At 37.7% G+C, this 72089-nt stretch overlaps 1 protein-coding gene across 1 annotated transcript; it reads right to left on the reverse strand.

The window, feature by feature from the left end:
- Positions 1–7423: 7423 nt before the first annotated feature.
- On the reverse strand, positions 7424–24710 carry OPRK1 (opioid receptor kappa 1). The gene is made up of 3 exons (XM_063300236.1): positions 24448–24710; positions 11385–11737; positions 7424–7956 (listed from the first exon to the last, which is right to left on the reverse strand). Exons 1-3 carry the CDS (start codon positions 24708–24710, stop codon positions 7424–7426), a joined length of 1149 nt encoding a protein of 382 aa, XP_063156306.1.
- Positions 24711–72089: the final 47379 nt, after the last annotated feature.

Genomic DNA, 72089 nt, shown 5'->3' on the forward strand with positions numbered 1-72089 from the left:
CTGGGCCTTAAAGTCCTTTGGTACTTCATAAGTAGTTAACATCTATATTGAATACTTCAGTATATGAAAACATTGCACAGAGGTCTGCTGGCTTCTGACACCCACTGAGTAGAAAACAAATCTCTAATACTTATGCATGGGAAGAGACCAGCATTTCTACAGTCCACCCCTTTCTGTAAATGATTGCTGCTAACATTTAAAAATATTGTGAGAAAATACTCTTACATTAAACAATGCACCCTCTCCTTGTTTAGTGACTGTGTTCTTTTCTAATAACTCGGTCATTAAGCAAAATGGTCACTAAGTACACACGTGAGAGGCACTGCAAAGATCATTGACTGCTATCAGCATATAGCTCTCTTGTACAGTGTTCTGTGCCAGACCTGGGTTTTTTTCCCTATTTTCCCCCTCTTCACAGAACAGAGATATTGCTTAAACAAGCTATCTCTTCCTGAGCTGCTTTTCTCCACAGCCCTAAAAAGTGCTAAGGGCAAGTTAATAAGCTCAACTCTGTGACCTTAATTAGTTGATTAGAATCCTCCCACTGGCTCATGCTGCTGCCTGAAACTGACAAGACCTTAATCAGTTTCACATTGAAGGCTTGTCAGGTGCATGAAATTTGGTTGTAAATGCAGGCATTGGCCAGCAAATGAATTTTTTATTACCATTTATTACTGCAGTATTTGTGAATGGTCATTAACCAAGGTAGTTGCTAAATGAGGAGTGGCTGTATATAAAACAATACAAGTTTAGTATAGTGTACAACAATGAAAATGTAGGAAGGAAGGAAGGAAGGAAGGAAGGAAGGAAGGAAGGAAGGAAGGAAGGAAGGAAGGAAGAGGGAGGGAGGGAGGGAGGGAGGGAGGGAGGGAGGGAGGCATAGGTATGCCAACTATAACTTTTAGAAGCATCCATTTAAGCAACACACTGGTCCTTGGACAGTAGTATCTCATAAATGCTTGTGAAGAGTCTTGTTTTAAAGATTCCTCTGACTTAACAACATAGGATTAATTGCCAGAAGGGTATCTGCAGAAGCATGATCATCAGAGCAATCCAGCTGTCACCCTTCTTCCTTCTTTCTTAAGTCTCTTGTTAGTTTCTGAAAATAGTTTCTAACTTTTTCTTTTGCTTCTTTCCCCCTCCCACCACATTTTTCTCACTTGAGCATACCTGAGTAGCAATATTTTTGCCTCCGTACTTTGGAGCGGTGCCTTCCCCAATACTCCCTTTGTCTGCTTGGGATCCCCTTTTTTTAGATAAGTCTGCACAGCAAAACATGTATTGCCAGAAAATGCCCCCCCCCTTTTCTCTTCCTCCTTGATTCAAAAATCCCTCTCTCCCTCTCCTCACAGGAAGGGACTTTTTCCTCTTTATTCTGCAGCTCAGTTGTACCCATGCACAGTGTTCCTCACCCTTAGCACATACCCGTGTGGGTGTGAATGCCACCTGTCCGAATCTTTCACCTTCTTTGTTCTTTCCAGCTTTCACTGCATCCCTTGCCCTCTTCCATCAGGGAGAAGCCTGGCTGTATATTAATCTCTATTTTTATTTCTCTGCTTTCTCCATCTCTAGCTGAACTCTGTATATGCTTTTTTAGGTGAATCACTTCCTGAAATTCCCCGCTTCCCCCACCCTTTGAACTTGCTTTCTGCCTTTGATATTGAATTGAATGTACTGAATTCCCTGGTGACTATAAATGTCTTTGGATTCCCCCACTAAGCCCCTCCTTTCTTTTAACTAGATCTCCACTTGTCCTTTCCAGTTGCATTGTGTCTAATGTATTGGCTGCTGTGTTGAGTTGTAGGCCCATTATTTAGTATTATTAAGTTGTGCTAATGTAAGATCTCAGTGTTATTTGTTTGCTTATTAGAGGCCATTCCAAGCAAATATATATATATGAATCTGAGCAACTTACAAGTTCCCTTCTGTAGCTCAATTTTAAAAAATTAAATCTGTGAAATCATTTATATACAGTATACACACACATGCGCACGTACAGAGAGATGTCTGTCTGTCTGTCTGTCATCTATCTTCTCTGAGAATATACCATCATCAACCCAAACACAGCTACAATAACTTCCATTGCTAACGGGCAACAATATCATTTGATTGCCTGCTGCAGTCCTAACAATAACCTTAAATCTGTAGACTGTTGATTAGAATGACTGAATATTCATTTATTGTTCAAGTGCCTTGCATGCCATTAGACTCAGAAATCCTTTAATAAAGCATATCGATTGAGTATTAATTATAACCTCATTTTTTTCTACTTTCTGAATGCATAAACCTGTTTAATTATATTTAGTGCCTGGTCCCAACAGAATTAGCATAGAGAAAGCTTTCATTTGTTGCACACTTCTGGACCAAGACAGGACACTCGTGTATATTTGCATGCTTCTCTGTGTGAGTGGTCTGCTTGTCCGCAAGCAGGATTAGCATAAACAGATGGGGATGAATTAATTTATAAATGGGATAAAGGTAATTTATTTTATTTAATATTTATTAATTCGGTTTTTCAAAATGTGGTTTTTGGCCAGGATACATGTTCACATGCATTTATGAACACACATATACACATATGAAGTATGTCAGATGCACACATTATTGGTTGACAGAATTTTCCATTATTGGTCTCAGTTGGAGTTGGTAAAGGGACGTGGTGGCGCTGCGGGTTAAACCGCTGAGCTGTCGATCGGAAGGTCGGCGGTTCGAAACCGCGCGGCGGGGTGAGCTCCCGTTGCTCGTCCCAGCTCCTGCTCACCTAGCAGTTCGAAAACATGCAAATGTGAGTAGATCAATAGGTACCGCTTCGGCGGGAAGGTAACGGCGTTCCGAGTCGTCATGCTGGCCACATGACCCGGAAGTGTCTATGACAACGCCGGCTCCAAGGCTTAGAAACGGAGATGAGCACCGCCCCCTAGAGTCGGACACGACTGGACTTTACGTCAAGGGAAACCTTTACCTTTACCTGGAGTTGGTAAGCCTAGATTGTGAAAGACTAAAATATCTGAACCAAGACTTGCAAGCTACCAAGGCCCCTGAACCCAAGTAAGCCTCTCTAATAGCTTGCTCAGGCATTTACAGATGCTAGGTCATGAGCTGTCTTAAAAGAGCAGTTGTATTTTTGGATAGGAAAATAAGAAGTAACTATTCACAATAGTTGACTCTTGCAGACCTCTGCTTTACTAACTGTATATTTTCACTGTAAGCATAAAATCTAACAGGTGCCATCAAACATTAAGATGATTGACATATTGACATCATTACTAGTCAGCATATATTATACTCCTTTATAAAAGTTTTCTGAATCCTCCTTAAGTGGGCAGAACCTGGTGGTCTGTCCCTGGCACAGTTCAATAAACTTGGCTCAAGTAAATCATGTGGTCTCCACTCTTCAGTTGGGTCATGGGGAATTTTCCTCTTCAGTTGTCAAGATAGGGAAGCTAAGAGCTGTGAAGAACTTTTGCATGTATTTATAATTCCTTTTCTGTGTTCTGGGGACTCTTCTCAATTTCAGTTGGCTTCCTTTTGAACAAATATAGCATCTCCCTTTGAAGTATTATATCTGAAGTATTATCCTTCAAGCTCATCTTTGTATGAGTTTTGAGCAACTATTTGCCACATGATGCATCCCATGCGTAGATGAACAACAATAATTGAGCATGAGAGGCACCTGATGAATGTTAGGTTCAGGACACACTGTCTCTGGGAGAATGTATTTAAAAGCTTAGATTCCAGGGTCTCCTAGCTTCAAGTTTCAGCAGAGGTATCATGACTTGGATCTTATAGCTTAGCAAAAAGTCCTGGTGATTGACAACCAATTGGTTCTTCTTCTTCCATTGCAAGTCCTGACTCAGTGTCAGGGTCAGACAGCTGATAACACTTTGAGATCCAATATCTTTTAGAATGAAACTCTGTATTAAAGATTCCTGGGAGCCTGAAAGTCCACTGGTGGGTCATATTATAATACTTGCAAGGTCTTCAGTAAGGTGTTCTATAGCTTATGGTATAATCTGCAGTTGTTATAGTCTTCAAAATAATAATAAAGTTTTATTTTATGCCTACCAAAATAATTGGTTAAACATATTTGCAGATTTAGCAATATCTATTGTATGTGTAACATATATGGGAAAATTGCAGAGACATACAGGACCAAAGTACATTTGCATAATTAATCCAGACAGTGGATTTTAACAAATATATTAAATAACAGCAACAATTATTACAACAGTAAAAATGTGTCACACTGTGAGCTTAATGGCATGTTTAGGAATACAGCTGTTAATAATTACAGTTGTTAATAATGACCATCTTATTGTATAAAAATAAAGCAAATTAGTTATGTTAATACAATGAGGATGCATATTTTAAAAATGTAACTAACATTTGCAAGGGGAAAAGCCATTTTCGACAGGATCATGACGGTGAGAGAAATAGTAAATTATTTTTCCTTGTCCCCTACAGTTTACCTGTATGGTAAAGCTTCTATTAAATGGTTTAAAAATTGGCACATGCATTTTACTGTTTTAATATCTAACAAAGTATTTCTAGATGAGGCTTCTGGGTAGAATAGGGATCGCCATTCATTACAGGTTGGTAAGCAAATTTTGAGAGCATGGGATCAGCAGTTATAAAAGGTTGCTATGGGGAAGCTTAGCTATTTATCAAATGGCTGGTATGCATGGCTGGTATATAGGGCTGTATATAGGGCTGGTTTCAGAACATTAGAACTATGTGAAAGGGCAGTACTCCAACTGAAGACATTGCCAAAATTGAAGCCAAATGTTGCCACGATCTAATCTGAGATACTCCCTTGGCTTGTAAAGTTGTCCCACCCTGACAACTCAAGCCAAAGCATCCTGATTTGATTTCATTGATTGATTTACATAGATTTGATGAATTCTCAAGTCCAAACAACTCTGAGCAATTTCTATTATAAAAAGCCAGAATAGTAAAATAGAGAAAAAGACTATATGCACCAGGAAAAACAAAACATATCAAACAAAACAAAATCTTACAAGAGCTCATTAGCCACCCTACCCTAAGGACTTGGAGAAGAGCCATGTTTTCAATGCCTTTTGGACCTTCATCCTGGAGGGAACTATTGGATCTCTGGGAGGGACACTGTTCCAGAGGACAGCTGTTTGACCAAGAAGACATGCCTCTGAGGTACCACTCTATGGGATTGGTTAATTGAGGGGCCTCAAGTGCATCATTTGCTGGATCCTAGTGAATGGGCAGAAACTATCAGAGATAGGTGGTCCTCAAATAACTAGGCATGATGTAGTTATCTCTTTTGCTAAAATGGGAAGAGGCTTCTATCCAGAAGCATCAGAAGCTAAGTGGGTAGAAAAAAACAGTAATAAAGTATCGTTGCATTAGAAACCAACACTCTTAATAAATCTGTGTAGACCATGGATGTTCCCACTAAGAGGTAGGGATGGGTTGCAAACAAATGCTTGGAATTCTTCCAGAAGACGTACTGCTGAGTCTTATATTGTATACTTCTAAAATGAAATTCCACTTTTTCTAAGGTGAAATGTTATCTAATATTATTCTTATACAAATCATCATTATTCCCCTAATGCCGTTTATACAGGTAAAGAAAGTCTATATCCGAAATATTTTGAAATTTCATAAATTATAAATTATACAATATTTTTTGTGAGAAAATTAACACATATTTATCTCTCTCCAATAAATTAATGGGATTTGGTCTTCAAAAAATTTAACAAAGTTATTTTTGCTATTTTGTTCACCTTTACAAAAAGAAATACCTGTATTAAAATATATACTGTCACTCAATGGGCAGACATACTGTATGTATGAGAATACACTTAAAATGCACTATTTTTTATAATACATTATTTATATATGTACTTATATATTAGTTAGTTTAAAAACAAACCTGGACATATTTTTGTCATAGAAAAATATAAATGTTATCATGTTAGAACCAGTAGCAACTGAAACATACAGTATGCAGCCCAAAAAGCTCCAGATACATATGCTTATTTGTCTGGCTTTTATGCACATTAGAAGAAAAATAACAGATTGGTATGGGAGACTTGGAAATACTAGAGTTTGAAAATAAGATGAAAGTCCATGCCCCTCAAAAGCCATATCTAAGTATCCTCTATTTTCCAAGCTTTACAAAGAATAAGCAGCCTAGTTTTTTAAACGTCCATATTCATTTTGGTAAAAGTATTTCCATTGTGCTTCATCTTAACAAACAAATTTGCACTCAGTTATAAACTTTGTTAGTGAATGAGATAAATTAATTTGATAGAGACAAATAGGATCATCAACTGATTAATTTGCAGCCTCTGTTTCTATGATTTGACTGTATATCATAATTACATTATGTGTATTTACTTATATATGAACTCTAAATTTTTGGTATATGTTAACAGCTCCTATTTTTTGGGTGTGTGTGTGTGTGTGTGTGTGTGTGTGTATATATATATATATATATATATATATATATATATATATATATATAGGAATAGACATCTAGGACTGTAACCATTCAGTGAATTTTGCTCACATCAGCCTGTTTATTCATCAGTTTTAATAAAGTCTTTAATCATCTGACACTTCGTCTCTTCCTCTTTAGAATGGATCCAGAACTTTTACACTAAGTTATGGTCCGTGAATTTTAGGGCTCCGCAAAGGTATGATATAAATTGCATCAATAAATAAAATTCACATAGCCTTATTTATCAATAATGATATGAAAAGCTAATTATGTAGCGTTCTCTAAAATTAAAAGCCACTCATTGAAAACAGAAAATCCATAATTAAAATGCTTCAGTTGATCAGATGAGACATTATCATCATATATCGTTACAGTCATATATCATCAGAATCCATTCAGGGGAAGTTTCCAAACTGTTGCAATAGAAGGCTAGATTTCACAATTTACTACATGATTCATGGCCATATAAATAGCTGGAAATACACTGCATACTCAATCAATGTAATCAATGTGAGGAAATACTGATGTTTGCTATTCTGACAAGTACAATAGAATTAGTGATATCATGAAATAACCATACTCCTTCACAACATTTTCAGCAGTCACTAAAACTATTATTTTAACTTCCACATGAAACCTGAACAAGGTGTCAGAAGGGGGAAGAAAGTGCTACTTCCCTTCTTCAGCTCCAAATGTCTACTTTGCTATATACACAGTTCTGTTAAGAACAGAATTCAAGAATTTATCATCAGTGAGCACAGGTGAATGCCTTATTATGACCAATACTGTAGTGACTACATTTTAGTTGAAACTACGAGGGTTTGTAAATAATATCAAATAGTTCTTTTACTGTCCATTTCATACTACTGTAGTTATCTGAGTTAATCCAAGATCATTGGATTCTTCTCTTCCAGGAGGACAATATGATGACATTTCCACAACTAGTCATGCTGGCTTGTTTGTACCATCAGCGTCCCCAGCATGAGCAGGATCCTGAATTGCGTTTCTAACTCTGCTGGTACTTTGTCTGTCTGCATTCATCTTAAAAGGAAAGCAAAAATCTTTGAAACAACGCTTGAAGTTTTCATCCAAAAAAGCATACAGAACGGGATTTAGACTGCTATTGGTGTAGCCCAATGCAATACAGAAATAATAGCTAGAAATGGCTGCAGTGCTATGTGAGACATCTCCAAGAGCCTCAACTAACACAAAGATGTGGATGGGGGTCCAACAAATAATGAAAACCGCAACTACAACAAGAACCAATCTGGTGATACGGCGGAGGTTTCGATCTTTTTCTCGTGATCCAGACAGAAGCCGCACACTTTTCAAGCGCAGGATCATCAGAGTGTAACAAACAATAATAATTAGCACTGGGATAATAAACGCAAATACAAAGACACAGATTTTCATAAAGATGTCCCACCAGACATAGTCATCATCTGGAAACTGAAGAGAACACTCAATGCTGCCTGTATCTGCATAGAAAGGGACCCATAAGAAAAAACAAATGAATATGTTAAATTAACAATTTCACAACAACAAATAGCATAGATTTTTCAATGATTCAAAGTTGTGTCACTTTCCAAGGCTAGAATCCAGCACTGTAGGCAAGATTCCTAATCCTGCTATTTTCTTTTATTACACTTGTATTAACAGTCATTCTTATAAATCAGTGGTGAAACATTAAAAGGCATATTATATTGCACCCTGCATTTGGGTTCTATTGATTAAATTGACATTTACATGGAAACTCTCCACTGTGGCCTACAAATGGAGATTAAATCTACTATGCTTTGCAAGATGTTTACTGAGGTTTCCCCCAGTTAAATGCAAAAGGTATAATTATGCACAGGGGATCTTTCACTCAATGAAAAACTTAAGGAACCAGGGTAAATATAATAAGTTAGAATATTGTACAGTCTACTATATTACTGGAACCAAGCTTATAGAATAGTTCCTAATTACATCTGTCCTTTCTAACTGCAAATCCACAACCTCCATAATAGACTTGCTACTTGTTAAAATACTCGCTACAGACTTGATACTTCTGCAGATGTTCACGGATGAACTTTGAAAATGTATTTCAAATGAGGATATTATTGTCCTTATTTTCAGACAATGCTACCCCTCAATAATGAACTGGAGTGGTTAAAAGGATAAGCCATGGCTTTTAAAAAGAGTTATGTAAGCAGTTAAGTACAGCTGAAAAATGTGAGAAATCTATGCAGGAGAACAAAATATTCTATTTGCTATTGTAATGCATCAACTCACTCAAATGAACAAAAAGGCAAATGGGTTTTGCTCATTTGTAAAAAAAAGGGGGGTCTTTTAACAAGAAAAGCACAGGTCTGGTGCATAGAAACTAGCAAAATCAGTACAAGCAAAATCAATACAACTCAAGCAGAATTGTGCAGCTTGAAGCAAAACCTTGGATGTGATTCCCCTTGTCACTGGATTATAAGATTTAGGGTCCCAGGAAAGGAAAAAAAAAAAATGGATACATCAGACATAAGCATATCAACTGTGGTTTTGTTTAACAATTTAATTTAATTTAATTTATTCCAGTAGTGGATATCATATGTATTCACTTTGGAATTGATCAACTCTATACTATAGAAATTAATATAATATGATCCAATGTATTCTTATCATTGTCATATGCTATAAGTCACACATTCTTCATTTCAGGAACCATGGAAAATATATTTACAGATATTGTTCCATGCAGTTGATTATAGGGATGTGAAAAACATCTCAAATTCAAAATATTTTGTCCTTGAAATAGCCCTGTTTAGTTTAGAGCTCCCATTTTGAACTCAAAACCAACTTGTTTCAAATATGATACACCTCCACAAAAGTCAAACTTGCTTTGAAACAATTATTTCAGCTGGAAATGGAGCATTGTGAGCTCAAAACATTTCACCTCCTTAGTTAACTGCCAGGTCATGTACTAGTTTTGAGAATGGCAAATGCTAAACTATGACTGCTAGATAAATAGTAGAGATGTACAAAGTTTTGATTTAGAGATTAGAATAGCCCAATAAAGTCAGTTTTTTTTTTCTGGAGAGCATATTTATTCAATTCATAAATAAATAACTTTATTGCAGTCATTAACCAGCACAAGGAAAATGGCATTCAAATTCAATTTGAATTTGTTCTGGTTAAGCCTAATTCAATTAAGTGTTTCCAGCTGAAGTGATTTTACCAATGGATGAAATGTTTTATTCGTTTAATTGCTGATATTATTTTATTTGGTTTTATTATGAGTTATTTATTTTTAATTATCACTATTATATATTTTATCCTTGTAACTTTACTTAGCTATGGATTGCTTTAAATTATTGATATTTATCATGGATGTTTTAACTGCTAGGTAGCCTCCTGTGGCACAGAGTGGTAGGCAGCAGTATTGCAACCAAAACTCTCCCCACGACCTGAGTTTGATCCCAGCGGAAGCTAGATCCTCGGGTAGCCAGCTCAGGTTGACTCAGCCTCCCATCCTTCCGAGGTCGGTAAAATGAGTACCCAGCTTGCTGGGGAAGGTGATGACTGGGGAAGGCAATGGCAAACCACCCTGCTACAGTCTGCCAAGAAAACATCTTGAAAGCGGCATCCCCCCAGAGGGTCAGACATGACTCGGAGCTTACACAGGGGACATTTCACCTTCACTTTAATTGCTACAGATGTTTTTGTGGATTGTTTTGTAAGTTGTCATGAGTCTGAATTGATTTTTGTAATAAATAAATAGAACAAACAAACAAAAATAGATTGACAATTGAACCAGTTGGACTGATGATCCAAACTGGAGTCAAACTGCCCATCCTAATAGTAGCAAGTACTCTACAGTTTTCTTATTTAAAAACTAGAATTTGAAAGAGAATGAAAATCAAACTTCTAATTTTTCCATCATAAATTAGGCAGATGGCCTTCAGAAGCCATTCTCACTAGACATCTTTTGATCTATATTTCTACCTCCAGTTTAGGAATAACCCAACTCTCTTTCTGAATTCTGTCATTATAAAGATTACTAAAATACTGACTAGAGTTAGTTCATATATCACACTAAGCTAGAGCTACCTAATCTGTGCCACAGAAATTTGAATGACCACTAGATATCCAAAAAGAGACAGAGAAAACTCTGAGTAGGTGGCAGGGAGAAAAAACGATTGTGAAAACTTTACTTCTTTTCCTGCTATCTCATTTTTTTGTAGTCCAGATCTGGTAGCACTACACTAAGTCATGGATTATTTATCTACAGCTTATTGAATAAACTACAGCATACTAAGTCAAAACAGGATAAATGATGTTATGACTTGCCATGATGTGCTACTCATTTATAATCCAGCCTATAATTTCTAAACAGTATTATTAAGCAGAATTTTACTGAATAGTGTGAAAATCTGAGACCTTCTTCTTCTTTTCATATGTTTGTAGTTAGATATTTAAATCATTCTCTGCAGCTATAACATCTAGGGAAGCTTCTCTTTTTTAATTTTAGAGGGAGGTAGAGATACTGTTGGTAAAGGAATACAAGATTACTTGACAGATAAGAGAGAATGTAAATGAAATCTCAGCCCTAGGAAAGTAGTAAGCATAGAAAGAGACTTAAAATAATCTTGCCTTGATTCTGCATGGGATAAGAGAAGACAGAAGGAAATTGCAGGTTTTCAAGATTTTGTTATTATATCCTACAACAATAAAGAGGTGTCCTTGTGGAATCCATCCACAAGCTTATCTTAGCCTATCTTGCAGGGCTGACCTCAAAGGAGGGATTCTCAGAATAGAATTACTTCTGCTAATTCTGAATAAATTAGCAAAGCACATAGAACTGACTTAGGAAGCAACAGTAAAATATACACCACTGTTTTACAGGCTACATACAAAAATCCGTGTTTGTACTCACCTTCCCTGACCTTCGTACCTCCAAGAACTATAGCCGAAATGCCAACAGATGAAGATAAGACCCAGATGCAAATATTGATGACCTTGGCCTTCAGAGGAGTACGAAAGTCCAGGGCTTTCACCGGGTGACACACAGCAATGTAGCGATCCACACTCATCATGGTCAGGGTGAATATGCTTGTAAACATGTTATAGTAATCAATTGAAATGACTATTTTACACAGCACATCTCCAAAGGGCCAAGAGTTCATTAAATACTCAGTACTTTGAAAAGGCATAGTTGTGGTGACAAGAGCATCTGCCAGAGCCAAATTAAAAATATAAATGTTGGTTGCTGTCTTCATCTTTGTGTACCTAAAACAAAAGAAGTGTTGTTAAATATTTCTCCATAAATCTAATACAGAGACAATTAAAAAACAACAACGACACTATTTTGCATAGTATTGAATTTTGGCATTCATACCACACATACACCCACACACCCACACCGAACTGCTTACCCCAAGATAATACTTTTTGTTTATTTCTCTGAGGTTCTGATGGGGGAATATTTTGGCAGGGATAAAAGTACATTGGGTCTCTTGGAACAAAATACATTCCTGAATTTCCACATTGCCTGTTTTTCCATGTTGTGGTGCCACCCTTTCATCAGCTGCCTCTGAAATAGAGAGTTAGAGTTCCATTGCCCTAATCCATTCCTTTTTGCCCACAGTGACAATATAATACAGCCAGTGCTGAAACCTAACATATAAAAATATTATCTCCAGACTCAGACTTATTGGGGTGGATGCAAAAACACAAACCACTGTTTTAATGAATTGATTCTATATGACAAGACACTGTTCCAGCCCATGCTGTTTAGCACATTGATTATTATTAAAATTATTTGTTTTAAATAAGGAAAATAATTTCCTCCTCCTTTTTCTCTGAAGAAAGAAAGGATACTAGATAACATGTTTTTGTCCTTAAAAGAAAGGATGCTTTAATTGTAGTGTTTGAATCTATTTTGTATTTGTTTACATTCCTCTGCCATGTAAAAATATCTTGATTGATGTGAAGTCCATAAAATGTAACACTTTTGAGAAAAGCAGATTGTAGAAACATAAACAGAATAATCATTTAGCTTTGTACTTGACCCCTGATTTGTTGGGATCATGAAGCTTGAAAGAATATTACTAGAGGGAAAACACAGCAAGAAACATAGTGGTTATATCAACTCCAATCTTCAGGATCATCAACTGAATATTTTACTCCAGGATTTAATTGATTTAATGTTGCACTGCTGTGTCACCAATTAAGTTTTACTTGCTAAGGCAGAACTGAATTCATGAGTGGTTTTAATTAGATTATGCATATTAGGCTATCATGAAGCAACAAAATTTATTTGTAGCTCATGAAAATATAATATTCTCTATTCATGACAATAAAACCCTGCATTTGTTTTCTTTAAAATCTCATCAATATTGAACTCCATAGGTATTAATTATTATGGCTGTTTTATCAAATTTTAAGTGGACCTCATGGCAGAGTAATGCTGCTCATATCTCGTAACATTTAGAATATCAGTGAATGTGACAGTGTATGGGTGACATTGGCTAATCATAAACAAACTGAACAGGGTTAGACCCATTTATTTGGATGACTATCAGGAAACTATACTGGGAATGAGATCTCTCTCTCTCTCTCTCTCTCTCTCTCTCTCTCTCTCTCTCTCTCTCTCTCTCTCTCTCTCTTTCTCTCTCTCTCTCTCTGTCTCACTGGAGACTTTTTCTAATATTTAGAATCTTCAATCAGTAGCATGGTAATATGAATACACACGGTACCACTTAAAATAATTTGCCCCTATGAAGCACTCTGCTATTCCAATCTAGTGGTTTTCTTGTTCATATTATCTTGCTCTTCTTCTTTAAATCATATTTCCATTTGCATTACTGAAAAATGCAGACATAACAGGGCTGGATAGCTGCTTCACAGGGTTTGGCATGTGCAATTGACAGAATGATGCTGCATTACAAGGGGCCAACACAGAGCTCTCCGTCTCCATGACGCAGACATCATATTCCGCAACTGTATTCTTCCTACTTTTTATGCCTAATATAGAATCTTGCTTCCACTACACTGAAATTAAAACAGCACCAGATCTGAATCGCATGTCCTTTTGGAAAGATCAAAGAATCTGGGTGCCATCTATTTCTGATTTTGAAGGATTTAGAGATGTTTCAATATTATATGGAGAATCATGAAGCCCTTGCCACACTTTCTATTAATCTAGGGCAAAACAGATTTCAATGCAAGTTTAACTACCGGAGACGTGTTCAGTTCACCTGTCAAATTAAATGTTACTGTATAATTATAGAAGTACCCAAATTGGCTTGGGATTGTGGACCCTGGGGAGGAGTATAAGACAAATTTCAAAATCCTTCTTTTTTGGGGGGTAATAACTTTATTAAATTTTTAAGCAAAAAAAATAAAAACTAACAGAAACTAATATTTAAGATGAAGAAAATACAAAGAGGAAAGAAAGAAAGAAAGAAAGAAAGAAAGAAAGAAAGCCAAAAGTGCAGAAAAAAATAAAAAAGAAATATAAATAAATGACCTGCTTTTCTTTTACAAGATTTATAGGCTTAAAAATTCAATTGAACTCTTACTCTATGGTTACAACATAACTTTCTTTTTTTCTATCGTCTACTATTTTTTCTCTTCAGCAAAGGATTGTTACCTTGTCGTGGTGCTGGAGTTTGAGCACCTCAATGATGCCATGAGCTAAACCATGAAGGGCCACCCAAGACGGGAAGGTCATGACAGAGAGGTAAGACTAAATGTGATCCCTGGGGAAGGTAATGGCAACCCACCCCAGTATTCTTGCCGTGAAAACTAAATGGATCAGTACAACCAGAGATATGTCGGTATACCATCAAAAGATGAGACCCCCAGGTAGCCAAAGATTTATTCCATGACCCAAAAGGAACTGACTCTGTTACGGGACTTTATGGACAAAAATTTGGCGCGCGGATTCATCGAGCCGGCGAATTCACCAGTGGGGGCGCCGGTCCTCTTTCGCCCAAAAAAGGATGGGACATTGAGACTTTGTACCGATTTCCGCGGATTAAATGCCGTCTCAATTTCCAATAAATATCCCTTGCCATTGATCAAGGACATGTTGTCACATCTGGCTAAGGGAAAGATCTTCTCCAAACTTGATTTAAGAGAAGCCTACTATCGTGTACGAATCAAGGAGGGCGATGAGTGGAAAACTGCTTTCAACTGCCCGTTGGGAGCATTCCAGTATAAGGTGTTACCTTTTGGTTTGGCTGGGGCCCCTGGGGTATTTATGCAACTGATCAATGAAGTACTGCATGAGCATCTGTTTAAAGGGGTATTGGTGTATTTGGATGATGTATTGATTTATACTGAAACCATGGAAGAGCATGTGTCTCTGGTGAAAAAGGTGCTGAGTAAGCTCAGGTCAGCTGAACTGTATGCCAAACTGTCTAAATGTGCCTTTCACCAGAGACAAATTGACTATTTGGGGTATAGAATCTCAGATAAAGGCATAGAAATGGACCCTGCCAAGGTGCAGGCTATCATGGATTGGGAAAGCCCCCGCACCCGCAGGCAACTTCAAAGTTTCCTGGGGTTCAGCAACTACTACAGATCATTCATAAGGGGGTTCGCTGAAATTGCCTTGCCACTGACGGAACTGCTCCGAACTAAAGGTGTGGGAGATACTCGGAGAGTAAAGAATCCAGGGGCGCTGCTGCGATGGACGCCTGCTTGTCAAACGGCATTTGAGCGCCTGAAAGCAGCTTTCATCAAAGAGGATGAAAGGATGTTTTGCAACATCCTGATCCCTCCAAACCTTTTGTGGTACAGGTGGATGCCTCCGATTATTCCATTGGGGCATTGTTGATGCAACAAGACGAGACAGGATGCCTCAAGCCATGTGCCTACTTGTCCCGCAAGTTCTCCGAGACTGAGCGACGGTGGCATGTATGGGAAAAGGAGGCATTCGCAGTAAAAGCCGCGTTGGAAGCGTGGCGGCATCTGTTAGAAGGGGCAAATCACCCCTTTGAGGTGTGGACTGACCATAAAAATTTGGAGGCTCTCAGCACCCCTCGAAAACTGAGCCCGAAACAAGTCCGTTGGGCTCAATTTTTTAATCGGTTCAATTTTCATTTGAAGTTTATTCCGGGGAAAAAGAATTTCCTAGCTGATGCATTGTCAAGGCAACCTCAGGATTCGGGGGCAGCGCCAGAAGTGGTTAGCACCCTATGGACAGCGCCTCAATTGGGTATGCAGGCTGTGACGCGTAGCCAAACGCGCGCGCAGCAGCCACCCGCGGCGGACGCCGCCCAGCCGAACGCTTTGTCAATTCCTTCCCAGTTGCAACAAAAGTTTCTAAAAGAACTGAAAACCGATGCTTGGTTGCTTGCAAATAAAGACAATGTTACTTTTGACCGAGGCTTCGCTTGGAAATCCGGCCGCCTCTACGTCCCTGAAACCCTCAGAAAAGAGGTGTTACTACGTTCACACGATGACAAACTGGCAGGGCACTTCGGTTTTGTAAAAACCTTGCACCTTGTTAGGAGGCAGTTCTGGTGGCCAACATTACGTAAGGATGTCAAAGACTATGTTGCTTCCTGCACTGTTTGTGCGATGTCTAAGCGCAAGGTGGGGAAGCCCCAAGGACTGCTGCAGCCGGTGGCTGCCCCTTCTTGCCCCTGGGATGAAATCTCCATGGACTTTATTGTCGAATTACCACCCAGTCAACGCAAAACGGTCATTTGGGTGGTCAAAGACTATTTCTCAAAACAAGCCCACTTCATCCCTTGTGTGTCCATTCCGTCGGCACGTCAATTGGCCCGCCTGTTTCTGGTACACGTGTACAGGCTACACGGATGCCCCTCCCGCTTAATTTCGGATAGGGGCACACAATTTACCTTACAATTTTGGCGGGCGTTCCTCAAATTGTTGGGAACGAAGCAAGCTCTGTCCACGGCTTGGCACCCCCAGACGGATGGGGCCACGGAGATTTTGAATTCTACTCTGGAGCAATACCTTCGAGCTTTCGTGAATTATCAACAGGACAATTGGGTTGACCTTCTCCCCTTCGCTGAAGTTGCTTACAACAATGCGGTCCACCAAAGCACGGGCCAAACCCCATTTCGCGTGGCTCAAGGCAGAGACTTCGTACCCATCCCGGATTTGCCACAACCCCCTACCGGATCTACCTCATCCTCTACGGCATCTACCTCACCGGGAGATTGGGCCACGTAACTGTCAGACTCATGGCCAGTGATTCAGAAAGCTCTTGCTGATGCCCAACTGGATTACAAACAGTTTGCTGACAGAAAACGTGCCCCTCCGCCGGACTTTCAAGTTGGTGACTTGGTTTACCTATCCACTAAGTTTATCAAGTCATCACAGCCTTCCAAGAAATTGGCACCTAAGTTTGTGGGTCCCTTCCCTATTCTCGCTCAAATTAACCCTGTGACGTTTAAACTTGATTTGCCACATAACCTAAAACGCTTACACCCTGTTTTTCATTGCAGTTTGCTCAAACCGACTATTCGTTCTGACCGCTGGCATGACCAACCCCCACCTCCAACCCCCATCATGATTGATGGACAACAACACTTTGAAGTTAAAGAAATTTTAGATTCCAGACGCCTTCGCAATGCGTTGCAGTATTTGGTCCATTGGAAGCATTTTCCCCATCCGGAATGGGTCGCAGCACCAGATGTGGCTTCTCCTATCCTCGTTGCCCGTTTTCACGCTGCTTATCCCACAAAACCGGGGCCCTGAAATTTTTTTTGGGGGGGCGGTATGTCATGCTCGCCGTTTCAATGCCTTTGAGCCATCGTAACGTTTCTCATGTCATTAATGGGTTGCGTGTTTCATCTCTCATGGGAGGATGGTACTGCTTATCTTTTGGCTTTGCTTTGGAATGTTTTTCTATTATCTGTTATGTTCAAGGTTCCTTTCCCAGGCTAGCACGTCTGACGTTGGCTAGCACCTGGACCGGGCGGGGCTGATGTAACGGGGCGGGATACGTGTGCACTGGAGGAGTTTTAAGTTTGTATTTGGCGCGCTTTTGCTCATTCTCAGCTTTCTCTGTATTTGTCTTTAGTTCCCTAATAAATCAGATTTTTCACAGCAGCCTCTTGTGAGTCTGAGTATTTGGGCTAGGGCAATCATTACAAAAGGTCTGCATAGTTAAAGCAATGGTGTTCCCCATAGTAACATATGGCTGCGAGAGCTGGACCATAAGGAAGGGTGAGCGAAGGAAGATAGATGCTTTTGAACTGTGGTGGTGAAGGAAAATTCTGACAGTGCCTTGAACTGCAAGAAGATCAAACCAGTCCATCCTCCAGGAAATAAAGCCAGACTGCTCACTTGAGGGAATGATATTAAAGGCAAAACTGAAATACTTTGGCCACATAATGAGAAGACAGGACACCCTGGAGAAGATGCTGATGCTAGGGAGAGTGGAAGGCAAAAGGAAGAGGGGCTGACCAAGGGCAAGATGGATGGATGATATTCTAGAGGTGGTGGACTCATCCCTGGGGGAGCTGGGGATGTTGACGACCAACAGGAAGCTCTGGCGTGGGCTGGTCCATGAAGTCACGAAGAGTCGGAAGCGACTAAACGAATAAACAACAAACTATTTTTTCTAGTCATCAAAGCCATATACAATAATTTTGTTTTTTTCTGTTTCACACAAAAAGTCCAAAAGGGGTTTTCAATTGGCATTAAACTTAATCAGTGTCTTTTCTCTAATCAAGGCTGTCAATTTAGCCATCTCGGCAAGCTCCATCATCTTCACCATCCACTCTTCCATTGTGGGTAATGTCATTTCTTTCCACTGTTGTGCATATAAAAATTTCAAAATTCCATATGTCACTTTTTCAATGATGTTTTTAATGTTAGTGCTCTCTCTCTCTCTCTCTCTCTAAAAAAAATGTACTTATATTTTTCCAGCCACCTTCTCTCTTTGATAAGGGACACTAAGCATAAACATGTAGCTATACAGTTCAAGATCTAACTCCAAAAGGGGTATCTAATTTCAAGAAGGATTACTAATGGTCAGAGGCACACAAAGAAGACCAGTCAGTCAGTCACTCCAGGACTCAAATGCCAAACCAGTCTAAGTTCCAGAGGGAAGAGACAAGACAGTGAAAGTTGGGGGTCAAACTATAAAGGATCAGAATGCTAGGAAGGTCTATCGGGCAGTGAGGGATCAAAGCACAAGGCTAACTAAATACAATCAATTGATGTAGCTTCTCAAACAGAGCACTTTATGCTAAGGCTAGAGCTAAAGTATTTCAGCTGATAAGGATTTATCCCTTTATTATGATTTAATAACAAAACAATGAGAGAGCATCATGTGCAAACAGATGTACAGTAAAATGTTATGAGTTCTGTTTATGCTGATATGCTGATATGATACCAACATTATTTAATAAGCACTTACACATGCATTCAAGATGTGATAAGAAATTGTCTTCTCACTTTTAGTGCATTCTAATATGCATTAAGGTATTTAAGGCAAAGTGGGGATTCTTATAGGTTAATCCTATGCACTCTGTCAGGTATAGTACTGAGCTATAAACTGAATGTATGATTATGAAGATAGAAAACATCCCCTCAAATATCATCAGAAACCATCTTACCTTTTCTCCCTGCTGAGTTTTGCCAATATAACTGTAAAAAGCCTTTGTTAGAAGCCTAACAAAACCTAGAAAATGATTCACATTACTGGAAGCATATAAGATAATTGGGGGAAAATGGCCTACTTCAAGCCTGATAATACCCAGCTGTTCTCCCAGTTAAAAAGCAGCCTGCTACAACTGGGACACAAGGAAAACTCAGAACTGCTGAATGAGTCACATTGCCATTGGTACGCATTATTAAATTGACAAAGGCATTGAGGCAGCAGATCCATAATGCTGCAGTGCCTTTTCCATTACAAATTGAAATTTGAGTCTTTTCCTTCAAATTTAAATAAGCAGTAAATGACATTTCCAGTGAAGGCCCTGCTGTGAAAAGAATGTTAAAATAGCAAAGGCTTTTTTCCCCCACCATGTGCATGATTGCCATAATCAGAAATGCATTAGAAAAATACCCAGATCTTTGCATCACCTTCCCTCAGCTTTGCTTCCCGTAGAACATTGGGTGGGAACGTTCAAATCTTCCTGGACATCAGTTCCTAACAACTCCAACTGGCATAGCTAATGGTGAAGAAGGCTAATAACTGTAGTTCATCAATATCTGAAAGACCACAGGTTTCCCACTCCTGGCATAGAATCTAATCCAATAGCTATCCTATTTCTTTTTCTTTTCCCAACAGTAACACTGTCTTTCATATTAGAATGTTTGTCTTACTGCATTTGCTGGGAAAGTCTTGCATCATTTCTTCCTTAGCAGCTGTGAAGGAATGAGCCTCACAGTTGCCAATCATGCACTTCATAGGCCATTTACTCAAATCCTACCTTGTAATATTTCTTACTTACCCCTGTTCCTTGGATTCTTTGGTAATTCTAGATTCATCAAACTTTTACAAACAATTGACTAACAAGCCAGGTTCAGGTCTACAGGACTACATTACATTCATTTCCCAGTAGTCTACCTGCAGGCTCCATCCCAATAATATTTCATAATATTTTGAAATATTAGCTCTCTCAACAATATTGGAACCCATGTATCCAGTGACTCTTGGAGGAAGACTTATTGGCTTATTTTCCTTCTAGGGGAATTGCTCTGTTGTGAATTTTTTGGAGAATTTCTCCTCCCTACAAAGAAATGTGGAGAAACTTTATTTGTCCACTAAATTTCAAATGGCCATTTGTGGCCATTTGCTCCATTAACAACCATCTAATACATTTAAAGATGGAGGAGGAGAAAAAAAGAAAAAAGAAGAAAAAGAAGGGAGAAGGGTTGGATGAGGAGGAAATGATACCAGTCATATCTAAAGAAGCCATGAACCAAACTGGTAGAAGTTTGTGAGAATGTCTTGGTGCTAGGTTTCTCCAGTGACACTGGAAAGAATTCAGCCTTGTTCCCATTTCTCAAGTCTGCCCATTCTTCTATTTCATTGCAGTTTGCATATGCGTGTTCCAACCTCCATCTTTGCTAGAACAAAATTAACATCATCAAGGGCATTGTCACAGCAAGGGCAGGAGAAGCCAGCATCCATTCTGTAGCTACTAGGTGCTGCTGCCCTTTGTGAGGAAGAGAATCAGGCACCCAGCCACAGAACGTGACTGGTAACCACCAGATGGCTTGCTCTGACTTCTGTGAAATTCCAGTTTTTGTTGCTGTCTGCAGATTGCAAAATGAGGAGGGGAGGGGTGCCAAGCATCACTTAACTGAGCTATTTTCAACTTGACAGGTCATAAATCTCTAGCCTTTATTTAAACACAATTGCCCCTTCTTTTCATTGCAGCTATTTAATTTCTTGGAGAAAATGGCCATATGTTGTCTGTGTTAAACATTTTTATGTGTGTCATCTCAGCAACCTTTATAACTATAAAGCATATTATCCCCATATTATAGGGAAGTGGTGGCTGGGAACTAGCTTGCCTATAAGTGTCTTCATGGCTGAGAAAAGATTTGGACTAGAGACTTCCTAAGTAGTAGAACTGCTGAACTATTATGGCTCAATAGAATTCAACCTATTGAATAATGTGCCTCGCATTCGAAGGAATATGAGCATTCCCTAGCTTGTCAGTGAAGTCTAACAACATTGCAGCTAATAAAAATGGAACAATGGTAACTACTTAAAAGCATCTGTAATTTATGGATTACATAAGAGAGGAGTGACTGCAGCTACCAATGCTATTTTGGCATGTCTCCAGAGGCACAGCCCCAGGAATCAAAGGAAAGTTTCAGGAAAGTCTGGAACAGAGGCTTGTAGTAGAATCCTATATTCTGTATTGAAGTTCTTATGATAAAGGGACAAAATTCATAAACGCTATGTTCATTGAAAACAGCTTTTCCTGTATCTGGGGTCCTTTAAATATACTGGAGTTCAAGACTCATATTCCTGAGTCAGGATGGCCAAATGTGAGGTGAGGGATTACGAGACCTGGTCTAAAACTTGTGGAAGACAGTAAATTTGGGAATGCTGATCTCAGGCATACAATTATCACAGGTCACCATATAATTCAGGCCAAGCATATAGTTCAGGCCAACATAGATTAGATTCTCAGTAAGAGATGGAGTGGCTTGCTGATTAAATCTTGTGTCTAGTATACATATCTGCTGTACATTGTTAAGTTATCTCAGAAAATATCTGCCAGTTTTAGGGATGATAATTCTGAGGCTGAAGATTTCTTTGCTAAAAGCCAATTCATGAAGCAGAATTCAACACAACACGACAAAACAAAGCCACAAACTTTACTGAAGGAAGTGAAACACTGATTACTGGTTAACAGTGAGTGTTAATTCAAGAAACGAAAGAATTAAGTGTCCAATCAAGCAGTCAATTGCAATTTCATTTCAGCACTTCCCTGTCACAAGGAACTCAGGATGAGAGGTTGAGCTCCAAGTTTGTTCCTCCTCCTCCTCCTCCTCCTCCTCCTCCTCCTTCCAGGATTACAACTTTGTTACATCAGAAGAGGACAGGAGAAATACCCTAGATCTGATACTCCCCCTGACAAACAGCAATAGAATTGTTATGTATTGTAGTGATTTTAGAGGCATTTCCCTTGAATGATCTCTGTTGGAAAATAAACCTTGTGAGTTCTCTGTTTAATATTATTCTGAAATATTTCTCACCATCTCTCTTATTTCTAATTGATCACCACTTTTATTGGATTTCAAACAGAAAATGAACTGCGGAATTTGAATACCCTGTGACTGATGAGACCAAAGGTTTAAATCAAAATGGCAAGTGTACTGTAAATTTACTACAAGCAATTGATTGTTTACAAATTCAGGAAAAGAAAATATTAAAAGTATAAAAATACAAAAACAAGTTAGACCATAAACTAGACTAGGAAGCATCTCCGAAGAAGGAAATGGCTAACCCTTTTTGCCTAGAAAACAACATAGATATATTGATTTAAGCACCAGAGTCAACCTCAACTTAAAGGTGACTTGACTAAGGTAGAAAATATAGTCTATCATTTGTTGCCAATAACTCTCCCCATCTCCTTCCACATGGTTGCTAGCATCTTTAGAAAAATTAGGTTTTAGATTATTGTTAGATTTAGACTTTCATGCCTAAGCACACAAAATCAAAAGCAAAAACTGCAGAAACTAAAGTTTTTTTGTTTTTTAATCTCAGGTTTTGTTCAGTTTACCAGGTATAATGCCTTGCCACCACCATTTTTTCATCATGCACACTGAAAACAGAAGCATATCCACACCAAGTTTTGTACAAAGCAAAATTATAATGATTGCATAAAATCTAGAAACCAGCCCAAACCTGAATCATGTGTACAAAATCCTGATTAAAATCCATTCTACTCTAAGTGACTGGATGATTCTGTTAAGCTAAACTCCACCGGACTCTCTTTCTCTAGACTCCATGGACAAGCACAGAGCAGCTGGACAACTGAATGCTTACTGCACTTCCCATGTTCCATATATCCCATAATAAAATGTGTTTATTTTATTAACTTCTAGGCTATCTTTCCCCCAAAGGAGCCGCATAGCACCTTATAAAAGATCAATTAAAAACTATACAAAATAATACCATCTCCAGTAAAACCCACAATAGTAAAAATCAATAAAAATATACAGATTGAAATATGTTTGAAGCAAAGGATTAGAAAGGCAGTCAAAGAGGCAGTGCCACCCATAGCCTTGCTCCCCTCAAGATAAGTCTCAAATCCTTAAGGTGGGTCACTGATAAGTCTCTAAGCATCAGAAATGTATACTGAGATAAGGAAGAACTAGGTATAGAAGAACTAGGAACCTCCATTTAGCTGAATAATTTCATGAACATGAGCTTGTTCACATACATACATTGGGAAGTGGGGGACTCTACTGAGCTTAGGGGGAGCTTCCTTACACTGACATGGCCCTCTAGGTGAATTTCATTATAAGTCATTGTTTGTTTTAAAAAGTATACAGAACAAAAAGAAGATTATTTGAAAGCTAAAGGAGAACATCATTAGAAAGATGATTGATGAACAGTTCATAGTTATGTATATATTCCACATAAAATTACTAATAATATAAGTGTCATTTTTATCCCTGGGGGGAGCTCTAGCCACATATTTCTGTGGTGCTTTCCAACTGTCACATAGTCCAGGCTGATCACCTTAAAATATTGTCATCACTTTTCCATTTCAATTTTCTGTATCTATATTCCAAATGAAAGCAGGGCTGACATTAAATCTGTTTAGGCAATTTCCTCACAGCTGTTTTACTACACTAATCCAAAGCACAGGTAAAGTCTGTTCCAGGAAAGCTCAGCTTCTGGTGACTATCTCAACAGATCTATGCAGTTTTCTTACCAACAGGACAAAAGTGGCTTGCCATTGCCTTTTTCTGGAATGTTTTTCAACTTTCTGGACTCATGACAGTCCTGGTATTCCCTGATAGTGTCCTTTCCAAGTATTACAAAGGCCCATTCCTGCTTCAGTTGAGAGCCCAGAAAAGTCAGCAACCTGCTGCACCAGCTAAGGCAAAACAGAAGGTAATAGTTCTGGGAAGAAGTAATTTTCTCCCCTTTCATTCCCCCCACCCACCAGCCCCAAATACCAGTTTGTAGATTATTCTCTAATGTCTGTCCACCAGGCAGCACCTGAGGAATCTTAACACTTAAATGTTAACAATACTATTGTTGCTAGAAGATTCCAGGATTTCAGGCAAGACTCTCTTCAACTGTACCTCAAAATGCTAGTGATTGAAATGTAATCTTCTGAGTCCAAAACATACACTTTGCCATCACATTACAGATTGTCCCCTGGGATGCAATAATTAGGCACGGACCAGTGAGCTTTCTGGTTTCTTTCCTTCTTTCCCTTCACTGATCTCTTCTTCCTGTAGTAAGCATTTCCCCCTTTCATGGATTAGTAAGATTTGCCATAATTGCCTCTCATACTACTTACCTTATGATGACAAACATAACCAGAGAGTTGCCCACCAAGCCCACCACAAAGACCATGGAGTAGACTGCTGTGATGATGATAGGAATAGCTGGGGAGATATTGGTCTGATTCTGCTGTAGATCCTCATACACGCCATTGCTGCTGTTGCCATATTCTTCCCAGTCTGCAAGCCAGCTGTGGCTGGTCCTGCTTGGAAAAGGGCAATAACCAGGGGGACAGGTGGGACTGGGCTCTTCACGAAAAATGTACACTGGGGATTCCATGGCAGCTTCTCCTTCCAGCCCTATTGGAAAAGTAAGGTGGAAGGAGAGGGAAAGGAATAGATAAATGCCTGGAAAAAGAAGAGAGAAAGAGAGGCGGGGGGGGGGGGGGGGAAGCGTGTAATGGGCCAAATTCCCCAAAGACACTAAAACTGCATTCTTGCAGTCCAGTCATCTTTAGAGTGGTGGGAGGCATTAAAGTAAAAAATAGATTCATGAATATCAGCATCTAATAAGGTAATTGCTCAGTTGCCAAATCAAAAGTATTATATTTCTTTAAAAAAATCTAGTCCCCTGGCAAGTAATGGGACAAAACAGGATTAATTCCAGCTCTGTTGAATGCTGGGTCAAGCAGCAAAACAACAATACGTAAAAGGTCTGGTACTTTTTTAGGACTTTTAAAATATGGGGTAGCTTCAAAAGCTTGATGAGTTCTTGAAGTACATTTGAGCCACTGTAGACTGAGGTACCTGCTTTACTGAAAAAGCAGGTCCTTTCTCATCAAAGAAGAAGGGACTCAGTCCTCTTGAAAAAGTAACCTTTCAGAAAGGTACAGAAATAGAACAGTCGCAGCATTACCTTAAGTGCAGGAAAAGTGCGAGGGTCTCTCAGCGGATATTCTCAGAAGTTGGAAAGCTTCCTCTCCCTGTTCCTCTGAACTCTTGGCACTGAAGTATTCTTGCACCATGGAGGGGTTTGCACTCCTGGGGATGCAGGATATCACACTGGATCACAAGCTTTCATTCATCCAAAGCTGCAGGAGCTATAACTGCAGCAGGCTGCACTTTCCCTTTCTACTCAGCCGTCTCTTATGCGCTCCCTGTCTCCCACTCGCACTCTGCAAGCTCTGTATTCTAGCAGTCCCTGCACACATTCTCTTCCATGCTCACATGACTAAAGGCAGACAAAGTATTAAGCAAGGGCTGAGACAGCCAATCTTACAGCACCTGGAAGATTTTTTTCCCCCACCCTCCACACTGCTTTCTTGCCCTGTAGCTTCATCATTGCCCAGTGTTTTAGATTTTCAAACAATTGAATCCCCTTCCCCATGACTGTTGAATAGCTCAGGCTTAAGGATATGAGAGGCAATGATAAATAGACATGTCAGATAAGGCATATCTGATTACCCACATGACACATATTTTAAGCATTCAAGACTGCTCCCTAATCTGCTGACATTTCACACAGAGAGAGAGAGAGAAAGAGAAATGCACCTTTATTCAATCCATATTAAGGAAGGCAGGCAAAATTATCTTCCATCCCAAATGTCTCAGAATGGATGAGACAGATTAATATTAGAATATGTTAGAAATATATTAGATTACATTGAATAATATTTTCTCACTGTCCCTTCTTGGTGTAAATTTTAGTTTTACAAAGAGCATATTTTTGGTCACTATTTATTTTTTAAACAAATCATAGGGTGTTTAGAGGACCATGCTCATAAACTTTGCAATGAATTCCGAGAATGAAAATTATTGGAGCCAGTAAAGGCTTAGTCAAGTTGATGTTGAGCCACAGAAGCCCCAAAAAGAGAAGATTATATTTCTGGGGCCCAGATTAGCAAAGATTTAATCCCATCTGCCAGACAGTCTATACTAATCACAGCAAATGTAATTCTGGCATAGAAGATCCAGTGTCCCTCATGGGTTCAACCCTGGTTCCAGAACCTCTACCATCAGCCCTTCTGTTGCAGAAACAGAGGTGATGCTGGGTCCATGTCCAAAGCCTGTATCAGAAAAACAGGTGTTTTTTTGGTATACCAAAGATTCTTTTCCCTTCAGTCCTACTGTTGAAGCAGAAATGCATGATGGGGTTGTGAGATCCCCTATAAAACTATCCTGCCTGTGAGTTACTGGTACACCAGCTCATTGAGGAAACTTCTCACCCAGTTTTGCTATCCTGGTTCTGGATTATCTAAATATCTCTTCCATTGATCCAACCCACTGACTTAATTTCAGAAATTCAGAATGGTACCATTTCAAAATGTGTTTATTTTTACATTCATACATACATTTCAATATTTTCCTAATCTGTCTTTTCTATGGCATATATCCCCTTTTGGGAGATGGGCAGTGATAAATTTGATTAATAAATAAATAAATATATGGTATTCTATTTCTAGGATGCACCATCAGACTAATTAGTAGGTTTCAGAGATGACAATCTAATTACCTACCTGTCTATCTTGTTTTAACCATTCCTGTTGAGTTCTATTACATTTGACCACTGAAACATACAATAGTACTCTGACAGTACCCATGATAGGCCTTATTCTGATCAGTTCAGTTCTCCTCTTGGCCTACCCCTGGTATCTTTCCTTGTTCCTTCCCAGATTTTTTTTTTTTTAATATTCTGTCAACCTTACTTGTTTCAAGATCATTTGTATGCTCCAGGTAGGTAAGTATACTGTATATTCTCCCCATGTAGAGATGAATAATGTGTTTTTCCTTTTTGTTTGATAGGATTTAAAGTAACTCATAAATCTGCAGTCAAAGGATATCTAGTGTTTGTTAAAGGTACTTCATAATATTGAGTGCAAAATTTCAGAACAGGAGGATTATGAGGATGGAAGGAATCAAAACCACATTCAGAAGGACAAGTTGAGATGCCAACTTATTATGATGATAGACACTACACAGTAATATATAGAGTGGCTTAAATGTATGCTTACTCGGTCATCCCAAGCATATAGTGTGGTCTGTATTTTTAAAACTGCGATCTTATTTTATGCATTTATCCTACAAAAGGTATACCATGCTTTCCTAAAACAGCCTGAGTATACTGTTTGTCCAAACCTTCATCATTCCCACCACGTTGTACAAGCCAGACCATCAATGTGTGTATATCTGCAGTGGTGAAGCCTTAAACACAGATTTCTGCAACCGTGAGATGGAACTCTGAACCACATAAGATTCCCGTTTATATGGAGGCTTGTACACAAAGGCATTCCCTTTTATGATAACCATGGACAATTTGTAGATGTTAGGATCAGAACTGAAAAAGCTGTCCAATACCATCAACCCAATTAATTCTTGAAAATAAAGCATGTCTTCCTAACATGCTAAAGGCTACAGGAGAAAAATGGGATGTGTTATGAATAAACAAATGAATGACATAATCGTATTTGTTTACAGCTAAAGCTCATGATAATAGAGAAATATCTACAACAGGGGAAACTTAGGCTTAGTAACACCAAAATATTTTTAGAGTAAAAATAGGATTGACATTTAAATTAGTCAGAATAATAGTAGAACACTCCCAAGTAGTTTGGGAACTTAATTCCCAAGGCATGCAGTCATATGTTATGGAAGAAATATTTATCTCCATTTCTAGATGGCAGAAGTTAACACAGACGCCAATGAATTTGTGTACAGATCAGCTAAAAGGATTTCCCCACTACCACCCAAAAATTATGCCATCCCATCCAGAAATTATGTCAGCAAGAAAGCTTGTATTTCAAGGACTAAAATAAAGCAAGTAACCTGAACCACAAAAGGGCCATATATCTGACGAAATACTTCATGAAAAGGTGGATCTGCTGATTCATCATTCACAGTCTGGCCGTTTGGCATAAATATATGCTCAGACATAGACTGAAAGAGAAATAAAAGGTTTGCACCAGGTGTAGAAAGTTGGATCATGCAAATATTGTCCAAGAGCTTAATTAAATTTAATGATTGTATAACACACACACACACACACACCAATATAGACAAACAATCCATATTTTAACCTAGTTCTGCTTTTAATATTCTGCAGTGCTGTATATGTGAAGATAGCTGTAAGAGGAATCATTATAATAAACCCAAGAGACTTTATTAGTCAACTCTATGTGTATGTGTACATGCCAAAATTAGTGAATTTGTAATCTCATCTTCTCTTAAAGTGTTGTTTTTCAGGTACAAAACTCTCTAAAGCAAATAATAAACGTATCCCTCCATCCTTGAAGATAAACTTTAGTATGATATGATATGAAAAAACAGACATATCAGTTTTGTTTAATAAAATCAAAAAGCAGAAAAACAAAAAAAGTTGGATTATTTTAAAAAATAAAGATGTAAAATTACACTGATGAAAGAAATTTGCATTCCAAATATAGCCAAATTATGGCCTTAAAATAAATCATGGCCTTGATTGAACATTCATTTATACTGTGACGTTCCCCTGCTAATTGATGCATGTCATTAACTTGTACTGGTCTCCTAAGAAAATGAGAACATCTGAATAGCATAAAAAGCAAAGCTGAAGGTAGGGAGTATTTTCTGAAGAAATTAAATCCTGAAATTAGAATATCTGCACTTACGTCATAATTCTGAAAGAGTTTATCTTTAAAACAGTTTTTATCAAAACTGAGCTTTGTTTTTATTGCACAAAGTATTATTTCATATGAGATTATTGTTCAGCTGAGAATGGCTTCATGTCCAGCTGAGCATGATCTCTGCCGATCTATTCTCTAATATCTCCCTTTTTTAGGGAAAAAGACCTTAATGTGCAGTATGTCCAAGAAAAATATGTGCCTAATAAATTAAGGTGTTTATATCTTTATGAGACTGAACCAAATCATCTTTTTCTGAAAGTAGTATTACAGTGAGGACATTCAGGCTGTTATAACCACTAGACCAGTGTTTCTCAACCTTGGCAACTTGAAGATGTGTGGAATTCATGGCTGGCTGGGGAATTTTGGGAGTTGAAGTCCACACATCTTCAAGTTGCCACGGTTGACAAACATTGCACTAGACATATCTTATAGTACGTTCTATGATCCTTAGAAAGTAGAAGAATTTGTGAATTGTTTGTTGAGATCTGATTAAATCCCAACATTTATTTGAGAATTTCTTTATTGTGGATGATAACATTTAAGATGAATCAATTTTAATTTAGGTTCTATTTTCTCTTAATGGGGCTCCACAAAGTTGTTTAATTATATTTGAAACTAATCCCTGGTTTCATCTTAGTTAATTGTATATTGGGCAGAACTTGCATAGCAATCTATATCCTAGCTCCACAAAGCCAGCTATGAGCCAGTTTGGAGATTGTGAGTTCTAGTCCCACCTTCAGCATGAAGCCAGCTGGGTGACCTTGGGCCAATCAGTCCCTCTCTCCCTAGGAAGGAGGTAATGGCAAACCACTTCCAAAATTTTGCCAAGAAAATTGCAGGGGTGGGTTCAGGTGGTCACCAGGAATCAAAACTGACTTAAAGGCATGCATGCACACACATGTATAGAAAGAGGACTGGATTTTTAGGCAGATAGTTTAGTCGGTAAATGAGAGATGAATGAAAATTAAAATAGGATAAAGCAAGGCCACAGTGAGACTGATGAAAGGCTGAAAGCAAGCAAAAATAAGAATGATCAACAAGAACAAAGAAGAGAAAATCAATAAGGACAGTTAATAAATCTTTTTATGACGAATAATAACCAAAATTTGAGATTTCAGAACTATGAAATTGCTGTATATCATAATTTTATTAAAATATCAACAAAAAATTATTGTGCCATAGAGGTAAAGCGTTTCTCTAGTCAAACTGAACTTCTGATGGACTTGGAATACAAACTCTGCAATAATGCAGGATGTATTTGTAAATTTTTAATTCTGATGCAGAAATTGATGCTTTTGATGAAAAATGCACTATTAAATATTGCACAAAACTTAATGTCTTCATCAAGGAACAATAAAGATAAGATGAATTCAGATTTATTTGCATCGAGTCTAATTTTATTTATTGTGATCTTACAAATGTTGCTGAATTAGAACTTCCACCATAACTCTCCATTAGCCATGTTAGTTCAGCAATATTTGGATGACCACATATTCTTTCATATTTAAACTAGCTGGCTGTTAATTTAATTTAAATATTAAATTAAAATAATCATAAGTAATATTAGCCATACTTTTATTATATCTGTATGTAAGTGTGCATGTGTATATTATTATAATATAATATAATATAATATAATATAATATAATATAATATAATATAATATAATATTATATTATATTATATTATATTATATTATATTATATTATATTATATTATATTATAATATCATATTATATAATTGTTATATTGTTATATTATTATATTATATTATATTATAATTATATTATATTATATTATTATAATTGTATCAGTCTGCAGTAAGAGCCAGTTTGGTCTAGTGGTTAAGGCTCTAGGCTAGAAACCAGGAGACTGAATTCTAATCCCATTTTAGGCATGAAAGCCAGCTGGATGACTTTGGGCCAGTCACTCTCTCTCAGCCCAACCCACCTCACAGGGTAGTTGTTGTGGGGAAAAGAGGAGGAGGAAGGAGTATTATGTATGTTCACTGCCTTGAGTAACTTATAAAGTAATAAAGGATTTTTAAAAATCTGAAAAGAAAAACCTCTTTAAAGCAGCCATTTTTTCCCCAGTGGTGGGGGAAACACCTTACACTCCTAGGAAAAGATACAACTGCTTTAAAGAGCTGCAGACTGATTCTACATTTGTGTTTCTGTGCACTCTGAAACACGCCTTCCAAATTATTTTTGAAGCACTGCACAGCTCTAATATACAAATTCTAAACCCCATGCTTAAGCTTTAAATCTATACATAATATGCAGTAAATGCAAAGTTGTATTTGCCCATAAATTTTCTCTGAGCTGAATATAATGATCACTGATAAGTTATAGTATTTATATTTAATCCAGAAGTAAAAAGTATTTATTAATTCCATGGCATCATCCATTCAAATCCATTACAAATTATGAAATGATAGATCCCTGCCTCTTGGGCCTTGCAACCTAGAAATTGGCAGAAGGGAGAAAATCCATTATCAGACTGTATCCATGAATCTATTCATCTCTAGCCTGGTTGTTTGATATATTCGACTTCTCTACAGTAGTATGCTTTAAATATCCCTGGGCCAACAAAGAAAAAAATACCGGAAGGAGTTTAAGAGTTTTCATAAAAAAATTTCTTGTTGCTAAGGGAACCCAGTTTTCCTGCCTATGCATATTCCAAAAAGAAAAAAAATAATCTCTGTGAAACATCTCAGTGTCATGTAACTCATATGGAAAAAGAGAGGTCGGAGCAGGGGTGAACTACATAAAATCTGTATTGACATTCATGTAGTAAAACAAAGGACATCTATATATATTGCATGCAAAGTTTAAAGCTTGGTCCCAAAGCATCTCGTCATGCAGATTGTAAATTAAGACTCTACAAAAATTAGAAGCAATGTTTTACAATTAGCTTTTTTTGATAATCACCCATGGGCTCATGCTTTTCTGTAATATGATCGTTCTTATTCTAGGAATACAAACTCTAAGAATCCCATCCAATGTATATTAATTTTCAGACAATTTAAACAGTATTACATATAAATATCTATGTAGGACAAATTAACACAGATATGAAAAAGGTATAAAAGAAAAATATTTTGCTATAGTATCAGAATAGAAATTACATCTGTATGCAAATTACTACAACTCAGTTTTAAATACAGGAACAAACTATTGTCTCATATTTCCTTTTTGTCACTAATGAACCAATACAAATGCTGAGAGGTGACAAATAAGACAACCTTGATTGTGTATGGCCTTGCAAGAATACATAGTCACTTAGATATTCTAGATCTATATTCTATATCTAATGCTCTTCATAAATGAACAGCTTTCAAATCTGGTGGATATAATTTAATAATACATTCACATCTTTGAATGTTAAATTCTTCCCAAGGACATGCTTAACCATAGTAATACTGTCTAACCCAGTGTTTTTCAAACTTGGCAACTTTAAGAGGTGTGGACCATGCTAGCTGGGTAATTCTGGGAGTTGAACTCCACACCACTTAAAGTTGCCAAGTTCGAAAACACTGGGCTAACCTAAAAGGTACTATCAAAGCAAATATTTATTTATTTATTTATTATTCAAATTTCTATTACCGCCCATCTCCCCCCCAAAAGGAGGACTCATTCATGTACCTTCACATTCATGTACCCTCACATTTATTTCATATTGAATATACATAGAATGTATAATAATTAACCTTTTTTGAACAGCCATTGGGGAGTCCAATCAACTAGAAAAAAGACTTTTTTATAACTAATCTTGTTTTCAAACCACAATAAATATATTTAATGGTTGTTAAAAACCTGTGGTCACCAGTATAGAATACTCCAATTCTAAATTCTAAACTTTTTGTATATTATGCTCTTTCTATTTTTGGTAATTTTTTAAAAATTGTTGTTAATATTGGATTGTTGGTTTAGCTTCTAACTTTCTCCAAGACATTCAGAGCCACCACTATTTCAGAGGCAGTTAAAGAATCCAAACCAATAAAGAAACATCACCACGGCTTTAACAGCACATATTTCCATGGAATAGTTTTTGGTAAATTGTATTACTTTTGCAACATTTAAAAACTTTTGAAAATATTATTAATAATTTCCAAGGTAGTTTTTTTTAACTGTTTTCCTATCATTTTAAAATAAGGATTATTCCAAAGCATCTACTACTTAAGAGATCTAAAGTCAAATTTTAATTTCTTATCCAATAACTCTGAAATAGGTGTAACTACTTTAAGTTTTGGAAATACCACAAAAATCCTAATGTACTTTGAACCCAATACAGATAGTCCTCACTTACCAACTGCTTCTTCAGCAACCATCTGAAGTTACAATGGCGCTGAAAAACAAGATTTAAAACTGGTCCTCGAAGTTGCGGCTGTTGCAGCAGCCACACACAGTCATGTGATCGCCATTTGCAACCTTCATGTTAGCTTCCGACAAGCAAAGTCAATGGGGAAGCTGGCAGGAAGTCACAAGTTGTGGTTACGTGATGTCACACTCAGCAAGCATGGTGATTTGCTTAATGACTGCAGCCAGAACTGACACTGTAAGTAGGCTTGGTCATGTGACATTTAACTTCACAATTGCATCACTTAGCAACAGAGTGGCCAGTCCCAATTGCGGTTGGTAGGGCTATCTGTAAGGACTATCTGTACTTGCCAAGGATGCCAGATAATAACAGTCCCTTGGGTCCATATAGGGACGCGGTGGCGCTGCGGGTTAAACCGCTGAGCTGTCGATCGGAAGGTCGGCGGTTCGAAACCGCGCGGCGGGGTGAGCGCCCGTTGCTCGTCCCAGCTCCTGCACACCAAGCAGTTCGAAAACATGCAAATGTGAATAGATTAATTGGTACCGCTTCGGCGGGAAGGTAACGGCGTTCCGTGAGTCGTGCTGGCCACATGACCCGGAAGTGTCTATGACAACGCCAGCTCCAAGGCTTTGAAACGGAGATGAGCACCGCCCCCTAGAGTCGGACTCAACTGGACTTTATGTCAAGGGAAACCTTTACCTTTACCTTTTGGGTCCATAGTGTCCATAGTCCAAATTACATATTTACTATCACTGAAGTTAATGGTATATTTAAATCAGGAAAATTAAAGCCTCTGATCATATGAGAGACAAAGCTTTTTAAAAGACTTCCATAGGATCTTACAATACCATTAAAAATTAAAGATTAACTTATCTAATTGTTTAAAGTATCTGAGTGCAATCAACATGGCCATTACTCTCAATATACTGTATATATAAAATTTAAAACCATGTTCATTTTCATTACATTTATTCTTCCCCACAGACTCATTGGAAATTTCATCTACCTTTTAATGTCCCTATTTATTTGTCTAGGAAGAATTATCCCCAGTATGTAATAGAATCTAGATGAGAAACAAAAGTCATTCTTATGTACTTCTATACATACCTTATCACCGATTGACAAAATATTTATGTTTAATTCCTGCTATCCAAGTACCCTGAATGTCATCAGAGTATCTTATTAAGCCTGCCAAAGGTTCCAACACTAAATTAAATATTAAAGTAGGTAAGAGGCATCTTTGATGCATTTCATATCACATTTTAATTACAGGGGGAATAATCCTATTGGTAATTACCCAAACAGAAGGTTTAGAATAATTTTTAATTCAAGTTTTAAATTTGATGGAACCCCGCTTTTTTCATAACTTGTTCCAAAACCTTAAGGTTTTCTTTGCATCTTTACAAAGCTATTATGACTGCTTCATTATTATCAGAATAAAATGCCAAAATATCCTCCAATCATCTAATATTGTCAGAGGCTTGACATCCTTTCAAGTAGCCACATTGTGCTGGGTGAATTATTGAAAGTAATATCTTCTGTAATCTTTGTTGCACGGTAACTATCAGAATTTTGACATCTACAGTACATTTACTAAAGATAATCAGACTATAACTTGCACAGTTTGTGGGATCCTTTCCCATTCTCAAAATGACCAAAATATAAACCTCATAATATGATGAGGGTAGGGATCCTTTTTCAAATGTCTCTTACATAGTCTATCACTATACATAGTCTGTCATCTACTACTCCGTAGGGATCCTGCTTAGCACAGGGACTTTTGCAGATTTCATTGCTTCACTAGTGTCAAAAACCTCCTGCAAAGATAAATGTGTGGTTGAATTCCTGAAATGCATGCAACATTTTCGGAAGACTGCTTTCATTTAAAAAGCCACCCTTCTTCTCAGTATATATCTCACTTTTGCAGAACATAAATACAACAAAACTATGCAAACTGAGAATTAATTACAGTTCCTATGAACTGTCCTTGTAGTATCTTTTATTATAGGTATTATGTTGCTTTGTTTAAGCGTTTCGGCCAAGAAGCCAAGAATTTCCCTTGTTCCCATGTAATTGCTTAATACAATTGAATGAATAATCTACATTTAGATCTCGTAATTGATCAAGCTCTAGTCTAACAGCTCCAAAGTCAGGATGCATGGTGCAGTTCCAAAGCATAATTTCCAGTGTACTGCAGTAAAAAATTACAGCATGTAGTGCTTTGGTGCAGGGAGCCAGCCAGCAATTTTCCTCATGTCCTTCTGTGCCATGGGTATACATGTTCTGTTCTGCCACACACCAAAGTCAGTCATCTTCAGTCTTCTTTGAGCTGTTTTCAAATATTAAGTTTTTCCTGACCTGTGTACTACTTCTGTCTTGTATGTCGATACAGCTGGTTTTGCCACATAAAGATCCACATTACACTGAGTTCACAGGCTGGCTTTAAAGACAGAACTAAGAAGAAGTTTTGTTATTGTTCTGCCTAAAAGCCTAATAGATACAGACTTAGCTGGCATATTAATCATTCCTTCTTTCTCATTTACAGGCCTTTCAAAAATAATTATCATTCTCTGTTAGGGAATGTAGAATTCTCTGTGAAGTACAAAATCACAGGTTTCTTGAGAGAGGTGGTTATAGCTCTACTGGGCTAATAGTCCAACGTGCATTCATAGTGTTGTATAGTGCAGTATATTGTGAAGGCTGAGAGAATAGATTTGCATCTCTTAATCAAAACGTAGGTAATATTACTACATATAATGTATATAGTACTTCTTCTTGGGACAATATTAGGCCACAAAATAAAGTGGATGCTTAACGAATCAGTACCTGAGAACTATAGTGTAGCTGATCACGTAGTCAGATCAGTCAAATCTTTGAACAGCGTATCCAGGAAGGAAAATAAGTTCATCAAATCATATTTATTTGTCTGTGTTACAGCAGAACACACAGCTTTGGCAGAACATTAAAAGTGCAGAAAGTAACACTATTGCACTGGAAATTTAAATATGTGCTTTAAATAAATAGCTTTACCGTCCAAATAAATGGCATTTAATTAATTTGTTCATATATTTTAAGATGTACCAGTGAATAGACTCATGCTCAGGAACAGCCAGTAAAATACTATAGCCAGTAACATTAATTAACATAACTTGGTTTTTAAAAATGTCCTTTAAAATAAAGACAGAGGACAGTAAATTAATAAATGAGCAAGCAAGCAAGCTTTAATTATTTCTTACCAGCTACTCTTCCCTTAGGTGGCAATTGGCAATCAACAGCAGAAAAGAAGCCAGTTTCTTGCTTGCAAGCAAGGAAGATGTGCTTCTGCAGCATCTGAGCATGTCCAGTGACATTGCTAGGCTAGCCTTGTCCCACAATGGCATCACGATGCAGGCCTGTAAAGGAGGGGCTAACACAGCCGATATCAGCGCAGACCAGTGCTTGCCATACCTGGAGCTTTAATGTTTTTATTCTATGAGGACCAAATATACCATTAAAGCACCTGAGGCATGTTAAGGGAATGGCAGTGGAAACAGACCTCAAATCATTTCTTCTGAACTAGTCAGCTATTTCCATCCTCTTAAGGTGCAGCCATGGTGTGATAATGCATTTAATGTTTTTGACATCTGGTGAAAGCCTACCTCTTTGCTCAAACCTTCACCTAATGCTCAATGATGTATTGATGTTTTGAAATATGTGCTGGAGGGATAATTATATTATGAGCCATGCATTTATTTTATTAGCTATGTGTTTATCTTGTATCTGCTAGTGCTGCAGAATTTTCAAACTGATTTAGCTTGCAGTAAACATAAATACTGCATTGAATTCTAAACTATGAAGTAAATGGTGACTTGTGACCAAATGTCACCAAATTAGCCAGTTTTGGTTAATTAATTCAGCAATCAAATGATTCAGGAATCAAATGATTGATTGATTGATTGATTAATCAATCAAATTGATTCAGCAGTCAGATAAAAAGGAAGACGGTGGGAATATTTTGGTCAGGACTCAGTATTTTTTGGTGCAGATACAGATATATGTTTAATAGATGTATTTATAAACTAATTAAATAATAAATATATAAATGTATATATTTATTATTAAATTTATATCTTGCCTTTACTTTATACAGCTCAAAGCTGTATACTTAATGCTCCTCACCTCCTATTAAATGAAATAGATTGCCTGCACTATTCTACTAATGAAAAATGTTTCAAATTTCTCCTTTGAAGCATGATTATTTTTGCTTGCCAGAAGTATCTTGCTGAGTTACTGAAGATACTACAGATATATCCTTGGAAATGAATTGTCAGCATTTGACAAATTCTACTTTTCATATATCAGCAAGAGCAGAAAATTATACATGTGATTGTTTTCTATAAAATGCACATTCATCAATAACTTTTTAAACTGTTGCTTTATTATTATCAAAAGTAATCTCAATTTTATAAAACATATTAAAAAAAAACTTGGTTTGTTGAGTTTGAGTTGAAGTTTCTTATGCTAGTAATACCCTCTATTCATATTCTGAATAATTGCATGCTCTGATAATAACACATGCCATGGAGAAACTAGATTTAAAAAAAAAAACAAGCTGTATTACATTGACTTTTTCACAGGGTTGAATATGAAGGATTATTATTTTACTATGTCATTCAATAAAGTATGAACAACAGCTGTATTATTCACACAAGTTTGCTTTATCTGCTATCAATGGTTTTCTAAAGATTATCAATCCTGAGTGCCTGTCCCAATATTATCCAGCTCTGTGAGAGGCTATAAAGACACATCAATTACTTCAACATTTTCAACTCTAAAGGAAAAAAGTCTTCAAACATGCAATTGGCTCTTCCCTTGAGTTCATTCACATGCATCAGTCCTTTTTCCACATGTCCCGATAGTACAGAAACAATAAAACATACCTTTTGTTTTCACAACCCTATCAAAAATGGGATGAAATTCCCATTCAGAAGTCAAAAAATCAGAAAGGAATTCAGTTTGTATTAGTTTTGGACTCCTTATTGTTTACAGTATATACTCACATGGACCATCAAGGATGATCCCTCAATTTGACTGCTTACCAATAAGATACAAAGCAGGATACACCCCTCATAATCTGTGACTTCCATTCTGTCCTAAGCAGTTATTTTATATGCATTGAACCCTCTCAATAATACATTTCCAAAATTTGTCAAGAGAATGCCAATTTAGATGGGTCTTTAAATTAAAATAATGAAAATATGTGTGTTAAACTCTGCTATACTATATTCTATCAAGCTCTCATGAAAACTTCTTAAACACCAGCCAAAAATGTCAGCCCCAACCTCAAGTGAGGTCTCCATGTTACAATCACATTTACTGTAGTCCTCAGGAGACCTTTAAAATTAAACATTTGGTCCAAACAATGGCATAAAATATAAACTTTCTGAGAAGCATGCCAATCTGGATTTATTGCCAGGATGTTTCTTTTAGAGCAACTGACTTTACATGTACATGTATTCTCAACCAACTCTCTCATCTGGTCCTTCAATAATCCAGATGTTCACTGATAAAATATTATGCCTTTCTATGAAATAGGAGTCTCAGGAGCATCTGGCAGATGTGATCCAATTTGTTTCAGAAACCAAAAATATTAGTTAGAGGCCAGTAGATATCTTGATATTTGAAGCTATGTATATAGCATTAAAATTTCTACTACTATACTTCTGGAAAGATTTTTATGGTTTTTATATACTTTCTTTTATGGAGTTTCACATAGTCTTTTTTTTTTCTCTCTCTCTCTCCAGAGACTGTAAATAATCTAAGAAATCACAACGTGCATTAGTTGCTTGCAGTATTTTTATGTAAAATACAGTTATGTCACCTTGCTTGAGAACAGTTCTAAATGGTTTAAAGCATTGTCTTAAATATTATTTTAATAAGTTAAAGTAAGTTAAAAACTCTTGCAGTTTGCAAACTCCTGCCCCCTTAAAGCACTTCTAAGGACAAAACAGTTTTTCATAACATTAATTTAAAAAATTACCTCAGATATAAGATGTGAAAGAATAACCCACTGCTTTACTTACATTACATCTTTATTAACAAGATTGGGGTTGGGAAGAAATCCCAAGAACCTTTTAGACTCAGCAAGCTATGGAAAAAGGTTTCCTTCTCTATGGCATTATGGGAAATTATGCTTTTGTTTTGAATCAGTATTACAAGATTCAGCTACATGGTAGCCAAGTGTATCAGGGTTTCCACCTAAGATTAAATTAAATTAAATTAAAAACATAAAAACATCTGTGAAATGGTAGAATCTCACAAGGCCACTAAATCTTGTAAAATGTAAAGATCTTGTGAAACTGAGCAGGGCTATCACACAAACTGCTGCTTTTTCTAAGCAACTAGATGGAAATAGTAGTAGCTGTGTGAGGTACACAAGGTATTTATTTGTTTGTTTGTTTTCTATCCCACCTTTATTATTTTTTATAAATACCTCAAGGTGGTGAACATACCAAATACTCCTCCCTCCTCCTACTTTCTCCACAACAACAGCCCTGTGAGGTGAGTTGGGCCGAGAGAGAGGGACTGGCCCAAGGTTGCCCAGCTGGGTCTGTAATCTCTGAGAACCATCTACTACACAAAGCCTCCTGTTTCTTTCTTGGCAATTCTGTTTTCTCATAGCAGAATTACTTCTGCCTTGAAGGATAAGAACAAAGAAATTCTCAAGCATGTTTGTGTGTGTGTGTGTATGTATGTCATGTGTGTGTGTGTGTGTGTGTAATTCATGTTTGCTCAGATCTCCCAATTCTTCATTTGCTTTTAACAGAAAACCTTATGCTTAAACAGCATGACTCTAGACTGCACTTTTCAGAGTGCCCAAATTCATTCTGGGTATCTCCTGATCCATAACATAAATCACACATATTTCTGAATGAATGAGCATCTTCACTAATTTCCACTGTAGAGACAGCATCTGCTATATAGCTGTATTACCCTCATAATTCTTCTCTCTGCGAAAATGAATGAAGTTTTTTTCTGGCTGGTAGAGGGGTGCAATAATGCATGCGGGACTAGATAGAAGAGTTCAGGCAAGAAACATAAAGAATAATTCAATAATTGGAGACTACACTTGCATAAAGGCAAAACTGAAATACTTTGGCCACATAGTGAGAAGACAGGACACCCTGGAGAAGATGCTGATGCTAGGGAGAGTGGAGGGCAAAAGGAAGAGGGGCCAACCAAGGGCAAGGTGGATGGATGATATTCTAGAGGTGACGGACTCGTCCCTGGGGCAGCTGGGGGTATTGACGACCGACAGGAAGCTCTGGCATGGGCTGGTCCATGAAGTCACGAAGAGTCAGAAGCGACTAAACGAATAAACAACAACACTTGCATTTCAGAATTGTAATAAGTATTGCAGAATTGTGATGATTAACTCAGAATTCCAGTTCAATAATTAAAAAAATAGCATTTTAGTGGGGACAAATCTTTAAAAAACCTGTAAAAGTTGCTTCCATGGCTTCCATGGCTTATTAAGTATTGACTCTGATCCCTGATTTGACTGTTCCAAACAAGCCAGAGAACATGGGCAACAGCAAGTGGTTATGACCCCAGCTTGTTAGAAAGAGAATGTTTTGGAGTTCCTGGTCTGAATTTGAAACTAGTCAGGAATGGATAGTGTATCTTTTCCCAGATACTTTCGAACTTCTATTCCCATTACCCTAACCAAGAATATTATTTATGAGTAATGAAAAGAATTGAAATCAGGAACATATGAAGGATGTTCCCGTATATTTCCCGTATCTACAGTGACCAACCAGAAGGGGAAGGAGTCCATTTCCACCATTCCTTCTGGCAATAGAAGCTGAGCAGGAGCAAATGACAATGTGCACCAGGATACAGATCACTCATGACTGATTTGGATTGTTGTAAACATGGGCAAAAAGAGGACTCAGACTGATGGAACAGCAGCCCACCAAGTTCTACACACACAACTACACTGCTGAATTAGAAGAAATACAGGACGTAAGAAGTTGAAAAAACACATTCTCTAAAAAATGGCTTTTATTTTATGTAATTCCTGTCTGGTTCTCTATTGGTTGTAAGTACTATAACAAACAGTGTATGATGGAGTACCATGCTCACAAGGAATTCTATTCAAATGACAATGCAATTTAGTATTTGCTTGTATGATTGGCTATATAAAAACATAATTAAAGTTCTTTGTTTACTTGTTTACCACAACCCGTTCTTTGGTTTGTGAGTACTGTGTAATAATTGTATCACTGCCATTTGTTCATGCTGAAAGACACATGGATAAGGTTTCTTAGGTCACAATAAGACTGTGTAATCCTAAACTAACACTGGAGTACAGAAAACCAGTGTGCTAGGTGGCTACCCAATTTCATCAAGTCTGGATACTGGGAAATGCAATGACAGCATGTCTATGAATTAGCTCCTTTCTAATCTCTGGTGCTTTTGATCTTGAACTAGATTGTATTTCATTTTAAAATTTTGCAGTCAGATCAGTAGAAACGCTCCATATTCATATTTCCTTACCAAATCTGAGGAAAACAGCTTTATAACAGCTAGTGGTCATCATATTTAACTTATGTGTATCCTGTACATTTGTCATTTATTTATCCTTTAAAAAAGACATAAGAGTGTATTATGTTTAAATATAGTCATTGCTCTGGAATAGAATATGCTGTGAGTCTAATTTAAATTATGGGTAAAAACTATTTGGGAAATCAGTGCAACCTAAATGTGCAGACCACCTTAATAAACAAACAAAAGAGTTTTTTGAGTGGTTCATCAAACAGGCTTTACTTTTGAAGAGCACAGTAATGTGTCTAAGTAATAAAATGGACCATTAAGTATTCATCCTAAATCAGGTTAGGTCTCCTTTAATAGCAGGAATCCCTGAATGGATGGAATACCTTGTTCCAGATAATTAGCAAATGGCAGCAGCTGCATGTGAAACATTAACCCTGCCACAATTTGAATGTGACAGAGTCCAGGCAGTTTTCATTGAACAGATAATAAAAGTCTTGGATGCTGAGAGAATCCCCCAAATACATGGAAGGCAGTGCCTCTCAAATCAGGATTTGTAGCATTTGTAGATTTGTAGCCAAACCCAAATTCCATGCTAGAAAGGGGAATGAAAAATAAAACAGAAAGTATGGTAAAACGCTTTTCAAAAGGTATAAGGTGACAGCTAACCACATCTGGAATACTGCATTCTATTCTGATCATACCTTCTCTGCTATATTGTAATCATCTGTTGTTTATAGGATGAGCAGATGCATCTGATTAGTTGTGAGAAACAGGATGCTGGATTGGACTCAGCGGGACTTTTTAAATATTTTTATGTTTTTTCTGGTGCTAGGAATTGGAATATAAATGCTTAAAAGAAAATAATGGGTCTAATTAGCACATAATATCTCAATTACATGTTCTCCTCATCCAGAAAAGGAAAGAAGTTTATTAATTATAAATCAGCTTCTTCCTAATGATAATGAGCATTTAGCCACTCCAGTCTAGTCTGCATAATCAAGTCTGCATAATCAAGTCTGCATAATCAACACTGCTCTTTGAATAGTTCTTGCAAGTTCAGTTAAAAAAAAAACCATACAAATATATTCGTTCCTAATATGACTAAGACAAGATCTGTACCTTTTTCACTTTCTACTTGCCCCATTACCAGTACGGGCCATCATCCCCAGCGTCACCTGATGGGGCCTTGGAGACATGCCTTCTCTGTCATGGTGCCTGTCTTATGGAATAGCCTCTCCCCAGAGATATTGATGGTCCCAACCCTGTTGACTTTCAGGAAAACAGTGAAAACCTGGCTTTCCCCCCAGGTACTGGGACCCAGACTTGATGAAGTCACCATACTCCGACTGATGGGTACAAGTTTTATTAGGGCTTGAGTGTTGTTTAAAATGTTTTTTTGTTTGTTTTAATTATGTCATAGTTTTTTTTGTTTGTTTGTTTGCCAGCCAGAGTTCTTTCTGGTAGGTGGGCATCTATATTTAAATATCTATATCAATATCTTGCAAATGTTAGAACAGAGTGGGACTGGAGCTCAGTGCAGTTAAATGTGGATGTGGGGGTGACCGCTGCTTTCGGGTGGCTGGCAAGTTCCACTATGTTTTTTATGGTTTTCTTGTTCTGTGAGCTGCCCAGGATTATGGTTAGGGTTATGGTATGGTATGTAAGATAAGCTACTATATAAGTCTTAAAAATAAATAAATAACAAATGTTGTCTCCACCTCTTTTGCTTGCATGTCTCCATTCTACCCTTACATCTAGCAGGGGGCACCCTTTCAATTTCTGGCCAAGCACTGTGAAGCATAGTCTCCTTTCTTTCCCATCTTGTGCCCACAGTACTGCAATTATATCCTTTCCTTTCCTTTCCTTTCTTCTTTTAATCTTTAAGTTGCAGTGCAGGCATGTTGGAACAAAGCTACAACAGTTCAACGAATGCTACTGCTTTGCTTCTGTGAACCTGGACAATCAGTTTGTCGTTGCCACAAAGTTTATCTGGAGCTACAATGGAATGAAATAATAAACTGTTCCTGTTGCTTTCATCATTATTGCACCAGAGCACCAACAGTGCAATCAAGGTTAAAAAAGAAAAAGAAAAAAGAAAAAAGAAAAAGAAGGGTTTGGCATAAGTTTTAAATGAGAAAATGTGGGAAGGGGTGTGAAGGCCTCCATGTGTACAAACAACTGAAAAAGCAAAGGAAAGCTATGAGGGCTAGTGAGGAAAAAACAGTCCTTCAGTGAAAAAGACAGGCCTTTGTAGACAGGCCCCTATCTCTGCTCTGATGAAAGGGCAAGAAGCAAACAACAGCTGCAGTCTGCACTGAGCACCAACTGAGCCCCACTGCCCAACCACTGGAAGTCAGCTTCAGGAACAACACGGGAGACAAGGAGCTTAGGGCTGCAGTGCAGAATTGCTCTCCAACTGAATTCAAACTTTTATCATTTAGGAAGCTGCCCTCTCCAGGCAGTCTCTGTCTATCATCTATCTATCCATCCATCAAATTTATATAGCCACCCATCTCACAAAACAAGTCACTCTTTGGCTACCAAGCTCAGAATGGTCTGTTTTGACTAGAACCACCATTCCAAACATCAGGCAGAGGTATTTTCCATCAGCTTCTATGTGATCCTTTTAATTTGTAACTGAATGTGTAATATTCAATTTATATATCATTATATAAATTATTGGCAGTCATTGAGCTAAGGTCCCTCCTCAAAGGTATTTTAAAGGCAAGAGAAAAAAAAACAAGCGTTTTACACAGTATGCTAGTCTCTGGAAAAAGCAACTGATATTAGAAATAAATTGTGAGCCAAACTTAATATTATGTAGCACCAGAATCTTGACAGATGTTGATGTGCTTTGTCAGACAAAGTGTACTAACTGAGAATTATCTGCTCATTGACTAAATGCTGCATATAACATATAATTCTTAGACTGTGACCAAGACCAATCAATATGTGATTTGAAACTGTCATAACAATCACAATTTCTGGTAGAAATAAAGCCACAAAATTTAAACTATTTATTACCAGAAGGGGAAAAATTAATTTCAGTTAAGAAAACTTTTTAAAAGAACACATATGTATCTGGGACCATACTGTAAGACTTCTGATGTAGTAAACACAGTCCTGTACTAGCAGTTAAGTGAGGAAGCAATTAAGAGAACACAATAATGCAAGCAAACAATAAGAATGTGCTGATATAAAAACATTTTGCTATTGAAAAACAGATTTACTTGGAAGAATAATATCTGGGGAAGCAGTATAAAGCTTTGAATTGAATGTAGATAATGCATTTTTGTACATTTTCCCAACAGATACATTTTTGTACATAATTTAGGAACATATATTTAAATATGTACTGTATGTGTCAGCAAACATTTACACATCTTTGTATGCATTTTTCCTAAGACATGCATTTAATATGCTTTGGGGGGCTTATAGCACTGTATCACAAAATTCAAAGAAATGTGAAAACTTAAGGATAATTTTTATCCCATTAGTATATCAGTTTGGAAAATAAAAAATAGCTCAGTCCTTCCCTGTTTTCCACTACTGGCCAATGTTTCTTCAAAGTTCAAGCTGGCTTCAACCCATCAGTGCTCTCAAAATTATATTCTGACGTCCTCAACGCTCTGTCCAGCATTCTCTATCAAACTAAGAAGTGTCCGTTTCTAATGCAATATAATATGATTTATTTTGAAATGCAAGTTCCAACTAAGAGATCTCTCTCACTTGGGGTAAATAATGTTGTTGGAAAAAGAGAATGCTGCAAAAAGGAAAATAGAACTTTGGACAGTAAAATATGATAAAGTTTGTGGAGGTGATAAAACACATAGAATTGCTTTGAAAGTTAAATAAATATTTATTTCATTTGTTTACTACATGATTCACAACAGAAGATGAAAAGAAAGGCATTTGGAGAGCACTTCTTTTGTCTTACTGTTATTTCTATCCAATTCCCTTTTTCATAGCACTATGCCTTAAACAAGCAGGAAGATCAAATGCAGATAAGAGGAAAGCCAAGAAACACAGTTCCTAGAAAAAGAAGGCCACTTCTTTTCCTTTTAGTGCCTTATCCTATAAGAAGTTGGAGATTACCAGTGCTATTTGATTTTTTGTTTGTTTTCGTTTTTATATAACTCTCTGAAACAAGGGAACTGTATTTTTGCCAAACCATGTACATCAATTTTTCAGCTAGGACATTTGTTAGATTACAGCACAGCATTTGATTGATTGATTGATTGATTGTTTAAAAGTTGTATATGGCTGCCCATCTTATACAATGTAACTCACAATGACATAAAAAAATAACAAAACAATGAATAATAAAACCTAAGTGCCGTAACAGCCCTATCCCAAATGTTCAGCTCTCATCCTGTCCCAATGCTTGGAGGAAGAGCCAGTCTTAATAGCCTTCTTGAAGGCCAGGAGAGTAGGGGCCTTCTGAATTTCATGGGGGAGGATGTTCCATAGGCCAGGCACTGCTACAGAGAAGGCCCACCTCCTAGGTCCTGCCAGGTGACATGGTTTAATAGAGGGGACTTAGAGCATGTTCACCCTATCTGATCTGGTGGGATGAGCAGATAGCCTCAGAGAAAGGCAGTTCCTCAAATAACCATGCCCCATGACATGTATAGCTTTAAAGCTGATGACCGGCATATTTAATTGCCCCCAGAAGGGGTTTGGGGCTAGTGCAGCCTAACTCCAAACGCCTTCTGGGGCCAATTAAATTTGCCAATTCTCAGCTTTAAAGCTATACATGGCATGGGGCAAGGTTATTTGAGGAACTGCCTTTCCCAGAGGGCATAGCTTAGGATGCCCAGAACAGGACACACCACTGCATTCAGGATTAGTTGAAGCTTTTGGGCGGTCTTCAAGGGAGCCCCTTATAGAGCACATTTTAGTAGTCTAATCAGGAAATGACTAAGCATGAGCAACCATGAGCAGGGCCTCCTAGTCTAGGAAATGGGTGAAATTGTTGCACAAGATGGATCTGGGAAAAAGCCACCCCGCCCCTCCAGCAGGCTGCTATCTGCTCCTTGAGTAGGACTTATGAGTCCAGGAGGAGCCCCAAACTGTGCACCAACTCTGCTCAGGGGAGTGCAACCAAGTTGAGAGTTAAAGATGGCAGTAATTGAGGTAGTTGATATTTATCATTGCATTTCATGTGTCCTAGAAATTCCAGTTACCTTTTTCTGATGTTATTCACAATCTCACTATCTTTGCCCATTCTTTGGAGGACTGCTCTTTTTTCTACCCATTCAGGCTGTGATATTTTAAGTAATTCTCTGTAAATCCACTTCTTAAAGCCTTCTGTTCTCCTGACTGTCAGTTAGGTTGTTGTTGATATTCCATACAAAATAACTGACAAGAAATAACAGCATACTTAAGTTCCAATCTTAAGTCCCCACTGCAAACACATTTTTCCAAAAGTTATGCTCAACTGGTCAGCCTTGTTCCTTATTTCCATGCTATGATCCCATCTATCATTCAAAATACAGCCCAAGTATTTATATCGTTGTACCCTCTGCACTTGTTTTCCTGAAGGCATAATATTGGGCTCAGGAATTTTATTTCTGCTGATAACGGCTATTTTTACTTGCATTCAATTTAGCCTATAAGATTAATGCAGTTGATTAATTCAATACATGACTGAATAAAATTTGTAAACTTGCTCACTCTTTGCTAAATGAATGGTACAAAATTGCATAGCATAACTAGGTTATTATTACACCATTAATGTTTCTGCCAGGGGCCGACCAAGGGCAAGATGGATGGATGATATTCTAGAGGTGACGGACTCGTCCCTGGGGGAGCTGGGGGTGTTGACGACCGACAGGAAGCTCTGGCATGGGCTGGTCCATGAAGTCACGAAGAGTCGGAAGCGACTAAACGAATAAACAACAAAAAATGTTTCTGCCTGTAATTCTTCTAAAGTTTCTTTGAAAATAGCTTTAGAATAGATATTAAATAGCAAGGGTAGTAATGCACACCTTTATTATACTTCATGTAATATTTGAAATTATTTTGTTGTTTTTCCTTTTACTTGAAGAATTTTCTGGCTCTGGTATAGCCAGTTTGGTCTAGTGGTTAAGGTGCTGGGCTAGAAACCAGGAGACTGTGAGTTGTAGTCCTGCCTTAGGCATGAAAGCCAGCTGGGTGACCTTGGGTCAGTCATTCACTCTCAGCCCAACTCACCTCACAGGGTTGCTCTTGCGGGGAAAATAGGAGGAGGAAGGAGTATTTGGTATGTTTGCCATCTTGAGTTATTTATAAAAATAATAAAGGAGGGATATTAAATAAATAAATAACAAATAACTTAACACTCACTGTTAACCTGTAATCAGTGTCTGACTTCCTTCAGTAAAATTTGTGGCTTTGTTTTGTTTTGTTGTGTTGAATTGGCTTTTAGCAAAGAAATCTTCAGCCTCAGAATTATCATCCCTAAAACTGGCAGATATTTTCTGAAATAACTTAACAATGTACAGCAGATATGTATACTAGACACAAGATTTAATCAGCAAGCCACTCCATCTCTTACTGAGAATCTAATCTATGTTGGCCTGAACTATATGCTTGGCCTGAATTATATGGTGACCTGTGATAATTGTATGCCTGAGATCAGCATTCCCAAATTTACTGTCTTCCACAAGTTTTAGACCAGGTCTCGTAATCCCTCACCTCACATTTGGCCATCCTGACTCAGGAATATGAGTCTTGAACTCCAGTATATTTAAAGGACCCCAGATACAGGAAAAGCTGTTTTCAATGAACATAGCGTTTATGAATTTTGTCCCTTTATCATAAGAACTTCAATACAGAATATAGGATTCTACTACAAGCCTCTGTTCCGGACTTTCCTGAAACTTTCCTTTGATTCCTGGGGCTGTGCCTCTAGAGACATGCCAAAATAGCATTGGTAGCTGCAGTCACTCCTCTCTTCCTTCCATAAATTACAGATGCTTTTAAGTAGTTACCATTGTTCCATTCTTATTAAATAAATTTAGTAAATTAAATAAAATTAAATAAATAAATAAATAAATTCATCACATTGTGTATGTTTATAATGCAATCCTAAGGTAAAGGTAAAGGTTTCCCTTGACGTAAAGTCCAGTCGTGTCCGACTCTAGGGGGCGGTGCTCATCTCCGTTTCTAAGCCTTGGAGCCGGCGTTGTCCCTAAGGACCCGTCCGTGGTCATGTGGCCGGCATGACTCATGGAACGCCGTTACCTTCCCGCCGAAGCGGTACCAATTAATCTACTCACATTTGCATGTTTTCGAACTGCTTGGTGTGCAGGAGCTGGGACGAGCAACGGGAGCTCACCCCGCCGCGCGGTTTCGAACCGCCGACCTTCCGATCGGCAGCTTAGCGGTTTAACCCGCAGCGCCACCGCGTCCCTTTAATGCAATCCTAGTTTTTCAAAATATCTAGCAACTTGCTATGTTCCACTCGATCAAATGCCTTTTCATAGAAAAGAAAACAAACATAAATATCAACATACACATCTCTACAACATTCTTCTAGATTTTGCATCCTAAAAATATTATTTTGGATATCTAATTCATTCCTGAATCCAAAACAACTTTTCATTTCTGAGAAATCCTGTTGATCCCTTTCAAAGCATATCATATAATATTTATTTATTTATGCATTGTCTCTTTAGGTAGTGTAATAAACACAAATATGACCTATTCATGGGACCAATACCCATCCTATAAATTATATGTAATATTTTAAAAAAATATGCCAGTGTTGTCCCTTATGTCTAATATTTCTACAAAGATGTCAGCAGAGCCTGCTGCCTTATTTTTTATTAATGTAATTGCTTGTTTTGTATTTTTGCAATACTCTACTTTCTCGCTGAAATCAGCCAATAATATGATTAATTTATGTGTGTACATGTTTAGTAACTATAGCATGCTGTAACCTTTTCCTAAAATTCATCTTATATCCTCATCTTCATCTGCTGTGGGGACATAAATATGGATAATGTTACTGTTGAGAAGGTGTGCTTCTAACTGTAACATCATGATATGATCTGGCACAATTCTAATATAAAATTGTCATAATTTTTTGCTTTCCAAGTAATGCAACTTTTTGTAACTGATGAGTTGAAATTCTGTCCATTCCTATTGTGTCCAAGTGCTTTTTCAGATCTTTTGGTATGGCACACCAACCACTACTGGCATCACTACTACTTTCTTTTTTCACATTTGTTCAGTCTCTGTTTGAAGATCTTTATATTTCCCTATTTTTTCTAGTGCTTTGCAATGTCTATTATTATTATTGTAATATATTCTTCCATTTATTGAATCAAGTTTCTCAAACAAATTTGATGCATTTCACTCATTGCTAGAATATCAGTTCATGATTTCTCCATCTCCTTGGCAGTCTGGCAAGCTTTTCCACTTCATATCAAATTATACATGCAATCTTCAGGGTTGATTCTGCACCCTCTGACCAAGGTCTGATCAAAGATCTACAGACTAAGGGTCATCAGATTCTCATTTTCAACCACTGGTGATTTTCCTGGGAAAATTGAGAGTGGTGATTTTATGACACCTTCCTTGCTGTTTTTGCATCACTGTGTGGGTGTATTTCATCCCTGCCATTGTATATATTGTGTGATATATTCCTTCAAATAAGGAAATAAGATAGTACAGGTGCAGCTTTGTGACCTGCAAGTCTACCATATAATCACATATAATTATATTAAGAAAGCCCTCCAATCACAATGCTTTCAAAGTACCATATTCTGCACTTATCACATCAGAGAGCCTTTAATTAGCCAGGTTCAATGTTTTACCATCTGTGTTCATCAAAGGGAAATACAATAACTCCCCATTGAAAATTGCCTTCGTTCCTCCATAGCAAGAGTACTTGAGTCAATCATACGTTTTATTCCACTGCCCAGTCTACCTGGTCTGGTGCATTGATTTAATAATGCATTTATTATCTAACTGCCCTGACAGGTCAGATGAGACAAATGTGTTCTTCCTGCTAACAGATGTATTCTCAGAAATTTCCAGAATGGTGGTCATATTCCACTCTATTGTCAGTATTATTCAGAAGCTTGTATATACTACAACAGAATATGTCTTATGGAACTATCACTTCAAACAGTATGTGGTTCAAGGTAGGTGTGTGTGTGTGTGTGTGTGTATGTGTGTTTGACTTTCAACTCAGTTTTTTGACTCCTAGTGACTGCCTTGACTAGCCCCTCCAGTTTTCTTGGCAAGGTTTCTTGGAAGTGGTTTGCCATTGCCTTCCTCCTGGGGCTGAGACAGAGTGACTGGCCCAAGGTCACCCAGCTGGCTTCATGCTAAGGCAGGACTAGAACTCAGACTCACAATTTCTAGCCTGATGGCTTAACCACTACATTAAACTGGCTCTGTATTCCTTATACTTCCCTATTATTCTTTTAACCAGGTAAAAAAATTTTTTTTTAATTTTTGTTATTAATAAAATTAAATAAATTAAAAGTAATATAGTAAGGCTGAAGCAACATAGTCCATTCGTTTCTAAGAGTGAAATGAAGCAACAAAGTTGCTGCACCTTGCTCTGCATTGGAGCCCCTCTGAGCTCTCTCCCAGAAAGATCAAGCTATGGGAAAAGGCAGAGAGAAGCCTACATCAACAGCACAAGTGCTTCTAGTCTGGGCAGGTTCAGTGAATGCTGTGCTGAAGACAGCAGTCTAGAGCTCCCTCCAGGCTGCTCATTGAAAATGTTCCAGGCTGGATAGTTCCAGTGGGGGCTGTGGACAGTGCCTGAGGCCCCAACCTCAGAAGACTGCTTGGCACACGATGAAAATCTTCCAGGCAGGATGGTTTTGCCACACTCAGCAATCATACCTACTATGATGTTTGGATAAGTAGTTGTAAGTATATCATCAGCATATAATTTTAGTTGTATTCCTGATTTATCTTGTCCCTTTCATTGTAATACACAGAACACATATAGCAGTTTGGTTCAATATCAGTATATCGAAGTAATAAAAGCAAGACACAAATGACCACATGGAATTTATCTGGAGAAGAAAAGCATATCTTCAGCAAACAGCAGAGTCTAATATCTTTGTTAGGTCTATTAGGAACCTGGAAATTTACTTTTCAAAGAACTATAGACTTATTTAAGAGTAACTACTCACAGACTTGGAAAAACATAATGGCAGGTATTTGAAGCTGGAGAAAGTTACATTTGTCCTGGTTAGGAAGACTATCAGAAGTAAAAATGAATATTTACCAAGGATTGATTTTCTATTTCAAATGATTCCAAAAAGAATTGAAGACAAAATACTAAAGAACTGGTAGACAAACCTCCCAAGACCCTTTCTTTAGAATGGTCAGAATTGCCTCATTGGTTTCAATAGCTCCAAATAAGCAACATAGTCAAAAAGAAATTATAAAAACAAGGCAGAATGCACAGAGATTAACAGAATAGAAAACTTATAATACAAAACTCAGACTATCTGTTAGGACTTACTTGCAAGCTGTTTCTGAAATGCAATTCAGAATTCAAGCAAGTTAAAGATTGTAGGATCAAACAGATGCAGAGTTTAAACAGGACAATCCATATGCAACAATGGAAACATCAGGGGAAGACAATTATTAAACTCACAGTGAATATTATGCTTAGGGAAAACTGGTACAAGATGCTTTACTGCTCATATGTTACTCGAGTGCTGATTGCCAAAAAAGATAATTCACATTCCAAAAACTGCTTGCAATGCAATAATCATATTTGTTTGCAATGTGGCAATGTTATAAAGCTCAACAATTCTGGAATATGATCTATTATAGAATGAAACAGATCTGAAAGATTGAATTCTCTTTCTTGACAGCTGGAAACCTTCCTTCCTATCAAACCTACTTCCTTACAAAGCATGTGGAGTTGGCTTTGAATATGGTGACAGTTGCCAGGATACTCTATGTTTCTTATTGGAAATTACACATAATTTCTTTTCTAGCAGCATAGTAGAATAAGCTGTGGGAGTATGTATCAACGTCAAAAATAACTTTGTATTTGAAAACAAATAGGGACGCGGTGGCGCTGCGGGTTAAACCGCTGAGCTGTCGATCGGAAGGTCGGCGGTTCGAAACCGCGCGGCGGGGTGAGCTCCCGTTGTTAATCCCAGCTCCTGCTCACCTAGCAGTTCGAAAACATGCAAATGTGAGTAGATCAATAGGTACCGCTTCGGCGGGAAGGTAACGGCGTTCCGAGTCGTCATGCTGGCCACATGACCCGGAAGTGTCTATGACAACGCCGGCTCCAAGGCTTAGAAACGGAGATGAGCACCGCCCCCTAGAGTCGGATTCGACTGGACTTTACGTCAAGGGAAACCTTTACCTTTACTATTTGAAAACAAGTCTGATATAGAATCTAATTTAATATGGAAACTATTTATGGATTATAATTCTTTATATAGACTTGTACTGCTTCTGAGTTGTGTGTTTCTGTTAACATAAGCCTTTCAAATATTAGATATGGCCTGCCTTTTAAGATTAGAAAAACAGTCTTGTTAATTCTTTATTCTGATGTATGACTCTAACAGTGGTTTTCTTTTGCTAATAATTGAACATTGAGCATTTTATATGCAATAGTAGTCTAACATTGGTCTGAATGTTATTATTCAATTACATATGGCTTGTAAATCTCTTCTATTTTCTTTTTGTTAATTTCCTTTTCTCTTTTGGGGGAGTGTGTACTTTCAAATATCATGTGAAGCAAAGTAAAGTAAAATAAAGTAAAGCTACTGATATAACTACAAATAAGAAGCAGGGCATCTAATGAAGCCATACATGTATAGTGGCTCTGATCCCCACATATTTTTCTAAAATAGATTTTCCATGGAACGTTGTGACTTTTTGCTAGCAAAATAGCAAAATTCCATGTCCTCCGCACACACAATAGAGACAGGTATGTAATAAGAAACTGACTGAAACTTTAAAGACTCCCATTGAATAAGATCCCCACTCATCTCTGTAGTGTTGCAGGTTATCTGCCTAAGAGCACCCAAATGATAAGGTCTAATGCCATATAAATTCATAAATTGGATAAGTAGCCATCTTTGAAGCAGCAGTTTGGCATGAATATTTATTTCTTCCAAACTAGGATCTAAGGGAAAACTTGGTTTTCAGTGCACACTTCTAATTCTCAGTACTGTTTATGATATTAGTGTTCTTAGTTTCCTAACATTAGCACTTACAATTTTTCATTTTTCTTGAACAAAGGGCTTTTTAAAAAAGCAAATAAACAAGCAAAATAACTGAATCTAAAAATCTGTTGTTTTTTTAACCAAATTTTAAATCTATGTAAAATTTCCACCTCAGTTCTAGCTTTTACTATCCTGTATGTCTATGGAACAACTGAATGTATTGGTTGCCATCCAATAACCATGACAACTTCATCTCCTAGGTGACTGCAAAAGGAAAAGATGACAAGAGCTGAGTTATTCTATGAATGCATAGTGAGCTTTTGTCAAGCAACAGAGAAGGCTTCCTGGTATTTTTAATTCAGAAGAGAGACAATTTATTGTGATAATAGACACAGCTCTTACTGTCTTTTCTATTATTAATTCAGTTTGTCAATAAGGCTTTTCAAGCCCCTTTCGGCAGCATCTGATACAAAAGCATGATTCCCTCAGCTTATTCCACTTTGAGGCAACCAAAGTGGGCAAAACATGAGCACATTTTGCCATATTGCTTTGTGTCTTTACCTTTCTTAGAACATTCCCTGTAAATGGACTTTCATAAGCACCAGGCCAAGATTAATTTAATTTAATTTAATTTTATCCCCCTTTATTATTTTTATAAATAACTCAAGGCAGGGAGCATACCTATTACTCCTTCCTCCTCCTCTTTTCCCCACAACAACAACCCTGTGAGGTGAGTTGGGCTGAGAGAGAGCGACTGGCCCACAGTCACCCAGCTGGCTTTCATGCCTAAGGCAGGACTAGAACTCTCATACCACACCTGATTGGCTCTTGGGCTGAGAGAGAGCGACTGGCCCACGGTCACTCAGCCGGCTTTCCTGACTAAGGCGGGACTAGAACTCTCAGGCTCCTGGATTCTAGCCCGTTGCCTTAACCACTAGACCAAATTAAACTAAATTAACTAAACAAACATGGATATTAGTGTAAAAGAATGAGTAATAGTGTACCCATTTTATTGTAACAGTTTTTGAACTGCTCTTTCAAGGTATTTTATAAAAGAAGTAAAGATGTTTTTGAACTGAGCTTGGCTCCAGGCAACTCTTCCCAGTGAGACTGAAATGAAACTTGCAAATGGATAGAAATAAAATAAGAGTTAGGGATATTCTTTAGTTAACACCATTTAACAATAGAAGGTTAAGCAAACATAGTCTAGTTTATCCAAACAGTTCAGACCAAAGTCCCTCTTTGTCCAAGGTCTTGCTTTCAACTTTATGATTACTTATCTTCTTTCCTTTCCTTAGGATGCAAGTAATTCTGTTCCAGTCAACAGGATAATAACTATTGATGGTGTAGGATTTCCAGTTTGATATCAGAAGACTACAGTAACAATGTAAATAAAAACAGTATCAGGAATATCTAAAAGATGCAGTGATAAGGTGGCTTCTAAAGAGCCAAATCTGGACCCAGCAAATGAAAACTACAGACCAGGGACCACCTCCCCTCCTAGGCAAGGTGATTGAGAGGATGGTGGCTTCAGACTCTCTTGGGTGAAACTAATTTTCTAGAAGCATTAAAATCTGGTTTTAGACATGGCCATGGAACAGGAACTGCCTTGGTTGCCCTGTGAATAACCTGTGCCAGAAAAAGATAGGGGGAATATAATCCTGTTGATCCTCCTGGATTTCTCAGTGGCTTTTGATATTATCAACTATGGTATCCTCCTGGATAGGCTTTCAAAGTTGGGATATTGGGGCACTGTACTATGGTGGTTCCACTCCTACTTAGATGGCCATTTTCAGAAGGTGGTGCTGGGGGATTACTCTTCAGCCTCATGGCAGTATCCCCTCAGCTCTGTAACCATCTACATGAAACCACTGGGAGAGTTCATCTAGGGAGGTGGGCTGAGGTGCCATCAATATGTAGATGACACCCCACTCTACCTCTACTTTTCATCTAAGGAGAGGCAGTTGGTGGGAGGCAATTGAAGTTGTGAACTAGTGCTCGGGCAGGTAATGGACTGGATCAGGGCCAATAAACCAAGACTCAATCCAGAAAAGACAGACATACTGTTTGTGGGTGGTGAATCTGTCCAGCTGAGTGTATGAGTCTCCAGCCTGTCCTGAACAGATCCACATTTGCCCTAAAGGACCAGGTTTGCAGTTTGGGAGTGTTCCTAGATCCATTGCTGTCATTGGAAGCCAAGGTGGCCTGAATGGCATGGAGTGCCTTTTATCAGCTTTGGCTGATTTACCAAATGTGACCTTACCTGGACAGAAATATCCTCCAACAGTTATTCAACTATGGTAACTTCCTAGTTGAATTATTACAATGCATTGTACATGGGGCTGCCTTTGAAAATGGTCCAGAAACCTCAGAGTAGCAAAATAGAGCAGCTAGACTGCTTACTGGGGCTAGCCAAAACAACCATAATATGAGCTTCTTCACCATCTCTACACTGCTTCCAGTTCATTTCTGGACCCAATGTAAAGTGCTGATTTTGACTTTTAAAGCCCTAAAAGGCTTAGGACCAGGTTAACTTAAGGAGCACTTTCTCCCATAAGTATCACCTAGAACTTAAGATCTTCAGATGAGACCCTCCTCCAGGTCCCATCATCAGAAGAGGTGAGATGAGCCTCTACTAGGAGGAGAATTTTTTCTATGGTGGCTTCCCATTTATGCAACTCTCTCCCCAGAGATGTTCAACTGGTGCCCACATTAACGTAATTTGAATGCCAAATGAAGACTTTTTCCCCAGGCTCTTTAACTTTTTAATTATATTTTAATTATTAGTTTCTGAATGACTGCTATGCTACTTAGTTTACATGGTGTTTTTATTTTGTATTTTATTTGATTTTATCTATATATTTTAAAAAAATTTTACAGGATAAAAACAATACAAATTTTAAAAAGAAAAGGAAATAAAAGTGACAAATAAATAAGAAATAAAGAAAAAAGAAAAATATAAAGCAGTGGCTTTCTATCTTCTTTACAGCAGCTATAAATGCATTTATATTTTATCCTCTCTCTCTAAAGTTACATCATGGCTCCCTTCTTTCCATATTCTTTCCTTTCTAATCATCAAACTCATAAATCAACAGTTTATTTTTTTCTGTTTTCAGCAAAAAGTCCATAAAGGGTTTCCAGGTACTAATAAATGTAGTTATTGTCTTTTCCCTAATCAAACAAGTTAATTTTGCCATCTCTGCAAATTCTGTCATCATCACCATTCCTCCATTGTGGGTATTTCAGTCTTTCCATCTTTGTGCATATAATAATCCTGCTGCAGTTACCATATACAAAAGCAATCTTCCATAAGTCTTTTCTAGTTGTTTGTCCATTAGTCCCAGAAAGAAAAGTTCTCGTTTCTATATAATTTTTATTCAGATAGAATTTTTAGTGTGCTTTTATTGTAAACCACCCAGAGGGCTTCAGCTATTGGGCAATTTAAAAATTTAGATAAACAGATAAATACACTGATTCCCCAACACCTTACAATCTAGCCATGCATATGTATTAATTGAATAAACCTTATTCAACATGATTAATAAAGATTAGATTATAATGATTAAATAGCTCCCCAGTAAAAGTAAGCCTACCCCCCTTTGGGAATATAGTTTCCAATGTGCTGCTCAAAGACCAAGTGAGGCCTCCCTCCCACACAATGCACCAATATTCTATTTTTATGTTTGGCCCACAATGCAAACCTGGGAAGTACACTGCCTTTTAAGAATATATTTTATTCATTATCCTTAGGCTGGGGAATTGTGGGAGTTGAAGTCCACCCATCTTAAAGTTGCCAAGGTTGAGAAACTCTGATATACACTATCAACCACTGTCAACTGTGCTATTGTGGAAAAAGCTGTGTGAAGTTACCTTTTGCACATAGTCCTGAAGGACCACAGTCCAGTGTGAGTCTTAAACCCCTGAACTGCAGAACCTGATTAAGGAAGCAAGATATACATGGACCTTCTTTCATGAGTTTTAATGCTCAGAATTAGGGGTTGGAGTACAGAATCTTGAGGACTAAATTGGGAACCTTCCAGAAAGCATTCTCTTATTAGTAAGCACATTAAGGTGAGGCCTTTCTGAAGCATTTGAAGTTCTGTTTGTCAGGCTGTTTGCCTGACAAAGAATCCATTTCTTTGATAAGCCTGTAATAGCCTCACCCATCTGCTGATTGTTGGGTCTAGATCAGTGTTTCTCAGCCATGGGAACTTTAAGATGGGTGGGCTTCAACTCTCAGAATTTGATGTGTAGGCCACCCATCTTAAAGTTCCCAAGGTTGCAGAACACTGGTCTAGATACTTCTCAGCCTCTCTCGGCCTCAGCAGCACAATCTCTCATAGGAAAAATACAGTTTCCTAGAAGAACATCCTGATCTGGACATCTGCTCTTAAAATTTGGAAGTAGGCTAAATCCAGCCTCTCTATTCTCTATTGAACCATGCTGACTCAGTTTCTTTCACAGAGTTATGCATTTGCCACTCTTTCTACTCGGACCAGGATTTGGAGAGACAATTCCCCATATATCTTAGCCTATACACATGGATTATTTTGTTTGCATGGACTTATGGCCTTTAGCTGGATCTGATTGCATACATTCCTGTGTTGTGCATCTGTGTGCATCTGTGTTTATGTGAATGATATTTTGGCATATAATTCAAAGCAGCTGCGGCAGCAGTGGGCATCCTCACTGTAACATCCGCCATGGTCTCCACGATGTCCTGAATGGTGCTATGTCTTGGCATTCTGAAAATATCAAAATGGTAGTTTGGTTATGATATAACCTGGAGGCTTCTAAAGAATGTTTGAAACAGTGTTCTTAAATTAAATATATAATACAAATGAATATAAATGATTTTAAATACGTTATGTACTGATCTATCATAAAAGAGCAGACAGCATACAGATAAATGTATATAGAGTTCAAATTCTGATTATGTTTTTGACTGAAAAACTAGAATTAATGCAAATGTACCAGTATTGCATGAACTCTTTTTACATGCTAAAAAACCAAGCTTGACCATTTTTTCAGTCATTTTTCTTTTATACATATATCCCTAAGGCAGAAATTAATTTTAAAGTAGATCTGATTCTTGCTAAGGGGCATGATTACAATTTCACATTAATGTTCTCCATCATGTTCTCCATGCTTTAATGCAACTCAACTTATTTCTAGAAACAAAGGTTGTGAAACAAAATAAGACAAACAAATTCTCCAAAAGGGGAACAATAAAATGGGTCATGTATCTTAATTATCCTGCTCAGCTTATCAAAAACAATGGGAAATTGCCAGGCCCTGAAGATTTTCTGCGCAATGGAATGTATCCCGCCCAAAGTCAGTACTGGATAGTACAGATGTGCAGAACCATAGAGGGAAACTTTGTTTTGTGGTAATGTTCATTGTAGCACACCTTTAAGCCTTTCTTTAATTATTCAAGTCACTGTGCCACTTCAATCAAGGTGGCCAAGGGAGGCCATCAGGCCGCTCTGATACAATGTGGAACACACTGAGGTGAAGCACCGCTCTGACGCAAAGCAATACCACTTTGCCCACTGTGGAAAAGCACTGTGCAGTATGCTGCAGAGACGAATAGGTTGTTGTCCAGATTTTGCTGAACCACAATTCACAGCATCTCTCACCCTGAGTTTCTGGGAATTATGGTTAAGCTGCAGTTATGTTCCTCAGCCCTGCAAAACAACTCAAGCCTCCTGAGAAGGCTGCCAGTACAACTGCATTTCAACAGAATCAAGAAGAAAGGGTGCATATGATTCTCTGTTATCAACAACTTTGCATATCACATTTTTTCTTGCATAGGCAAGACACGTCAAATAAAAATGGTGATGTTGTTACAGTGGCTGGCCAGAATGACTTTTGTCAAGAACACTGATTAACTGTATTCCTGAATGATTGACTGCTATTTCCTCCAAGGGAGTACAAAAACATTTGAGTGGTTTAAATGAAAGACGCTTTTGGGAAATGATCTGTCTTACCCTCCTTATCCGTTGGTTGCTATGGGAAGAGGCTTATGTAATATGTGAATATAAAGCAGAGGTTTTAAATTCATGGTCCGTGGGTTGCAGGCAGCCCTCCAAATAATTTTTGTGTTCTGCAGCAATACTTAGAGGAAGGAGTGAACCTACAACTGGTGATGGGTATCCTGCAAAAGGCAACCATGCTTCCTGCCCATCCATTCTGGCAGGAGACTACCTGCTGAAAATAGGACAGCAGTATGGTGATGTCAGCCACTTGGGGCTGTGGCTCAGCACTTGGTAGCAGGAGGACCTGTTCAAGGCGTTGGGGTTTACTGGGCTCATTAGAATTGCTGAGTTCAATATCTCTAGGCTGAAAAGAAAGTATGACTGCAAGTATGGGCAGAGTAGCCTGAGGAGCACATAGACTCATAGCCATGCATCAAACCACCATCACAGCCAGGGTCAGGCCTGCTCTTTATCATTTCCCTGTTCTCCTGCTACTACAGCAGCTCCTCCTTGCTACTACTGGCATCTGAACATGAATTACTCCAGTGTGATGTCTATGCTGGCCTTGCTCTCTCATTCTTCCAGGATCCAAAGGCACTACAGAAGGAGGCAGTGGCATGATCTCTGAGCCCACTGCAGGGCTATGACCCAGGCCCAGCTCTGATAAGAGAGGAAGCATGCACATCTGCCTGGAGTTTCAGCTCTTCCTCATTACAGTCTTCCCAGGAATGTTTTCCACCCAGCCCATGGCTCCACAGCCAGTAGCTGCTCTCCACAGACCATACCCCACTCTAATGTCAAAAGTAACCCCAACTGTCACTATGTAGCCATCATTGCCACCTAAGTGAAATATCAGAAATTAGCCGTTTTGCAATAGTTTTTCAAATTTTCATGAATTTAGGTTTAAGGGCAAATATATATACTGTATACATATATATTTCATTTTCCTCATTTTTCCTTCCCTGGACACTTTTGTATCAATGTATGAAAAAGCTTCAGTATAATGGCCCCTGAGCTAATAAATTAGACCTCATGTGGCATTCATGACAATCTGAACTTGAAGCCCCTGATATAAAGGAATTAAAAAGTAATCTGGGAACAAAGAGAAAAGAAGAGGGACAGTTCTGTGCTAGAAGTACTTTGGGGTACAAAATGTACCTCTCTGGGAATCTGCTGCTGATTTGGGCATATACAGTATGCTGCTCTGCTCCATATGTAACATAATTATATAAATAGTGCTTTAATAAAAATGAAAAAGAACCAAACAAAACAACAAATAGTACATTCAAATAGTAGTTTTGGGATTTGGATCACACACTTCAGCCTTGTATTTAAGTTATTGAATAAAATATTTTAGGTCTATCAGTTTTACTTCTACAAAACAAGTATGTTTGCAGCTGGTCATGTCCACCACGGCATCTTTCTGTGACTAGGCATGAGTTCCCCATGGAAACTGTTGTGTAATAAGGCAAAGAGACTGAAGCCTCCAGATATGCTGGATGTACTGCAGGTAGGAGAAACCTGACAACTGAAATGAAGGATGAGGCTAACATCAGATGAAGTTGCACTGTCCCTGATTTATTTTTATTATTTCTGTTGGAAGCTTTGCCTTCAAAAGTGGGATAGTGGTGGTGGTGGTGATGATATGAAAGTAGCATTTTGAAGAACCAAGGTTTGTTGCTGGGTTTCCTCTGCATTGCCATAATATCTAACAGCTTGCTTGCTTGCCTTTGAATCTCTATAATATATGTTCAGTGGATGATGTATCGTAATACATCAAGCTGAGTATTGCAATGCATATCACTCTGATAGATTCTCCTGCATAGACCTTTATTGGAAGAAATTACACAGAACTTTCCACCACTGAGAAGAAAAATAACACAAAAGAATTATAAATCAAAATTGCATTTCATAACTCTTTCTCTTCCCTGAACCCTACTGCTGGCACTAATATGATCCAGGTATTGGCTGATATTTTAAAAGTTCTGTTACTAGACTTTTCTGTATTATTGTGTATCTGGCTTGCTATTATATCACAAGGTTCCCAGTCCCAACTTCATCCCTTTTTAATAGGCCTTGCTTTCTGTTATATTCCCTTTCCTAGTATGTTATTTGGCACTGATACTAAAATGGACACTGGGGAATAATATTCATTTTCATCTCCAGAATAACAATTTAAAGCATTGGGCCTCTAGAAGACTGTTAAATGCAAGCCAGCAATATTTTTCACATGTAGCAAACAATTAGTTTGCAGTCTTCAGAAACGAGGCATTGATTGCCAAGCTAGTAGAAAAACGTCTCCCCATCATCATTTTGTTGACTCATTGCTCATATTTTGCAGATACGGTGGAAGAAATATCATTGCATGAAACAGGACGGTATCTTTCCGACATTTCAGTGTGTGTTTATACAACATCACAACACATAATTGTTTCTGTTTCTAAGGAGATGCAATAACCTTTGTTTATTTCAATGGAATTTCAAAATATTCTGTAGACTTTAAATCCAATTAAAAAGAAATTACATATACATATACATATACATATATATAATTTATATGCCTAAATCAGGGAAGGGCAGCCCATTGTCCTCAAACTGAATGAAGCACCTGAAATCCTAGTTTTTTTAGGGTCACAGAAAAGTGATATTATACTGGTGACATTTAGAGGGAAACTGCACCAAAATGGAAGCCAGATTTCTTGCTGTTTTGTTTTGTTTTTTGCATAAAACAAAACAGTGAAGGTTATATACATAATACTTGCAAAAAGGAAAATGAAACCTACAAATCCCACCCACCAAAAACATAACCAGAAAGTCCTCCATCAATCAGACAAAACACGGGAGTAAATGTGAACTCTGGAGTCCAAGTTGACTTGACTGCATCCTTGTATTTCTTGGCAACAATGCGGAAGAATCTTGTTATTTCCTTCTTCTGGGATTTTTTTTCAACTTTTCAGTCTCATCAACAGACCTACAATTCCCAGGCAGCCCCCCATCTAGCAACAGCAACACTGTTCAGCTTCTAAGTGGGCTAAGTGGTTTGCTGAGGCAAACAAAAGAAAGTCCAAGTTTGACCAAAGCCAACAACTGAAATTATGTTTCTGTTTTTGTATACATGAATGATAGTTGCTTTAGACATCTGTACATCTTGGATCAAGGCTAAGGAAAGACTATCATGGTGTCCTAACAGCCAGGAACCACGCTGAGACAAGGAATAGGTCTCTAGTGCTTTATTACTGCTACATTAGACAGAAAATCCTAACAAACTGAAGAAACGTGGCAAAAACCCAGACAGATAAACCCCAAAGGTTAAGGCGGGTCTGATCTGTGTCTCTTTGAATGGCTGCTTAACTCCTCAGTACTACGCATGTGTTTTCCCCCCTGGATAGAGGCCCCCTCCTGCTCACCATCAGTACTCATGACACATGGTGATCTACTCTTGTGCTTCAGAATGTACCATTTCAGTTTTGCAGATGATTGGTGTCAAAAAGAAATGAACAAAGGTGTGTTTGACAGAGGTGAGCCTGTTTTCCCTGCTTAATCTCTGCATACACATAGTTCCTCACGCCTCTGAAAGGATATGGTCTGTTGCATGGAAAAAGGAGTTCATCTTTGATTGACCTGAATAAAAAAATGTTTGCTAATCACATATGGCTGAATATCACAGTGGTAGCCCAGGGAGCATAATCTCAGCATTAGATCATTGCTTTCTGGGATTTAGATCCAAATGCCTATTCTAATCCAGTCTTCGTTTCCTATTAGAGAGGAAAAAAGATGCATTTTAAAAATGGCCGATTTTCAAGATTTTTTCAGAAACTTAATGCTAAAGATGAATGATAAACTAGTCATAAAGTACTTTTCACACTCAAAGTGCTACTGAAATTAGAAGCCACTACATAATATATATCAAGAGCCAAATGTCTCACCTTGGGCACTGAATGTGCCAGATTAAAAACTCAGCGCTTGGCAGATTACTCCATCTTTGTTAATTATTAGCTACTTCATACTAAACTCTTCTGTTCCATTTGGCTTTTTAACATTTGCTAAAATTTGTTGTCTACATTTTGTGAGCCTTTAAATAATTGTGCGATATAATTCATGGCTGATAAATGAGTCATTAAAATGCAAGAATAAACACTGAATAGGGAAAAAGGTAATTGATCATGCATGTCATTTGGGGTGTTTGGTAAATAACAAATGGAAAGACTGCAATTTTTTTCCTTTGTGATCACCTAAGTACATCTTTAATTTCTCCCTCATCCATATATAGATAATATTTCTGCTTCTAAGAGGGAAAATAAAGTAACTGGTAGAAAATTCCATTTGAAAAGAGAAAGGAGATAACTGTAATTATTATTTTTAGCAAATCTCAATAGGGAAAGATAATGGTTCCAACAGAAGATAATATCTGTAGCTCAGGGCTGAACTGTGGAGTCCTTGGTGCTCTCTAAGCTTGGTTGTTTGCTTGCAGACGTTTCATTACCCAGCTAGGTAACATCATCAGTGCGAGTGAGTGTGGGGTTTGTTTCCTGTTTATATACAGTAGGAACTACTAAGGAGAAAACTACACTTCCACCAAAACTGGCAGGGCAACCTACTGTATATAAACAGAGAGCAAACCCCACACTCACTCACACTGATGATGTTACCTAATCGGGTAATGAAATGTCTGCAAGCAAACAAACAACCTCAGAGAGCACCAAGGACTTCACAGAAAGATAATGATCAGTGATTTCTATAAAGCACAACTGTTGACCAAGCCAGTGCATATGGTACAATTGTCATGAGAAAGTTACCAAAGTTAGCCTTACCAGTGTTCATGCGGTATGTTCTGGAAATAGCCACTACATCACCAATCAACATTGCCAATGGTCATAACAATCAGAACCAGCACTTTTTTGCAGGGGCTAGAGTTCTCCAAGACTGTGCCACCTAATGCCAAATGCAGGTTACCAAAATAAGAAGCACATTTGTTCTGGTTAAGCTTCTAAAATATACCACCTATGTTATTTAATCCTGCACTGGGGGGAAAAAAAACCAAAGGGGATCCAGATAGTTATCTCTGCTCCATTCAGAGCCATTACAATGGACTGCCATGTCCTCTGTGGCTCTTGGAGATCAAAAACAACTTTGGCCACCAAAAGGATGCCCCCTCCTGACAGCATATAAATTTTCTCCCTAAACTAAAATATTTAGTAGAATCTGATCTGAAGCCTTGTTTTCCTGTTGAGGAACCTACATATTTGACCACTTTGTCCTATCCATATTCCAACTCACAGCATGAAATTAAGGCAGGACAATATGAAAACAGAGAAGCCTTTAGTAAAATTCCCTTTGTCATTTCTATCAGTGTCCCTCTTTCCCTGGGACTTGTCCTCATTATTTCTTTTATTCATGTTCCAATTTTCTGCTCTGGCATGCATACAAGCTGACAAAGAAAATTTTAAAACCAAGTCAGAATGTATAAAAAATTAAAATATAAAGTATTTTTTTTTAAAAAAAGAACTAAAATTACATGCCATGGTTAATGAGGTTACAATTACTGCCACAAACTCTTGAATTTAACCTGGGTGAACACAATCTCAAAAATATAAAACTGATTCAGAATCCAGCTAGAATCTCGACTTCTGAGAAAGAAATGGCGAACTGTAGCGGAATTGATGAGTGCAGCAGAATGAAGAGCCAGTGATTAGACCGGCTCTTCCATAATTCTTCAGACAAGGAGAGGACTTGAGAAGGCCCACAAGTGCTGATACAATTGCTCCAGTGGGTTTAGAACTCCAGGAGACAAGGGAATAACCATCTTGCTCAAATCACGGTCAGTGCCTTCAAAAAGAACACTGAGTTTACATACTTCCTTTTCCAATTGCTTTCAAAAATTGCTTGATAACTGTTTTTTAGCTATTAGGAACCTTTGGATCAACAAGTTCTACAGCACTGGATGAGTTTCTTTCAATCCTTAGCTAAAGAAGTTTTAAATAAAAGTTTAAGGCCTTAAAAAAATTATTTTGGAAGAAACAGCAAAAGGGTGATTAGAACTTTGCTTTTGGAAAATTACAAATGGACTAAGGATCCAGATGGATTTGAAATAAGATTTTCAAATTATTTATAAGAATCCTTATAAATGGACTAAGGATCTAGATGGATTTGAAATATGATTTTCAGATTAATTATAAGAATCCTTCCTGTGGGAAAATGCTTTTGTTTTTAATTATCTTTAAAAAAGACATGAAGGTTGGTCACTAGAGGGAACTAGAAGGAACTAAGAATTACAATTAAAGGAGAAGAACACTTAAATTTGACTTACTAATATAGAATGAAACAAAATATTTTAACATTGGATATACTGAAGGATATTTTTGAACAATGGATCCATAAGTTAATTTTAAGAGTGTTTGCCTCTATAGATAGACTGTGTTTAAAAGATGCTAAGAAAGAGAAACAAGATTTACCTGACAAGATTGAGATGGATCTGAAAGTGGATTTTTTTAAAAAAGGCTACAAGAATGATATGGAAAAAGATGCTACACTGGACATACAAAAGAATGGCTGATGTCTTAATAATTAAGGTGGTGAAAGGTCCCCTGTGCAAGCACCGAGTCATGTCTGACCCTTTGGGGGGACACCCCTTTCATGACATTTTCTTGGCAGACTATAGCTGGGTGGTTTGCCATTGCCTTCCCCAGTCGTCACTTCCCCAGCAAGCTGGGTACTCATTTTACCGACCTCGGAAGGATGGGAGGCTGAGTTGATCTGAGCCGGCTACCCAAGAATCCAGCTTCCACTGGGATCGAACTCGGGTTGTGGGGGAGAGTTTCAGTTGCAATACTGCCACTTACCACTCTGTGCCACATGAGATTTTAATAATTAAGAGGTATATACAAATAACAAACCAAGAGAGTGGCCTGGATAATTTTCCTATATTGGATTTACAAAAGAGGCTTGTTAAAGCTTTGAAGAATTTTGTGAGAAGGGACAAAGAAAAAATGAAAAGCAATCAAGTTCTAGGACATTATTTGAACAACTAAAGATCAAGATTGTTAAAAGTACAAGTTGGTTTATATAAAGTTGGTTTATTTGATCAAGGTCAAAATAGATACAGTATGTTGTTAAAACAGATATGTTGTTATCTCTGGTAACCCTTAATGGACTTTTGCTGATCAAGACTGAAATATTGAGGCTTTAAGGATTTGCTTATAGATAAGAGATGTGATATGGAAAGAACAGATCATTTGTTGTATTTTAAAAGAATATGATAAGTTACTAAAATAATTTATATTTGTTGTGTTAAAGGAGGAAGATTATATATTTATTTTCTTTTTCTTTACTATATTCTTATTTTTTTCTTTCTTTTCTATTTTTTTCTTTTCTGCACCTTTTCTTTTTTCTATTTTTTCTTTCTTTTTTGGTTTGTATTAGTTTTTATATTTGTAATTTTTAATAAAATTACTATTTTAAAAAAATCAAAATCCTACGAGAATCTTCTAGCCTAAAAAGTGGCAAAAATCTCTTTCTGATGTCTATATTCTTTCCTCAGCCTCTTTCAGTACGAGCATTATGTTTGCAAGTTGCTGTTAGTCACCAATAGCCTGTAAACTAAAAGGTGCAATAATTCATCCCAGCCAAAAAATCTATAATTCCAGCTAGCAGTGTTTTCTCATCAATTGTAGCAGAAAAGAGGCATATTAAATAATAAGATGCATTCATTTTAAGGTCAAATCCTTATGGTACAAAGGGGAAAAAAATAAGATATCAAAATGTAAATCAAAACAGCTAATTCAAAATCAGTATTGGTACCTTGATTTTGTAGCATCTTCAGATTTAGATTCTGACCCTAACAGTGCAAGCAATATTTCACATGAAACAAAGAAAATAACTTTGCTATAGATACGAATATCCCATTCTGAGTCATATGCATCACATGGTAGACAGCTTTACATTTTGGTGCATATACAGATTTCCTTTTGAGAGTGATCACGTGCTCATAATAACACATGGGTAGCAAAGGTTTGAATGACCCCTGGCTGATCCTTGGGTTGAGGTGTACCTCCAGGATTCTGTTGCATATACAAGTTGATGCCAAACTTCCTTTAGTCATACAGGCATGCAAAACAAAACATGTCATGGACTATAAAGGAACCACAAATAAAAGGTTCCTCTACCCCTGCCTCAGATTACACTGGTGGATGTATATGCAATGACATTTATTGACCAAGAATTCCTACATGGAGAAGTCCCATCCTTAGCTTTCTATGGAATATCTTCTTCTTATCCTCTTAACTGTCAAAGGAGAGTAGATATCTTCTGGCATCCCCTTTGAAAACCTCAAAAGCAACAGGTCCATATGAAGGCATTGGCTACATTCATTTGACTCTGCCAACACTTGGTGAACCATCAAATCTACTTTGGATGCTCACATGAAAATAAAATGGTAGGGGTGCTTAATTTCTACAGTTAAGCTTCTGTCAAATATAGAAGACATAATCTATATAAGTTAAACATTCTCTGTAGGTTTGACTATCATCCTAGCATTCTCAACAAAACCTGTTGTACGTGTACTGCAAAGTTGTTGTTGTTTATTCATTTAGTCGCTTCCGACTCTTTGTGACTTCATGGACCAGCCCACGCCAGAGCTTCCTGTCAGTCGTCAACACCCCCAGCTCCCCCAGGGATGAATCCATCACCTCTAGAATATCATCCATCCATCTTGCCCTTCGTCGGCCCCTCTTCTTTTTGCCTTCCACTCTCCCTAGCATCAGCATCTTCTCCAGGGTGTCCTGTCTTCTCATTGTGTGGCCAAAGTATTTCAGTTTTGCCTTTAATATCATTCCTTCAAGTGAGCAGTCTGGCTTTATTTCCTGGAGGATGGACTGGTTTGATCTTGCAGCCCAAGGCACTCTCAGAATTTTCCTCCAACACCACAGTTCAAAAGCATCTATCTTTCTTCTCTCAGCCTTCCTTATTTAACTATTTTATCGAGACATACAACAAAGTTAGGAACCAAAAATAAGGGTAGTGAAAAGAAGACAGAATATTATATTACAGTATAATGCAATACATGTGTACTCAGAGGTAAAACCTATTGTGTTTGATATAGACTAAATTGCAGCTAATATAAGTCCCATCATATTGATGAGTACACTCCACATATGATTAGTTTTGATTTCTACCTATGAAATACTCTTCAGGTGGTCATTCTGCACGTGAGATAACTAAAAGAGTGTAGGAGGAGAAAATATTCATATATCTCCTCTCCATTACAAAGGTACCTCTAGAGACTTTCTCATGGTGTTATTAAGGTCTACAGTGGGCACAAGTAAATATATTCAACTGAACAAAATTCACAAACCTCCCTGAAATAAGGAAACACATCCAGTATTGGGAATCTGAAAGTGCTGAATGTGCATAAAAATATCTGCCTACTTAAGTGTCAACATTCAAATATCAGCAGGAGAGGCAAATTGGCCAAAATCTTGTTGATGTGGCTTTCATGTGCATAGTTTCATCTCATCTCATTATTATATTGCATGTGCAGGTTAACTCTTCTCTTAAGAAAACATGTGAAAGATTGTAGAAATATTACTGTATATCCAAAAGATAGAGATATGAAGTACTGCCTGATCATTATTAGCTTTTCGCTACATTTAAATATTCATCCTAATGTGTAAGTATGTTTTCATTCATGCTAATTTCTTAGGCATAACAAAGTATAAAAGTAGGTTCAGCAAGGACATAAGAGCAAATATGCAAAATGTTGGCATGGTATCCACAGACAGATGTTGTTTTAATCCTCTGACATTAATCAGTAATACTCGTTGTCTATGCTACTTGCACATGATATTCACAGACATCACAAACTGAGGTGGGAATTAAATAGTCCTGGCTTTTAAATTAATTTTAAAGCATACAGTTGATAATGATGGGATATGGATAGGCACCCTTCCATCATAAGGGAGCAGAGATACATCCCATAAAGATTTCACCTACCTGATTACCTCAGGTCAAAGTAACTACAAGAAGAGATTTCTAAAAGGTAATAAAGTGTTGGTAATTCATGCTTTTTGGAATCATACGTGCTTGAGATTAAAGAGTACAAATAAAAATGAACTTGAATGTTCACAGCTAGTCCAAACATAATCCTGCAACTTTTATTTTTTCAAAGCAGTTGAATCTACATTGTAAATCTCGTAAATCAAATGCAACAGTAATAAATGTGTGTGTTTACCAAAAGCTTTATACCTCAGAGGGGGAAAAATAGAATTTTAGAATGAGCAGGGCAAATATGCAAGTGAACAAGATTTTTTTGAAAATGTTAATTTCTAGATGTGTTATATAATCGCATTTTTAAAAAATCCATTAATATGTTTTACACAATTAAATGTTGAAATAGTTTCCCCTTTTCCTCTATTTTTTAAATGAGATTTTATGGAGATGTTCAGGCTTATTGGTAGACCTGGCTTTGAGGAGGATTCATGGGATCACTGGGCAGAATATTAAATAAAACAAGGAATGGTAGAATACAGGTAGAAAAGCTGTAGAGCAGCTCTATCACCCTCCGTGCTACAGACACAGGATGCAAAGAGGGGCATAGGGCCATAGCTGAATGAATACATTAGAACTGTACAATTGAGGCAACAGCGTTTTGTGTCTTCTTACATTGCATCTAACAGTTTAACGTGTTCCAGAAAGATTATGAGAACCCACTGTGATACAGAAATGCTATGTCTTTGGTTGCTTCAATGTTGAAAACATATCTATCTATCTATCTATCTATCTATCTATCTATCTATCTATCTATCTATCTATCTATCTATTTATCAGATTTTTCACCGCCCATCTCCCAAAAGGGACTCTGGGCGGTTTACAATAAAAGATAGATAAAAATATAAAACTATAAAACCCTATAATACAGATACAATAAATATAATAAAAACCTCGATGGTTAAAAGTTCTTTATGATTTGCAGGCAGAACTGGGTCCTTCTAAGAAACTAATCATCCCCAGAAATGGCTACTCTCCCTCCCGCCCCAGGCATAATTACAAAACCAGGTCTTTAGCTGTTTCCTAAAGTCCAGGAGCGATGGGGCCAATCTCACCTCCGGGGACAGCATGTTCCACAGGGAGGGAGCTACTGCAGAGAAGGCCCACCTCCTGGACCCTGCCAGATGGAATTCTCTTGCAGACGGGGTCCGTAGCATGCCCTCTCTACATGACCGGGTGGGATGGGCTGATGTGATGGGGAGGAGATGGTCCCTTAGGTAACCTGGACCCGTGCCATGCAGGGCTTTAAAGGTGATAACCAACACCTTGAAAACATATACTGTAGATTCAGAACATAAAATTTCCATCAAGTCAGATTCAGCTCAGAAGAGGTATGTTGGGGGTCCCATCTGCTAAGGAGTTACATCTGACGGGACCCAGAAGATGAGCCTTTTCTGCCGTGGCACCTGCCCTGTGGAACATCGTCCCCCCGAGGTGAGATTGGCCCCATCTCTGCTGACCATCTGGAAGTCCCCTAAAACCAGGTTGTATCAAAAGGCCTGGGGGTTGCAAGGGAAAAGTAATCTGTTGAGGTGGCTCTGTTGTTCATAATCTGATGCTCTCTCTTAGCCTTCTTACAATAATATTAAGTTTTGTACTTTTTGTATGTTTTAGAATTGATTTTTATGGTCTGTTTGTATGCCACCCAGAGTCATGTCCTGTGAGATGGGCAGCCATATAAATATGGTAGATAAATAAATTTCCATGTAGTTTTCTGGGTAACAAAAGTGGTTCTTCATTATCTTTTTCTGGGATTTCTTTTACTTCCAGTCTAGCCTACAGTCCTAGTCTTCATGTCTCCTATCGAAGTACTAACAAGCCCTGATCATGCTTAGGTTCCACATTGAAACAAAGTCAGCCAAGCATTGTCACCTGCTCCTATTTGAATGAGGAAATCTATACAGAAACTATATATATATATCAGAAACTATGCATAAACAGAGATTGTCCTGTTTATGTCAAAACTTAAATGAAACAGTGATTACACCTGTCCTAACATTATTTTCACATTCAAGAGACAAAATTTTGAACTTCA

The sequence above is a fragment of the Candoia aspera genome, chromosome 3 (assembly GCF_035149785.1).
Source record: "Candoia aspera isolate rCanAsp1 chromosome 3, rCanAsp1.hap2, whole genome shotgun sequence".
NCBI classification, from domain to species: domain Eukaryota; kingdom Metazoa; phylum Chordata; class Lepidosauria; order Squamata; family Boidae; genus Candoia; species Candoia aspera.

Excerpts from the sequence above, each read along its gene's own strand:
- OPRK1 (XM_063300236.1), bottom strand. The coding sequence starts at position 24,710 with ATGGAATCCCCAGTGTACATTTTTCGTGAAGAGCCCAGTCCCACCTGT. Across the intron at positions 11,738-24,447 it reads GTTATGTTTGTCATCATAAG|GTACACAAAGATGAAGACAG; the intron begins GTAAGTAGTATG and ends CTTTTGTTTTAG. Across the intron at positions 7,957-11,384 it reads AGGTACGAAGGTCAGGGAAG|ATACAGGCAGCATTGAGTGT; the intron begins GTGAGTACAAAC and ends CTTTCTATGCAG.